Raw genomic sequence first — 72,089 nt, forward strand, 5'->3', positions numbered from 1 at the left:
ATTATATATCATTATTAAAAAAGGTAACTCAACAGTTACAAAGGTGAAACAACTGGATATTCTCTTTAATTGGGATGATTGATTTGATCACAATAAAAAATGTTCTCAGTGTTTATTTCTATTTACAACAGTTCTGTGCTTTTTAACCCATACGTTCTTTAGTGATGCAAATTGATTAGTTAGTCATTTCAACTGGTCTCAGAAAAAGAGTAAAGTCAGTTTATAAAAAAAGAAATGTTGTACAATACTAAATGGTGGTTGGGCTCACCCAGATTTAAAAAAATAAAATATAACAGCATCATTTGGTTATTTGAGAAGGTTGAATAACACTAAACTGTTCAATGGGTCAGATAACTACCTGCTTAATGCAATGCCAAAACAACAAGAGGATGGATGGAGGGCTTGAATTAATTTCAGCCTCTGGCAATCGCTCAGGCCGTATCCCAATTCGTCATTGTTTTGCCCACCATGCCACACCAGTTTGGAACCAGCCATATGCAAATCAGTCTTGACCCTTGACTTTGCTCCCCATGGGAACAGTCCAGCTCAAACTACCAAGCCAGGTCCTCCCTGGACCAGAACCTAGATCCTGGGACAAGTTGCAGGGTACCATCCCTCATTAGACAGGTTAGCTTGAATCCAGTGGCACAGTGAGCCTGGGACCCACGTCTGGACATACACGGCACACTTAGGGCAATGAATGCAAAAACAACAAGTTGATGAATGGAATGCTTAAATTAATCTCAGCCACTGGCAATCGCTTGTGACGCTTCCCAATGCATTGTTTTTTGCAATGGTTCATCAAGAAAGGATAAAAGGGTTTTGTTGAAGTATTCCCATTCTAAATATTTGAGGACAATTCAACCTAAGATTCATATTCCACTCCTTCAGTACTACATTCTAATTTTGTCTACAAGATAGAGGTCAGTAGTAATTCCACTGTTCCCTAGAGACAATCCCTTTTGGGGTAATTCTGGAATAAATTAAGAGACTAAAATATGATGTTCAATATGGTTCATAAGAGAGAAAGCTAAATTGGAAGGTGAGAAAGTTAAATCCATATCCGTAAACCTACCGATCAGAGGTATTTTCTTCAAACATCGCCCATAGAGAAATAAGATCACCTCGATTAAACATCAGTACAGAAGTATATATCATAAGGATGATCTTATTGAATTTTGAAAACTAGAATGAATAACTCCAATGTATAGAATATTGATTACTAGAATTGATATTTTGTAAGATACAAACTGAATTGGCCACAGAACAAGAATTTAGGCAATTTTGTGAGAAAATTCATAGATTACATTCGAGGCAAACTAAAAGCGTACAGCCTATTATATCTTTTTATGACTAGGCCTCACACCACAGAAAAAAATTGAATGGTTTCCAAATGCCAGCTTGCAGTGTCCAAGACATGAGGAAATCTGGTTGTGGGAAAACATTTTTATGGATTTCCCAATGTTACAATATTATTTGTGCTCCATCCAAGCACAGCTACCTTATCTCTTAAAGTTTGTGGTAGTACTTCATCATGAAACTGCCTCAGCTGGTCATCCCATAGAAAAGAATCCTAAATGGGCCCCATCAGAAAATATTAAATACCTTGGGACATCGGCAGCAAGGAAATTGACTACAATAATGTGGAAGTACAATAAATCATCAGAAAAAAGGGAATGGAAAAAGCATATGAGAGAATTAAGTAGTTGGGAATATCCCTTCTATCAAGTTCAAGTCAAGACAAGTTCATTTATTTAAGTGCATTGCTAAATAAAACTATTGCACCGGTCAGTGAAACGAGTACATTCCTAAAATAAATAGTAAAATACCAAAAACACCACCTGTGCAAAGTAAAGAAAACTGTAAAAGATAAACGAACGCAATATGATATATTATAGTCTTTTTGAAGTTCCTTCTCAGCACCTTTATCCATAAGCTTTTGACAGATAGAGTTCAATACTGATGATACACAACAGTTGCGCAAAGTAAATACAACTGAAAATTATAACTGCCGCAATATGATATAAAATAGTCTCTTAAAATTTTATTAAGTCACCCTTGTCCATGAACTCTTGAAAATTAGGGGTCGTTGCTAAAGTTTCAAAACAAAAGACTCAGGACGGCATCACGATAAAGTCAAGGCGAATAGTCCATAAAAGCAGCTTCCCTTTGTGCCCATTGAAAAATAACTGATCAATTCAAAGTGTATGAATTGACTTTGCTGATCTGGTCAAGAAGATCCAACAAAGTGGCAATGCAAAAACTGTTCTAGGGTAAAAAGAGATCAAGATTCCATCCTTGGCCAGAAGGGTTTGCAGCTGCAAAGCTTCTGAATTTCCTTTTGGCTCTTGATCGATATTTCACCTATCTGAAATTTAGCTGTATGCCAGAAGGAGTAAAACAGGCTATAACTGCCTGCCTATAATGGTGTAGCCCCCTGATATTAAGCACTAGTTTTAATATCCTCCTAAGTTGACTTGCATGTGCAATAAGGTGAACTAAAGTTTCAGGGCTGTGGCCAAATAATCAGCTTGCCTCCATGCTGTCAGTATGATTCCACAGCAGCGGATGTAGAAGCGATGGCAGACAGCCCAGACGGTATTTCAAAAAGGACCTTTTAATGTGAGAATTGATGCTTGCACCAAGGTATGGTTGAGTTGCTAGTGTTTTGTAGGTTGCTATTATTAACCAGGTGTGCCATTATTTGGAAAATACCTCTGTGTCAGCCAGTAGAGAGGAATGCTTGATTGTTTGATTTACAAAAAATGTTAAGGGGGAGAGAAGAGGTAACTCCTAGCAGGGGAGTAATCTCCATTTGAAATTTCTAACCAGAGCTGGTAGTCCAGTATTTCACGGTCTGCATTTTAATATTTATAACAGAATATATAATATAATAAATGCCTCCTGCTGTGCCAAAGGTTGTTTAATGAGGACAAAAACTCCAATCTCAGCAGAGCTGGTGATGTATAACATGGAAGATCAAAAATCCACTTGAAAAGCCTAACAATGAGCTTATCCAAGTGAGAAGCGTTTCTGCTTCTTAGTGCCTTGCTGCCATAGGCTATAGCTGATACTAGTTTGGCCTATATTATCTTCAGTCAGGGTGTGTATGTTGATGTAGCAATTGTTGTCTTTAAACGTTGATAGGCTGCTGAAAGGGAGTTGGATTTCAGCCTCATATGTTCTAAGTGCTGCTTAGAGGAACCTTGACCCAGATATTTGTATTCTGCTGTGACCTCAATGTTTTTATTTCCCAGATTCCAGGATTGGGAGCTGGAGGGAGGCTTTCATATGACCATGATTTTTTTTCCTTCACATTGATTTTCATTAAGGTTGTTCTGGAGTTCACTTGATCTATGGTAGATGGAAGGTCATCCAAAAAGAGATTGAATAGTGTGGGAGCTAGTACACACACTAGCCTTAAACCTTGGTAGGTATGAATCTTTCTGAACAGGTAAATGCCATCCCCCAGCTTTATTCTGACCCAGGTGTTGGTATGAAGAAGGATCAGGGCTTGCCATAAGAGTGTGGGATGTTCCAGATACCAAGCTTTTTCCAGGGCTTGCTCCGTTCCACTTAGTCATATGATGCTTTGTAGTCTATAAAACAGAAATAAAGAAGCTGCCAATTTTTCTTGTATTGATCAAACAGTAATGACAGAGTTAGTATGTCTGGTATAGTAAGCATGCCCTTTCTAAATCCTCCTTGATATAAAGAGATAAGTGCCTTTCAGCAGTCCAGGATGTTAGCTCATTGAAGAACCAGCCAAATATGTTGATTCAATGTCAAGAAGAGGTATGAGCTGGTAGTTGGCGGTGTCAGAGTTATTTCCTCCCCTATAGATTGGGGAAATACTTGAGCCTATCCATGAAGCAGGAATGATATTGCTAGTTGTGATTCTATATAAGACTTGCTCCAGGTTCATTGCCCAGAATGATTAATTCTCTTTAAAGATGGCCGAATTAAAGCCGTTTGGGACAGGCAACCCATCACAGCTACTTTCGAGATTTGATTTTTGATTATTGCTGCCCGGAGTTTCAGGGGGCTGAAAGCACATTGGTTAACTTTAACATTGCTGGAGTTGCTTTGCGTCTCTTACAGCAACATCCTCCCCCTCTTCTCAAGAGTTTCCCACATATCTGTTACCCCACTGTTTTTTTACAAACCTCATAATCCCCCTCACACACCCCAGGTGCAGGAAGACCAATCTTTAGAGTTGGCCAGGGCAGGGTTCGTGTAGACACCCTACATGGAATTCCGCAAAGTGGAAGAAAAACTATGGTTCGCTACACAGAGTTCCGCAAGCTGGCAGAGTTCACCGTTCAGGTGACACTTACGTATACATCAACATGAACTGCGTTCTCACACAGAAACCTCACACAAACTGCACCACGTGGTTCGCATGACACAGCCATCTTGTTTTCAGTCTGTTTATGGTTCTGGGTCCTACTTTTTCAATCCTTTCTGAATCTCTTTAATCCTTGCCATCTAAAACTTTTTTTCCCCACATTTGTATTTATTTTCTTACCTTTTGTCTTTGAGTGTGTGTTTGTTAAGTTTTTAAAAATTAGTTTTGTGTTTTTGCATGGGTTTATTCTTTTAAAGAATTTTGATTTACTTCCTTTTTTTACCTTCCTTCCTGCTTTTTCCTGTTTATTTTTTTCTCTCTTTCCCCTTTCCCATCAGTGCCATGGAAGAGCAGGGGGCCAAACGGAAGGCAAAAAGCAGCTGCCTTCCTTGCTGAAGGCGACGCCAGGAAAGGGGGCAGCCCGTGCCCTATTTTCAGAGGTGGAGGTGGCAGCACTGGTATCTTTTACACAGCTCCACCTCCCCTCCACCCTGGCAGCAGGCTGCAGGCCTTGTAGTGTTTATTGACTCCAGGAGCATCAGCAGGGCTGGAAAAGGGTGAGCCAGGTTGTGCGCCACTGCTCTGAGGTCCGGCACACCCTGCAACAGCTGACATACCAGTGGTTCGATGTCCTGGACCGAGACCAGGATCTGCTGGATCTTCTGGAAATGCTAGGTGTTGAGGTCACGCAGCTCGGTGAGTAATTATTTTTAATATTAGTGCTTGTGTTCTATGTTAATATTTTTTTTCAAAATAGCCACCATGCTGCTCACATGCAGGTAAGTTAAGTTTACAAATATTACGTGATCATTTCTCTAGACAGGTGCTTGGCGCTACCTAAACGTACTTGTTGGCGCTCGCTTGGGCTGTTTATTTAAGAAGTAATGCAGAGATGCCTTTATCCTGTCACTGAGATAGTGGTAGTTAGTATAAGTGAGTTAGCACGTTCTCTCACTTCTTATAGCCTTTATTGTTTTGTAGCTCATACAGTATCAAGCAATTTCCCAGTGATGTGTAGCAAGAGTCCATCTATGCATTGAAAAATGCAGACTAAGTGAATTGGCCCATCAAAGGGGGTTGAGAGATTGCAAATGAGATGAGAAGCAAACATCATGAGTTGCAATTTCTTAGTAATTCCAAAATCTAGTTCAGTACATTTGGAATAGGATTTGGTATGTTTATGAAATTTGGAAAAGAACTGTTCGCAATACCACTAGTCGATCTGATTCAGAAAAGTTCAATGTTATTGAGATTGCCTTTTGTCTCCCAAAACATATTTTTGGAGAAATTATTTATTTACCACTGATCTTTTTTTCTTTTCTTGTCTTTATGTCTTCCATCAGCATCCAGGGGCAAGAAGAGGGCTGATGAGGCGGGTGAGGGAGGAGGAAATGGGTCCCAAAATTCCGCAGCCGATGGATCTGCTGGCTCCAGTAAGTCCTTCTGTTGTTAGCATCATTATTTATTCCCTTAACTTTTATTGCTCCTTATTTTGAATTATTTCTGACCGTCTCCTAGTTTTCTTCCAAATTCTGTTCGATCTATCAGTTTCTAAATTCTTTTTTTTTTTGTTGAAACTCTTTTTATTAACTTTGGTCAAAAGACCATTGTTTACATGAATCACTTGTGTTTGCACATGGTGAGGTTTCAACATTACAGTAGTAGTATGCAAAAGAGGTAAGAGACTGTAGTTCGTTAATGGCTCCCAAGGCATACTTTCACAACAGGACATTCTCTCTCAAAGCCCGGTTCATCCCTTCTATCCTCTACATTCGCTCCGGCACAGCCGATACATATCACTTTCCCCCCTATGTCGCTCTATGTCATTGCCATGGTGCCCATATCTTCTCACAGTTTCTAAATTCTTGTTATACCTGCATATTCCTATTTACTTATTTTCTATATTTCAAGTTTCTGTACTTTACTTCAAACTGTCTCTGTACTAGTCCGTCTGTAGCTTCCTTTCTTCTCCTTTGTCGGTCAGCTTTCCCTCTCCCCTTATACATCTTGTGGACTGCCTAGTGGTGGTACTCTAGGACTCAGAGAACCCATTGGTCACGTACTACTACTCTGCAGTGAATATTGCATGCCCAAGTAATGTATTCTATGCATGTTTGTTGCGATTAGAAGACTTTATTTTACTTGCTCATGCTCAATTAGTAAAATGAGAGAGTGGCCATGGTCATGTTGGACACCCCAAGGTAGTGTATGTATTATTTATTATTTATAGTACACCAGCAGTTGATGATGACCGTGCACCAAGGCTGGAAAGAAGTATGATGAGGACGGCCCCATTGCACTTGCCAACCAAGGCCATATGTCCAGTTATCCACACTTCTATTTCTTTTCTAAAAGTCAGATTTAATAGCGCTGCCACTCCATTACAGAAAATTATTGTTTGTCTTGACTACCAATTGCTACTGACAAAATGTACAACCTGATATTTTTGATAGAAGATACTGTAACTGAATTTTAGTGATGTATTGCGGTTGTATTTGTCTATAAAATATTAAATAGGGGGCGGCGTATCTGGCATCTGAAAAATGAGATTTGTTTCTGGCCACACTGACCACCAGTGCCGGGCCAGCAGTGACGGCACCAGCCAAGCAGACTCAGCAGCGGTCTAAGGGGGTAAACCAGCGACAGTGGCGGGCAGTGGTAAGTCATATTGTTGCTTATTGACAATTAATAACATACTCACTGCAAGGGTGTACTGTTGACTTGTGATCACCCTTCTCTAGCAGATACAGTGGGTGTTGAAAAGTTAATGGCCTCTTCTATCTGCAACACAGCAGACAAAGTTTTATAATGAACTTTAATTATGATGGTTTGGAAAAGGGAAAGAAGGTTGGAAGGAGAAAGGATGGGTGAAATATAATATGAGGGTGATAGGATGGATGTGTGGCTGAAGGATGGATGAAAGGTATATTACTTTAAGGATGCCTACCTGGTTGGGTGTATGGGTATGGGTGAAGGGATGCCTGCCTGGGTGGAAGAAAGTGTATGGGTGAAAGAATGCCTGCCTGGGTGGGTGAAAGGGTATTAGTGAAAAGACACCTGCCTGGGTGGGTGAAAGGGTATAGGTGAAAGGATGCCTGCCTGAGAGTGTGAAAGGAATCCTCGGGTGGGTTTGATGGTTGAAAGGATGCATGGGTGGATAAATGTTTGTTGGTGAAAGGTTTGTTGAGACTGGGAGCCATGTTTGGGTGGATGGATGGTTTTCCATTGTGAAGACTGGGTGAGAGAATGTAAAACGTAAACGGTGAGTAGCAAAACCAAGGGTGAAGGCTTTTAATACTAGAAGAACAATGCAATGATGAATGGATAAATGCTTGGAATGAAGAAGAAACAAGGAACTAGGCGGCTCCTGTGGAGGGGAATTCTTCTCACCAACTTTACTTGCTTGGAATGATTTTATCAAGGCTTTGATTCAAAGGTTTGAATTGGTATTTCTGACTACTCACTTGACTCACAGTAGTTTTCAAGCACAACATATATTTTTTATCCTACCCACCCATCATCAATAACCTGCCTCCCTCCCTACCCATGGCATTTTGCCAGTGACACCCATGGTGACCTAACTGCTGCATGGTTTAATTCAGCTGCACTTCATTGTTAGCTGTGCAATGTGCATCAGCATCAGTTAGTGTGCCATTTACAAAGTTCATAGCACTGTGAACACAAGGTGTGAATTCCCTTCAATCCTAATGCCCACTCGTTCACTTCCTAGTACCTAACTCCTTTCCAAAGTTCTGTCCCAGCCTTCGGAAAATAAAAATAAACATTCTTTACATGCACCACATTCGTCTAGCCAAATATATTTTATTATGGCTACCATAACGGATTACATCTGTTCACATTTTTCCCTTTCAACATTTGCCAACCAGTGACTCACTACTAGCCAAAGCTTAGGCGCATGATGATGATGATGATTAAAATGTCTGCCCACCTGGCCTAATCCCTCTAACTTACCCGCAGTAGAGTAAGTTTTTAATTTCTTTCCTGACTGCCAAACAAATCTATTTTGTTGGGAAAAGTAATTTCACAGTATGGTGATGGAGGGTGAGGCCTAGGATGTAAAGTAGGACTAAGAGTAAGTGCCTTGACTTTTGAGGATGGGATAGTCTGTGACGAACATGCAAATACAACATCCTGTTCCTTAAACCTTTGCCTTTACTGTAGTGTATCACTTTTCCCACGTCTACTTACAGCAGACTGCATAATTGATTTTATAGTACCTCACGTGACATATCATTCATAGTTTTCATCTACCTTGTAGTCATGGTAAAATTTAAAGGCATTTTTGTCAGAGCATGGTCATAGGAATAAGATAATTGTCTATTACAGTTGCCCCTAATGCAGACAGTAGCAAAGAAACATATGTATGACTAGGGCACCACCTTAGCTAGCATGACTCTAAATTTAGCACAAGAGAGAGAAGAATACTTGTGTAATTCATAGTGTATAATGTCTGAAACACTAATCACATCAAAATTGAATGGCCCAAGGATCCCAGCAAATGTACTCGTACTGTGTCACTACATTATGTGTTTTGCTACAAGCATTGTTTACAGTTTGTCTTTTTTCTTCCTTGTTATAGCTAATCCTGCTGGTCCTAACAGGCAGGAGATAGCATCCCGGACGTGGCAGAGGAAACTGGCCGCCATCAGGGCACAATACCATCTGCTGTTGGTCCTGGAGGAGGACGCTGCAGCAGCTGTGGATGCCTAGGGCCCCAGCCAGACCCCTGTGCCTCCAGTCCACTGGAGCCATAACTATAGGATAAGGACAATTCATTGTAGGGAACTAACTAAATTGAAATAAAAACTGAGTTGATGGGTTATATATTATTATATGAAAGCTTTACAAACAATTAAGGCAGTCACCCTACTAGACTACTAGTACATAAGAAGAGAGGCAATGGAGAAAATACAATATGCAATGCTAAATTGAATTATTCAGAACAATGGTGAGCTACTAAAAGTTTCAAAAGTATACTCGAACTCTGAAGTGGACATGGATAAGCTTTGACGCAACACAGTGCCTGTATCATGATGCTGGCAATGATGTTCTTTTGAAAATATTGAACACTGTTTTTTGCATGGTTGGGTAAATGTGACAAGTGTGGGCTATACTAAGGGCTGAAGATCCTGCACTGAGTTGGTGCTGCTCTCACCACATCCGCCCCACCAAGTGAGTAACCAATTAATGGTGAAAATTATTAAGTCACACCTCAGTAAATCACACAGCCTGAAGAAAAAGGGTTAGGGGTTTGATGAATGGGTGGGAAGGGGGATTTGGGGAAAGGTTTGACAAAGACAAACACTACACAAGGACAACATTCATCTGGGCAATGAGCTCCGTTGCAGAGTGCAGAATTTATTGGGAACTCCATGTTCTACGGAGAACGCGGAGTTGGAGAACTCCACAAACACCGCAAGTGGAGGGGAGTATTATGCCCAGGCCAACTTTAGAGATCACAATGTGCAAAATTGTGCTTCTGGTCCAGCCAGAGTGATGCTTAGTAACAGATATATACCTTTTGAAATGCTGGATAGGTGTGATTGACAAAATGCCCTGCCAGAAGTGGAGGGTGCTGATAGTAGGGGTGCTACCCAGACTCATGTGTCGGCAGATGCCAATGCGATTGTTAACACCATTGATCCAGTTATGGTCTTATCTTGGAACATTACAGGATTGAAGAAAAAATCGGGAAACCAATATTGAGTCAAGTTAGTGGCTATTTACCATGTAATCTGCCTACAAGAAACGTGGGAGATCGAACCAAGTTTTTTAGATGGGTTTGAACATATCATTCTTCAGTTATCCCTTTAAATGCTGGTTATGCTAAAGGTGGTCTACTTACGCTGATTGCAAATTCCTTTTTCGGGGAAGTGATCAAGTTTCATAATGATTCTCCTTATTTTCACTGCCTTTTGTGTGATGTTGTGGGGGATTGGGATTTGTTAATTGTTAACTACTATAACAAATGTTTCAATGGAAATGCATCACAGGTGGTGGCAGCCCTCAAGACAGCCCAGTGGTCTATTGTAAACAACCACCCCAAGGCCCTGAAGCTCCTTTGACTGGGTGATTTTAATGCTGATCACTGCCCGAAGGTTTTGAAGCCAGTGTGTCGGCTAACAGATAATGAGGAGGATAAACTGGTACACTTTGAATGAGTATGGTAATGCCCTTAGCAGTCTCCTGGTGAAGTTTAACCTTTAATGATGAAATGAGGTGTTGTAGCCATTAGGTTGTCTAGCCTGTATCTTTAGGGGGATTGATCGTGAATCGACAATTGACTACATCATAGCATCAAAGGAATAAGGTATTTGGTTGGATAACATTGAGGTTTTATTATCGGGCTTTAGTGATCATGCCATACTTTCCTGTAGGCTGTAGTTAGAGGGGGTAACAAAATCCCGGACCAGGGTGGGGTTCAAACTGGTGTTAGCGAGAAAAAATGGTTTCACCATCAGATGGGGCAAGGTGGACAAAGTGAACATTCTTCCAGGTGTTCTTAATTTTAACCAGGCAGAGGTTTTTATATGCCCAAACCAAGAAGTGGTCCCATTACAGGTTATCCTGGCCTTCCTTGCTATTATCAATAACATAAAGCAAGCTATGTCTTGTGGATTCTGTCCCACAAAGTCGCATTGAAGAGGATGGTTGGATCCATCTTGCACAAATGCCCTGGCTGATTTACATCTAGCCCTGCACACTGACCTGGGAGACAGGGAACTTGTTAGAAGATCCCACACACTATACAAAGAGGCTAGAGCAGTCAGGATAAAGGAGCTGAAGGAGAGGGCCTGGGAGGCTCTTCAGACAGCTAGCATGGTGAAGGACAGCTATGGTTTTTGGAAGGTGCAAATTCTCCCTATTTCATAGACTCTACTGGCCCCTCCATGGATGTACACATACAGGAACAAAGGTGGATAGAAGCGTTTTTGATGGGATACTCGAGTGGCATTGGGTCGTCAGAGGCAGGTGATACACACAATCCAGGTACGGTTGCTATCCCTTTGGTTTTTGATTTAGCAGAGATGCAGAGGACCTTGGGTGAAGGTAGCAGGGGTAAGACTTCTGGCTGGGTACAAGCTGTTGTTTTTATGGACTGTCAGGCTTTATGAGCTCCACTGCTTGTGATTGTGTTCAATGCCATTGCAACGGTTGATCTACCGGCTACGTGGCAAAAATCTATCATTGTTCCAATTTATAAAAAGGAGGATAAGTCACACCCAAAGAATTACAGACCCATATCACTACTTGGCTCCATCTCAAAAGTAACGGGTCACATTTTGCTACACAGACTGGAGGACTGGGATGAGGCTAACAACATGCTAGCAAACACCCAGTACGGCACCGTGTATCAATGCCTACATTTTTGAGCATGCTAGATCTAATGACTGCATTTGATTGTGTCTCACATTCAAAGCTTTGGGCTCTCATGTCTGAGATGGAAATAGAGGACACCATTATTATTTTTACCAGATAGATATTTTCTGAGGCGAGTGTCTGTGTGCGCTATGGCCGGAGGGTGTAGTCACAAAGCTTTTTAGGATCAAATAGGGGGTGAGGCAAGGGTGCGTCTTGCCCCTTCTTCTTCTCCATGTATACCAACAGAGTTGAAACAGCACATGTGGGGAGAGCAAGAGACATCCCATACATCGATACACCTCCCCTCCCAATACTCCTGTATGCGGATGATGCCGCTCTCATGGCGAAGACTGGAAAAGTGCTGCAGGGTCAAATTGAGGATTATACCATTTTTATGAAGGAGCCAGACTTACAGGTCAATGATATTAAAACTTTCACTCTGACCTGTAGAATGAAGACCAAAGAAGCGTCTGGTCTTTTCTATCAACAAGCATAGGGTAGGTGATGCCATGAGCCTCTCATATCTGGGCATCCTTCTTGATGTCAAATATTTTTGGAAACCAATGTTGTCTAACAGAGTAGCAATGTTAGAACAGACAATCCTGACTCTGCTGAGTTTCAGTAAAAAACTAGGCTTGAAACTGGTCCATGAGCTGTTGACCAATTATGCAGCAAAATCCGTGGCAATAGCCACTTATAGGGCCATTATTTGGGGCATGGTGGACACTCAAGAGATACAATGAGTTGAGGATGCTTTCATAAAAAAGTGTTTAGCAGTCCCACGTTCTAATGCCATGCCCTGATAGCTTGGACTCCCCTACATCACGGACAAAATTAAGCTAGCCTCAGTGTTGCTATAGCATTCAGTGTGGATGAGGGAAACCACATTGCTACAGCAACAGGTGCTTGAGGATTGCCTAAAACTACATTCAGCTCTTCATATATGCTGGATTTCATATGTTAAATTGTTGAAGAAATTATGGCTCCCTGGTCTTTTTCCCTCACCAAACTAATGTTTGTCATGTAGTAAGACAAAGTTGAAGGAGTCATTTTTAGCAAACGCTGCAGTAAAAAGATTGGAGTGCAATAACAATTAAGTTACTGTTATTTCCTACAATGCAATCCCCTCCAATGCAGGCTTGTAACTTTACTTGTTTGTTATACAGAATCAGCCGTATCAATTTTTGCTTATAGGATTGCACCTTAATTATTTACCTTTAATGATCGGCCACCCTGAAAGAATCTTTGAAGGAGTCAGGTCCCTGCCCGTGTGATGAAATTTCCACCTAAACTAACATGCAAATTACGTTTTTCTGATTGTTTTATGGGACACCAAGTAAGAATCTTATCATTCCTCTTCTTAAAAAACTTAACTTCAGACAGTGTACACCTGCTCTTTGTTTTTTACAACAATATGATGGCCCTTTGGTACGTCATACTGTAGCACTCTTAATTTGTCAGTGTCTAAATTTGAAAAGTCGTGCCGTGTCTTAAAGGGATATTAGTGGGGACAGCACCGTAACTGTACTTACAATGTATGGCACTTTAAGGAAGCTTATGCACTTTATATTCATATCCCTTCCTTTATGGTGGAACTCAGAAAGTGCAATATTTTAGTTCAACAGTGCTGCAATTTTAAAGAATTGTTAAATTTATTGTAGAATGCATTTTTATTGTGTGTCATTTGTAAATAAAATTTTGTAGTTTTAATCCTATTTTATAAGATGGGGTATTTTAGGATTGTGTATTTCAACGTGTGGCGTGGGTTGAGTGAAGTCCTCAGTGAACAATGTTATTTAATGATATTTTATGGGGGTATATGAAGTCAGAATTGCATATTAACATTTGTTTTAGCTCTTACCTGTACAGAAATGTAGAGAAATAAAGTTTATTGTGGTACAGTGGGGAGGTGAGTTGAAGATGCTCTGGTGTTACTAACGCATGACGTGCCATGTAAATGATTGGATTTATAAGCGAAGTGGTTTGAGAAGTATTCATACCAGCACTCTTCCTGGATATTTACTGTTGTTATAGTGTTTGAGAGGTTGTTCAGATATTCACTGTTTTCCAGAATCTCTCATGTTTGTTGCTTTTGCCTTATCTGTAGGCAGTCCAAGCTTTTATAGCTGTGCCTTTCAAGTAATAAATATTTGGGGACTTTTGAAAGGCCCTAAGGGCTTTAAGTCTTTTAATTTTCTCTTATCATTCATCCTTATGCCTTTGCTTCACTTCTTGGAGCTTCATTCAGAGTGTTGGGCTGCGAATTGGCTACTGAATTCATCGCAGGTACTATGGAAGGCCTCCACCACAGCCATGTACACCAAATCTAATATTTTTGCTGATTCAGAAAGGTTGTGAATCGAGCTAGTTGACCATTATAGTCATTTACTATTTATTGTTTAGATGGTGCCGTATGTTGCTTTGTCTGATGGATGGTTATTATTGCTGATGGCGAGGCATAGTTCTTGCGGAAGGTGGTCGCTTTCTGTCCCGGGTTTTATGCAAAAACTGATAACGAGGTGAATCAGAGGGACTGAGGGCACATTCAAATCTATCAAAGAGCTGCTTTCATAATTTTGAAAAGTGGCAACAGTCAGGTTGTCTGCTGGAAAACAGCTGTTAACCCCTTAACTGCTGGGCCTTTCCCCCCCCCCCAGTGCTAGGCCCTTTTTTGGCTATTTGTAGTAGTTTGCGATTAGGCCTCTCTAGCTTTTTGACCACGTAAGGTATCCACGACAAATTTGCATCCTTTTCTTCCAATATCATGGGGATTCTAAAGGTAAGTTGCAGAGAAATACCTTATAAAAGGACGGATTCCCATCACTCACCACTGGTGACATGCTTCATCATCTGGGTCTCCTCATTGGTGTCACACTAGTGGCACTGAGGACTGCAACCCTTTCAGAATGAAAGGGGAGCCTGAGGATGTTTAATAGGGGGTATCAATGTGGTAATCAGTATCACCCTACTAGCTAGACCTAAAGATAAGAGCAATGAGGTTGTGTGGGAATTAAAAAATGCAGTGCAAAAGGAATTGAGTGAAAAGTGAATTAAAATTGAGCTGTGAGAGACTCAATTTTTATTAATATATCTCAGAGCCCAAACTAAAAACAGTGCAAATTACAGTTTTCAACAAATAACTGTCTAGTATGTGAAAAGGGTCATCATATTTCAGCAAACAGGAAAACTTATCCCATGCCTTCTTCAGGACCACTAAGGAATTGCTACTGCAAACGTGAAAAAAACTATATATAAGTGAGAACATGTGAAACGGTTGGAACGAATACAACCATATCACCTGTAACCAGGAATGTACAACATATCCTCTGCAATTGACGTAATGCTGATAGCATCCGCAATGCATGAGGAGAAGACCTCACCTCACCTGGCTGCGTCTCAGGGAAAAGGGAGGCACCGCTCTCTCCGTCGGTACCTCTGGCGGTCTACTTGACCTCCCCAGACAGCCCAGTAGACCACCAGAGTTACCGACGGAGAAAGCGGTGCCTCCCTTTTCCCTGAGCCACAGCCAGGTGAGGTGAGGTCTTCTCCTCATGCATTGCAGATGCTATCAGCATTACGTCAATTGCAGAGGATATGTTGTACATTCCTGATTACAGGTGATATGGTTGTATTTGTTCCAACCGTTTCGTATGCACTCACTTATATATAGATTTTTTCACGTTTGCAGTAGCAATTCTTTAGTGTTCCTGAAGAAGACATAGGATAAGTTTTCCTGTTTGCTGAATCATGTTGACCCTATTCACATACTAGACAGTTATTTGTTGAAAACTGTCATTTGCACTGTTTTTAGTTTGGGCTCTGAGAGATAATAATAAAAATTGGGTCTCTCACAGCTCAATTTTAATTCACTTTTCACTCAATTCCTTTTGCACTGCATTTTTTCATTCCCACACAACCTCATCGCTCTTATCTGTAGGTCTAACTAGTAGGGTGATACTGAGTACCACATTAATACCCCCTATAAAACATCCTTGGGTTCCCCTTTCTTCCTAAAGGGTTGCAGCCCTCAGTGCCACTAGTGTGACACCAATGAGGAGACCCAGATGATGAAGCATGTCACCAGTGGTGAGTGATGGGAATCTGTCCTTTTATAAGGTATTTCTGTGCAACTTGCCTTAGCCAAGGAGGTTGGTAAACAATTTCTTACAAGTCTCTCATCATTCAGTTAACAGGTTTAGACCCGTGGGTACAATTGTTGTATACTAGTCGCTTTCCGGGGGAGTGTATCCACGCAAGGTCTTACAAAATTCCCTCAAGCCCTGTTTAAATCGTAGTGTTATGTTTGATTCTAAAGGTACCAGGGGTTTGTGGATTCCCCTGGAGGGGTCCCAGAAATTAGCCAAAATACAGCAACATTTTGTTTTTTTGGTGAAAAATGGGGAAAAAGTGCTGCAAATGAAAGTGTCTGGGTTTTTCCCTGCAAATGGTATCAAAAAAGGGTTTGTGGGGCTGAAATCACCATTTTCCCAGTTTTTAGGGAATGACAGACTTTTGTGAGAAAACCAAAAATCTTTACACAGTTTTGGCATTTTTCTGGGACATAGCCTATTTTTGCTATTTTGTGTGCTTTCAACCTCCTTCCAGTTAATGGTAGAAAAGGGTATGAAAGCAATAATGCATCCTAGAAAGCTATACATTTCCGAAAAGTAGACAAAACGCTGAATTCAGCAAGGGGTCATTTGTGTAAATCCATCAAGGTTTCATTAAAGAAACTAACAGTTAAATATAGGAAAAATGGGAAATTAGTTGAAAAAAACAGCCTTTTGTGTCAACGTTTTCTCATGTAAATTCTTCTAATTATGACAGTTCTTTTAACGCAATATACCGTTACATCCACTGGACCGTACTGGTTGTGGGGATATATAGGACTTGTAGGTTCATCAAGAACTTGAAGAACCCAGAGCCCAAAACTGAGCAGCGTTTTGCAATAGTTTTTTATTATGTATGGGTATATAGCAATTACTCTGGGAAAATGTTCACATGGAAAATTCGGTATGAAAGACTCCTATGTATTTCTGAATTGGGAACAAAATGTAGAGTTTAGATACAGTATATATTTGCACATTTCCGAAATTGGGAATACTCATACTAGCATGTGAATTATTGGTCATTTTTTCAAAAAGACTTTTTTTTACACATTGTCTTTCATTTGGAAGGCAGAAATGCATCAAAAGTCAATAGGTAATAACAGTTGCTTTACAAATCTTAATTACCCTGAGTCTCCCGATAAAAATGGTACCTCACTTGTGTGGGTAGGCATAGTGCCGGCGACAGGAAACGGCTCAAAATGCAACGTGAACACACCACATTTTCACAATGCAAAATTACCCTTTTTTTGCAAAGTGCCTAGCTGTAGTTTTTTGAACCCTAGCTCTGCCGGCACCTAGGGAAACCTAGCAAACCTATACATTTTTTAAAACTAGATACCCAGGGGAATCCAGCATGGGGTGATGTGACTGTCTCTCACCAGGTTCTGTTACCCAGAATCCCTTGCAAACCTACAAAATTGAAAAAAAAACATCTTTTCCTCACATTTCTGTGGTGAAATGTTCTGGAATCTGCGTGGATCCACACATTTCCACTGACCCCGGGTTCCCCAATGTCTTCCAGGAAAAATGGTACCTCACTTGTGTGGGTACACCTAGTGCCCGCGACAGGAAATGGAGCAAAACGCAACGTGGACACACCACATTTTCAAATTGAAAACGGACCATTTTTTCACAAAGTGCCTAGCTGTATATTTTGAACCCTAGCTCTGCCGGCACCTAGGGAAACCTAGCAAACGTATACATTACTTTGGATTTTCCCTTCGCGTGTGAGGAGAGAGACAGACTTTCGTTGCCTCCAGCCCTGCTAACTCTGCTACCTTTCGCGACACCCGCTCCGCGGGTGCCGCTCATCTGCCCTGTGACCCTCTGCTCCCTGGTGTGAGCGGCTCCACAGCCGGTGGAGGGATAACGCGCTCCCAGGTCGAGTTAACTTAAAAGTGCACAGTGCGTGGAGCCTACCGGGGGACTGCGAGGACCAGCAGCCCCAGCTCTTCACTGCTGCTGCCTCTTCCCCCGGCGGCCACGCCCCCAGCCTTCAGCCTTATCAACGCCTGGGTGTGTCTGCTGAGTGGGTGCCTTTGGATTTTCCCTTCGCGTGTGAGGAGAGAGACAGACTTTCGTTGCCTCCAGCCCTGCTAACTCTGCTACCTTTCGCGACACCCGCTCCGCGGGTGCCGCTCATCTGCCCTGTGACCCTCTGCTCCCTGGTGTGAGCGGCTCCACAGCCGGTGGAGGGATAACGCGCTCCCAGGTCGAGTTAACTTAAAAGTGCACAGTGCGTGGAGCCTACCGGGGGACTGCGAGGACCAGCAGCCCCAGCTCTTCACTGCTGCTGCATCTTCCCCCGGCGGCCACGCCCCCAACCTTCTTGTACTTCATTGGCCTCAGCACCACCGCGACGCGGGACGCGCGCGGGACGGAGCACGGGGCGAAGACCGGGCAAAGAGCGGGCCGTTTGAGGCCGTTCGAGTACGTGAGAGTCCGGTCCGGGCCCCCCCTCTTTGCCTGTATCCAAAGGTCTTTGAACTATTAGTAAAATGTGTACACGGGAAACCAGGAGCAAAACTTCTTCACTAGCTGCATCCGGGGCTGTTAAAGGCCCTATTGACACTTACTTTGCTAAAGCTGGCACCCTTTTGATTGAGGAAATCGAGGTTCTGGAGCGCAGAATCTCACAAGAAATAGACTGGGTAAGGAGGTCTTCAATGGGCCCTATGGCCCAAGCTAGAACCCCAGAAAACAGATCTGGTCTTCCAAACAGCCATAGCACAGACCAGGCAACATGTCCACTCCCAGTCACTAATCCCACCAACCCTGAGCTCACTATTGAGGTCCCGAGTGACTTTGAGGACATGAGCCTTATGGCCCTACCTAACACCCAAATTCTCCAGCTTATAACCACAGAGAACATTGAGACAGCCAAAGTCGTAGGAACCAACTTAGATAGCAATAGGGGTACTAGGGAAGGGGCTATTCTTAAAAAGAAGCAGGGGCTTCAAAATAAAGAAGATCATAGGACCAAAACTCCGAAATCCAAGCAAGTCAGAGGCAAAAGGGAGAAAGGTGCTTCCTCTGACCCTATTGTGAATATATCAGGACCGCTAGAATGATCAATTCAACCTCACTACCACAACTCAGCAGCAACGCACCATTAGACACTACCTCAGACGACATCACTTTAGAGGATATAGGCACACTAGTTAGGTCTCTGCTGAGCCCCCTTGAGGCAAGACTTATCAAGATCGAAGCTAGATTAGTTAGCATCGAAAAGGCAACCGTGCAACTTGCCGACTCAAGGAAAATTGTTAACAGTGGGACCAAAACAACAAGAGAGGGACCAGGACCAAAATCCACCAAAGGCAATGGTCCTCCTACAACAATAATTAATAAACCCCTACAAACTAATCCCAAACCCCCACAACCTGCACCAATCAACGCTCCGGCATCACTAGTTGCAAACAAGGCCCCTATCCCTACCCAACAAACGGCAACTGCTACCCCAAAATCAACCCTTCCACTGAAAGATAATATTCAGCCTCCGGCTAAAGCTAAGAGAGATCCTCCTACTACTGGAGAGAAACCTAATACTACTCCCAAACCTAAATCCATAAACCTCCCCCCAGAAGCAGCACCCTACACTCTAGTTCTGGCGGGGGTTCCTGAACTAAATTCCACCACATTTGAATCCACCACTTCACTCAAAAACAAAGTAATCAACTGGCTCTCCGTAAACAGACCGCTACCGAGAGGAACTACTAGCGATATATTCATGGCTAGGAGGGCAACGTGGGTGGGATACACTAAGAAATCCATTAGAGGTGACTGTATTCTGGTCACCTTCAGAGATCCGAATACAGCCGCATATATCTGTACCTGTGCTGCTGATGAGGATTTTGCGAGCATCATCCAACCATTACCCCTCTCATTTTTTTACCCCTCAAATCTGTATAACCTTGAGGACCACAGGTGGAGGTACCACCAGGAGTTGCTGGAGGGTTGGGAAAACTGTCACAGGGAGAACAACAACTATCCGTCACACAGGGAAAGACCAACAGAGCAGTTCCCTACATATGGGGATGAGGCCGGCTGGGAAACTGTCACAAGAAGGAGGGGGGGAGGTGGTGGACACAGGAGGGGAATTTCAGGGCCACATAGAATACACTACCCCGCCTATTTATCTACCCATAACCGATACAGCAGTCTTGAAATGGTAGACTGACACGCGGTTGATGAGGGGAACGCAACTCAAACATCTCCCACAAACGAGCCCAAATTCGCCACAGCTGCTGATACTTATTTTTTAGCACCTGGCACAGTTGATCCCAGACAGGTCCCAAGCGTTACGCCTTCCTCTCCTTCCCCTGATAACAGACCCAAGGGTACGTTCCTCGTCCCCACAAATCCACGGCCGCCCCACGAGTGTACTACTACCAACTCGGTTTTTATGGGCACGGCCTCCACCCAACCACTAGAAATAACAGTGATTTCTTGGAATGTGGCAGGCCTTGCTAGCAAAATAGATTGCACAGAATGGGGTACATACATCAGATCAAAAAATATAATTCTTCTACAAGAAACTTGGGCGCGCGAAGAAACAGCATTCCCGGGTTTTGCCTCCTTCTTTAAAGCAGCTAAATGGGGGGGAAGGGGTAGGCCATCTGGGGGACTAACTACATGGGTAGCCACGGACTTAGGTTGCCAAGCTACTTATTTAGAGACCGCTTCTGATGATCTCTTGGCTGTCTCACTCGAGTGGCCGGATTCATCGAAGTTGCTAGTAATTAATATCTACTCAAGGCCGGTTCCAATGCACAAAGAATCTGGCACAGTGGATGAGCTAGCCAAGCTCTTAGAAGGAATCCCAAGCGAACTTGCTTGCCTGGTAGGAGGTGATTTCAATGCTCAATACGAACCACTGCCTGGGCTACGTGATGGTCCTTCCCTGGAGGAAGATTCATATTGGCTTATACCTGAGACGGTGGCACCACCCCCACGGGCCTAGACTCCTTTAGCCCTACAGATAACTGCCCTCACCCTCAACCTTGGTTTAAGGGCATGCAACGGTCGTACCAAATCAGACACACCAAGTACCCATACTTTTAACAAACCCGGCAGCGAATCCAGATTGGACTACATTATGGTCAAACTGTTTATGTGGCCAGCAATAGTCGACTTTAAAGTCACCCCAAGATTAGACAGTGACCACAATTCCCTGGAACTGACTTATTCCCTGCCTGGGAGAGAGGCAATAATCAATGGGTCGGACAAAGATAAAACGGGCCTCCTACTTGAAAATAATCGTAGGAAGGTCAAGTGGGAGAAACTGGCCAGCAACCCAGAACGAATATCCCGGCTATATGAAAGGATAATCCCATTACTGGAGGATGCCTTCCAGCTAGGAACTAGGGTCTTAGACGATGCTACTAGAGGAGAGCTTGCACAAATACATGCAGGCATCCTCACCACCCTAGAGCAGGACCTATTCTCATCTGCAAGGCAAAGGAATGGCCCTAAACCGAAGACATCTTGGTATAATGCCGCTTGCAGGGAAGCCAAGGCCCACTTGCTACTTGCTATAAAGGAACACCATAACAAAGATGAAATCCGCGCCAGGAGAAGATCATATAAAATCCTCCTGGAGAACGCAAGGGCAGAATGGGATCACGATTACCGGGAAAACCTCACTAATGCATTAACAGCTAGAGATTCCCGTAAATTTTGGCGCGTAGTGGCGAACGGCACGGAGGATTTATCCTCCGCAATAGAGCCCAATATAGCCCCTACGGTATGGCAGACCCACTTTGAGGCCCTGTACGCAGAGGGTGGGAGTGAACAGAACAGAGATGGTCCCACAATTTCATCCTGTCCCACTAGGGTTGTTTTCACCGAAAAAGAAGTGAGGGACGCCATTAAAGGGCTAGCTGCCGGAAAAGCCCCAGGACTTGATGGGGTGCCCGGTGACCTGTTTAAGCAGGAACCCGGGATATGGGCACCCTATCTTACACTAATATTCAATGCCATTGCGGGGGGACTGGAGGTGCCCGATACTTGGAGGGGAGCAGAGGTGGTCCCAATTTACAAAAAGGGATCCCCCTTGCTCCCTTCCAACTATCGTCCTATCAGTCTAATCGACATATCCCAAAAATTGTTCGGTAGACTGATTCTGAATCGACTGCAGGCCTGGACCGAAGAAATGGAAATTTTGTCCCCTTACCAGGCAGGATTCAGGGAGGGTTTATCAACCATAGACCAAATCTTCAGGTTAAATCTCCTCTACTGGAGAACAGCTGTAATCGAGGGCGGCAGTCTATATACCATCTTTGTAGACCTACGTGCCGCCTTTGATTTGGTTCCCAGAGCGAGGCTATGGAGAGTCATGGAAGAGTTGAATGTCCCTACTGACATCCTGACAATCCTGATGAGACTCCACCACAACAACTACACTCGCGTAAGGTGTGGCAAAGGTGGCAAACTAACCGAAAGGTTCCCCGTTCGCAGAGGTGTGAGACAGGGTTGCGTGCTCGCACCGACCCTGTTCTGCATCTTTGTGAACGGGGTTGTTGCCCACCTAAACAGGATCCCCAACTCCGATGCCCCAAAATTGACCGGCAGCAGGGTGCCTGCAATCATGTTTGCAGACGACACCCTGCTGCTGTCTAAATCCCCCATGGGGATTCAGCGCATTTTGGACGGTTTTCTAGATTTTTGTAATGATCGGGGATTGGAAATCAACCCCCAAAAAACTAAGTTCATGATCCTGAACCCCAACCCCCAGAATCGAGCCCCACCCAGGCTAGGCACAACACAACTGGAACGTGTGCACAATATTGAATATTTGGGGATCACGTTAAACGAACATCTATCGTGGACGTCTCATCAGGCCAAAGTGACCATCAAACTGGCACAGTTGGCGGGTGGCACTATGCGCCTGGCGAACAAATCCTTTTATCGTCCACTAACCCCAATTATTCACATATATAAAACTCAAGCACGGGCGGGTGTCACATATGGGGGTGAGCTCTGGGGTCACACTCATCTCCCAAAGTTACAGTCCACCGAAAATAAATTCCTGAGACAGGTCACTGCCCTCCCCCAGAGCACTCCATTACTCCCCCTCAGATTAGATCTGGGAGTAAGACCAATAACAGAGGAGCTAGGTCTTAAACCCCTAACCTTTTGGAGGCGTTTGTGGTGCAGCCCCGATCTCTTAAATTACAGAGAGGAACTCCAGGAATTTTTGCAGCTGCGGAATGCCACGAGGATCCCGTGGCTGACCTATGTCAAGGGAAGGCTCGAGGATCTGGGCTACCCGGAACTATGGACGGATCCTTCCAACTCCTGTACAAAGATTTCAAAGAAGGTACTCGCGAGAGCATACTACGAACTGATGCTCACAAGAGCTATCAACGACAGCCGTGAAGGATCCCTGACACACTTATTCCTGAAAGCGAAAGACTCTTACTGTCTCGAAAGTTCTCTTGATGCGATCTCCCCTCTGCTAACGAGGAAACTATTCTTTCAATGGAGATACGGATGCCTCCCTCTAGCATTTTTTACAGCGTCTTGGTCTCCTCGCTCCACCATAGCAACTTGCCCTGTCTGTGCTCATCCGAAGGAGGATGAAGTTCACGCTGTTTTCTTCTGCAAGGGCTACGAGAGGAGCAGGAAACGTTGGTTAGTCCCGTTACTCAGGAACTTGGGCTTCAGATCCTTCCAACCTGCCTATAGAATCTTAAAGACAGATCTTTCTCCTATTGTTGTCTTTGCACTTTCAAAATTTTTAACCTCCCTGTGGTTTACTCGTAGTCGCGTGCTGAAAAGACTTGTATAACAGACCCCCTGATAGACTTTAGCACAGTACACTGTACCCTCTGTTCTCCTTTTAATGTATTTTAATGTCTTAACTATTGGATCACATCATGTTTAATACGTTTATAACTGTGTATATTTTGTTATGTATCTTTCATGATCTGTGATCGAAATAAAGATTTTTGAATGAATGAAAATTTAGACACCCAGGGGAATCCAGGATGGGGTGACTTGGCTGGCTCTCACCAGGTTCTGTTACCCAGAATCCATTGCAAACCTAAAAAATTATCAAAAAAACACATTTTCTTCACATTTCTGTGGTGGAAAGTTCTGGAATCTGCATGGATCCAAAAAATTCCACCCACCCAGTGTTCCCCAAAGTCTCCAGAGAAAAATGGTTCCTCACCTGCGACAGGAAATGGCCCAAAACGCAACGTGGACACACCACATTTTCGCAGTGAAAACTGACCCTTTATTTGAAAAGTGCTTAGCTGTAGGTTTTTAACCCTAGCTCTGCCGGCACCTAGGGAAACCTAGCAACCTATACATTTTTGAAAACTAGACACCCAGGGGAATCCAGGATGGGGTTACTTGGCTGGCTCTCACCAGGTTCTGTTACCCAGAATCCATTGCAAACCTAAATAATTTTCAAACAAACACCTTTTTTTCACCTTTCTGTGGTGGAAAGTTCTGGAATCTGCGTGGATCCACAAAATTCCACCCACCCCGCATCCCCCAAAGTCTTCTGAGAAAAATGGTAGCCCATTTGTGTGGGAGGCCGAAGCACCCACGACAGGAAACGGCCCAAAATGCAACATGGACACAACACATTTTCGAATTTGAAAACGGACCCTTTTTTTTACAAACTGCCTAGTTGTAGATTTTGAACCCTAGCTCTGTCGGCACCTAGGAAAACCTAGCCAACCTATACATTTTTGAAATCTAGACACCCAGGGGAATCCAGGATGGGGTGACTTGGCTGGCTCTCACCAGGTTCTGTTACCCAGAATCCATTGCAAACCTAAACAATTATCAAAAAAACACATTTTCAGCACATTTCTGTGGTGGATAGTTCTGGAATCTGTGTGGATCCACAAATGTCCACCCACCACGCGTCCTCCAAAGTCTTCAGAGAAAAATGGTACCTCATTTGTGTGGGAGGCCCAAGTACCCGTGACAGGAAACGGCCCAAAACTCAACGTGGACACACCACATTTTCGAATTGATAACGAACCATTTTTTTACAAATTGCCTAGTTGTAGATTTTGAACCCTAGCTCTGTCGGCACCTAGGGAAAACTAGCAAACCTATACATTTTTAAAATCTAGACACCCAAGGGAATCCAGGATGGGGTGACTTGGCTGGCTCTCACCAGGTTCTGTTACCCAGAATCCATTGCAAACCTAAAAAAGTGTAAAAAAGAACACATTTTCTTCACATTTCTGTGGAGGAGAGTTCTGGAATCTGCGTGGATCCACAAATTTCCACCCATCCCGCATCCCCCAAAGTCTTCCAAGAAAAATGGTACCTCATTTGTGTGGGAGGCCCAAGTACCCGCGACAGGAAACGGCCCAAAACGCAACGTGGACACACCAATTTTCCAAGTGAAAACTGACCCTTTTTTTTGCAAAGTACCTAGCTGTAGATTTTGAACCATAGCTCTGCCGATACCTAGGGAAACCTAGCAAACCTATACATTTTTGAAAACTAGACACCCAGGGGAATCCAGGATGGGGGTGACTTGGCTGGCTCTCACCAGGTTATGTTACCCAGAATCCATTGCAAACCTAAACAATTGTCTAAAAAACACATTGTCTTCAGATTTCTGTGGTGGAAAGTTCTGGAATCTGCGTGGATCCACAAAATTCCAGCCACCCCGTGTTCCCCAAAGCCTTCAGAGAAAAATTGTACCTCACTTGTGTGGGAGGCCCAAGTACCCGCGACAAGACACGGCCCAAAACGCAACGTGGACACACCACATTTTCCAAGTGAAAACTGACCCTTTTTTTTCAAAGTGCCTATCTGTAGATTTTGAACCCTAGCTCTGCCGGCACATAAGGAAACCTAGCAAACCTATACATTTTTTAAAACTAGACACCCAGGGGAACCCAGGATGGGGTGACTTGGCTGACTCTCACTAGGTTATGTTACTCAGAATCCATTGCACACCTAAAAAATTATCAAAAAACAAATTTTCTTTACATTTCTGTGGTGGAAAGTTCTGGAATCTGCGTGGATCCACAAAATTACACCCACACCGTGTTCCCCCAGGTCTCCCAATAAAAATGGTGCCTCACTCGTGTGGGAGGCCCAAGTACCCGCGACATGCTAGGGCCCAAAACGGAACGTGGACACTCCACATTTTCGCAGTGAAAATTGACCCTTTTTTTTTCTAAGTGCCTAGCAGTAGATTTTTAACCCTACCTCTGCCGGCACCTAGGGAAACCTAGAAAACTTATACATTTTTCAAAACTAGACACCCAGGGGAATTCAGGATGGGGTGACTTGGCTAGCTCTCACCAGGTTCTGCTACCCAGAATCCATTGCAAACCTAAAAAATTGTCACAAAAAACACATTTTCTTCACATTTCTGTGGTGGAAAGTTCTGGAATCGGCGTGGATCCACAAAATTCCACCCACACCGTGTTCCCCAAGGTCTCCCAATTAAAATGGTGCCTCACTTGTGTGGGAGGCCCAAGTACCCGTGACAGGCTAGGGCCCAAAACGTATTGAGGCGACATGAAAATTGCCTATCACAAAACAACCTGGGTTTGAAAGGGGGTCACCTCGGTTTTTGGCCCCATGCCCGGTGCTGTCTGTCTAGCACTCTGCAGCAGTACCACACTTTACTGTCTTTCAGGTAATTTCAAAGAGACTCATTATAGTTCTTTCACAGTCTCATAATTTCAGCACTGATAAATATCTCTGTAAATAAATATTTATATATATATATAACAATTAATTCCCAATGTCAGTGTGCTCAATACTTGGTGCAGACAGAAACAGGTAGAATCCTTACCCGATATTTAAATTCAGAAACACAAAGGATGCCGCACTCCAGAGACAGGTTTCAGGGTTGCTTTCTTTTCACCAACACTACCACCAGTCGTGGTGAAAATAAAGCAACTCTGAAACCAATCTCTGGAGTGCGGCATCCTTTGTGTTTCTGAAAATATATATATACATATACAAGGAGAGGAGCAAGGGAACCAAGAGGGATATTTCATCACCTTTTGCTACGATGATAAGAGACATTTGCAAAGGGAATGCGGCAACACCAAAAAGCAGCAATTTATTTTTATTTGCACACTGTGAGAGCATATGCACTTTGCCTGGACTGGTACTTACCTTGATGGTGCATTGTGGGACATTGAGACCCTGACCAAGCTGTGAGTGTTTGTCTATGATTAAGACTATTAAGTTTAAACACGTCAGACCTATAATACGTGCTGCCGCCCAATGGCATAATAAATGGCCCTTTTTTCACACTACCGGTGCCTCTGCAATTTTTTTACTCTGCTGGTTGCAATATAGCGGGTGGTTCAGTCCCGTGATGAGCTGAGGCTGCCCTGCAGGGTCATGGGCTTCTGCGAACGAAGAAACTTTGCTGGCATTAATGATGGGAGACTGACCCGTCCTGAACCAAGGATTTCCTAAAAAATCAATTGATTACAAGGAGAGGAGCAAGGGAACCAAGAGGGATATTTCATCACCTCTTGCGACGATGATAAGAGACATTTGCAAAGGAAATGCGGCAACACCAAAAAGCAGCAATTTATTTTTATTTGCACACTGTGAGATCATATGCACTTCGCCTGGACTGGTACTTACCTTGATGGTGCATTGTTGGACATTGAGACCCTGACCAAGCTGTGAGTGTTTGTCTATGATTAAGACTATTAAGTTGAAACGCGTCAGACCTATAACATGTGCTGCCGCCCAATGGCATAATAAATGACCCTCTTTTCACACTACCGGTACCTCGGCATATCTTTTAACTCTGCTGGTTGCAATATAGCGGGATGCTTCGTTCCCGTGATGAGCTGAGGCTGCCCTGCAGGGTCATGGGCTTCCACGAACTAAGAAACTTTGTGGCATGAATGACGGGAGACTGACCCGCTCCGTACCAAGGATTTCCTAAAAAATCAATTGATTACAAGGACAGGAGCAAGGGAACCGAGAGGGATATTTCATCACCTCTTGGGACGATGATAAGAGACATTTGCAAATTAAAGTACCAACCAAGCCAACTTGAGTCAAAGCTGTAAAACTGTGCCTGGAGTGGAAAATGGCTTTTGTCATTTTACAGCTCGGCAAGGACAGCACTGTGCTAGTCCTATGCTTAAAGACTTTGCTGTAAAAATGGGAAAAGATGTACATTTCTATCTCAGCGTGGATAGCACTGTGCTGATCCTATGCTTAAAGACTTTGATAGAAAAGCAGACATTTGAGGTGAGCAGATCTAGAGTGTCGCTGGTTTTGAGAGTGCTCTATACAGGAGCTCCTTTCCACCTAAACCTGAGAACTACCCAGAGTTATACAGACGATTCTTTAGGAATATTTTTAGTTTGTGAAAATAGACACTTAGAAACTTTTCTGGAGAAAACCACACAATGGATTCCTACGGAAGGAAATACAAGTTACTGGTAAGTACGCTTAGAATTACTTTTCAGGGTCAGTGCTGGGCTAAAAGATGTAGCACTGGGTTCTCTCCTGATAACAGGTGAGTAATTCAGAATTCGTAGTTCGGCTGATTTTAACTGAATATTTGTACGTTTCAAAATTGGACACAGAACATTTTCTGCTGAAAACCACACAACGGATTCCTATGGAAGGAAATGCAAGTTACTGGTAAGTACGCTTAGAATTACTTTTCAGGGTCAGTGCTGGGCTAAATGATGCAGCCCTGGGTTCTCTCCTGATAACAGGTGAGTAAATCAGAATTCGTAGTTCGGCTGATTTTAGAGGAATATTTGTACTTTTCAAAATTGGACACTTCGAACATTTTCTGGTGAAAACCACTCAATTGATTCCTATGGAAGGAAATACAAGTTACTCGTAAGTACGCTTAGAATTACTTTTCAGAGTCAGTGCTGGGCTAAAAGATGCAGCCCTAGGTTCTCTCCTGATAACAGGTGAGTAATTCGGAATTCGTAGTTCGGCTGATTTTAGAGGAATATTTGTACTTTTCAAAATTGGACACTTAGAACATTTTCTGGTGAAAACCACTCAATTGATTCCTATGGAAGGAAATACAAGTTACTGGTAAGTACGCTTAGAATTACTTTTCAGGGTCAGTGCTGGGCTAAATGATGCAGCCCTGGGTTCTCTCCTGATAACAGGTGAGTAAAGCGGAATTCGTAGTTCGGCTGATTTTAGAGGAATATTTGTACGTTTCAAAAATGGACACAGAACATTTTCTGCTGAAAACCACACAATGTATTCCTATGGAAGGAAATACAAGTTACTGGTAAGTACGCTTAGAATTACTTTTCAGGGTCAGTGCTGGGCTAAATGATGCAGCCCTGGGTTCTCTCCTGATAACAGGTGAGTAAATTGGAATTCATAGTTCGGCTGATTTTAGAGGAATATTTGTACGTTTCAAAAATGGACGCAGAAAATGTTCTGCTGAAAACCACACAATGGATTCCTATGGAAGGAAATACAAGTTACTGGTAAGTACGCTTAGAATTACTTTTCAGGGTCAGTGCTTGGCTAAAAGATGCAGCCCTGGGTTCTCTCCTGACAACAGGTGAGTAAATCGGAATTCGTAGTTCGGCTGATTTTAGAGGAATATTTGTACGTTTCAAAATTGGACACTTAGAACATTTTCTGGTGAAAACCACACAATGGATTCCTATGGAAGGAAATACAAGTTACTGGTAAGTACGCTTAGAATTACTTTTCAGGGTCAGTGCTGGGCTAAAAGATGCAGCCCTGGGTTCTCTCCTGATAACAGGTGAGTAAATCGGAATTTGTAGTTCGGCTGATTTTAGAGGAATATTTGTAGAATGGTAAAGGAAGGGGGCGGGGCCAGAGGTGACGTGTGCAAACACGCTCTGTGGCGCGTTTTAAGTTGGGGAATTAATTCCTCTTCAATCCTGAGGTCCCCTGGGGGCCAGCTAGCCACCAGGTACCTCCAGTATGTGCCAGGGAGCTGCATTGCAGAGAGGTGTTCAGAGGCCATGCCCCTTTTTGAAACACTCTGCTACGCAGCTCCGTGGCGCTTACTGGAGGTACCTGGTGGGCTAGTTGGTCCCCAGGGACCCTCAGGATTGAAGAGGAATTAATTCCCCAACTTAAAAAGCGCCACAGGGCGTGTTTGCACACATATCACCTCAGGCCCTGCCCCCTACCTTCACCACTGTGCAAACGCACCCCGTGGGATGTTTTAATATGGGGGATTAAGTCCCCTTGAATCCTGAGGTCCCCTGTCGGCCAACTAGCCCACCAGGTACCTCCAGTATGCACCAGGGAGCTGCTTTGCAGAGAGGTGTTCAGAGGCCACGCCCCTTTTTACAACACTCTGCAATGCATCTCCGTGGCGCTTAGTGGAGGTGCCTGGTGGGCTAGTTGGCCCCTAGGGGACCTCTGGATTGAAGAGGAATAAATTCCCCCAACTTAAAACACGCCACAGGGCGTGTTTGCACAGTATCACCTCAGGCCCCGCCCCCTACCTTCACCACTGTGCAAACGCGCCTCGTGGCGCATTTTAAGTTGGGAGATTAAGTCCCCTTGAATCCTGAGGTCCCCTGGCGGCCAACTAGCCCACCAGGTACCTCCAGTAAGCGCCACGGAGCTGCCTTGCAGAGAGGTGTAAAGAGGGGCGTGGCCTCATTACACTTCTCTGCAACGCAGCCCCCTGGTGCATACTGGAGGTTCTTGGTGGGCTAGTTGGCCCCCAGTATCCAAGGGGAATTAGATCCCCCTCTGCAAACGCGCCAGGGGCCGCGTTTGCAGAGTGGTCCAAGGAGGGGTCCCTTCTTTTTTTTTTCTTCCTTTTTTTAGAAGGGGGGCTGTGTAGCCCGCCTTCTTTTTCAAATGTTTTGGCCCTGGAGACCCCATCCGCCAGGGCCTGCCCCCAAGTTCTTTTTTTATTAAAAAAAAAATAAATCTGGAAGGGGGCCGCGTGGCCCCCCTCCCAAGGCCAGAATTTTTGTTTTTGGGAGGGGTGCTGCCTTGCCCCCCTCCTGTGGCCCATTTTGGCCCCGTTGGACTCCATCCCCCATGCCCGTTTTTTTTTATCTTTTATTTTTAGGAGGGGGGCCGTGTGGCCCCCCTCCCGGGCCACTACTGGCCCCGGGGGCCCATCCCCTGGGGCCTGGCCACCTCGTTGGGGACCGTGGTGGTTCCCAATCCCCCCACGGCCCCGCCGGCTCCCCGCCTCCTGCGGGAGCCGGCATTGCTTTTCCACATGGGGAGCAGCTAACATGCTGCTCCCCATGTGGAAAAGCAATCTGCTTTGCTTCATTGAGGCAAGAGCAGGTTTCCCTGCTCTGGCTTCAATGAAGCAATGCAGTTTGCAATGGCAGGGTGGGAGCCGCGAGGCTCCTGCCCTGCCATTGCAAACAGCAGTGTCCCGGGGTGGGCACCCCGGGACACTGCAGGAGCCGGCCCTGGGGAATGGTGGTCCAAAAGGCCATCACTGGCTCCGGTTAATTTAAAGCCCCGGGGGGGTGGTGGTCCCCGGGGCGTGTGGGGGGTGCTCGAGCCCCCCCACACAGGGTTTTTAAATTTTTTTTTTATAAAACATGCCCCGGGGGGTGGCGGTCCCCAGGATTGCGGGGGGGCCATGAGCCCCCCGCATACATTGAAATAAAGCCCCGGGGGTGGTGGTCCCCAGGGCAGTGTGGGGGGGATTGGGACCCCCCACACTTTTTTTAAAAATTATGCCCCCGGGATTTGGCCCCCGGGGGCAAATTAGAATATTTAGCGCGGGCATTTTATTTTCGGCCTAAATTCGCGCAGGGTGCGCGAATCTCGCCGATTTTTAAAAAAAAAAAATCTTTTTTTGGCCCTGGGGGTCCTTGTGGGACCCCCTGAACAGGCCTAGGGGGTCAGGGTGTTTCTACCCTGCCTCCTTGTCTCGTTTTTCGCCTTTGTTTTTCAGGTTTCTTGTGCCAACACTTCCTGATCTGGAGTGTTGACAGCCAATTAGAATACAGCTCGTACACGGCAGGGTGCGCGCTGGGTGCGGGGAGGGTGCACGGATCCTCCGAGGCCATAGATATCACTAACTTTTTTACCCTTATTTTCTCAGGAACTACCGAACGGATTTACACCTTTTAAGCAAAAGGCCCGAGTCTGAACCAAATTTGGTGTACTTCCGTTCAGCAGTTCGGGCTGTAGCTGCGTCAACAGGTCCTATGGGAAAAGGCATGGGGAAAACGCGTTTTGGGATAGGAGCGGACCGGAGCTGGCCAAAAGTTTGGAAAATTTCTCGAAGATTCGTCAATCGGCGCTAACGTTATTCCAAATAGAATGTTGTGGATTTCCTATGGAAAATAGGTCCTAACTATATCTACCTACTGGTGACCGCCAGTAGGTAATATATATATATAGATGTATATATATAGATATATATATATACCTGTATACACATATATATATATATATATATATCCATTTGAATCATAACGAGAAAAGGCGCCCTTGCAGGTGGGCCAGGGCTTCCTAGCGATGTCACCGCTTAACAATTCAAAGTGAAAATCAAGCCCTCCAGTCGAGAGAGCAGGTATCAAAAGTTGTTTTAATTAATGGCCAGCAGTCAAAGAGTACATGTATCTATATATATACAGTCTTTCTACATATGCAGCCTTTGAGAAAGGAAGTTGATCTTCTGAAATGCGTCAGGCATCTGTTTGCTGTGTGGTGCGATGCTCCAGTAACTGCTATCTGTGGAATTTTAACCTGTTGGAAGTGTGCGCTTCGCCTAGGGGCACCCTTTTCTTCTCACATGGAGCGGCCGGTCCGGTCGTGAAGTGCACCCCCGCGTTATCCAAGCGGGCTGTGATCTGCTTAATGGGGGCAGAAATCACGGAGTGACAGATCCCTGTGAAATGGAGCGACGTCTGGAGAGAGATAGCATTTGCAAAAATATATACTTTGCATAGGTGAGAGACTGGCAACCCACATGGGCATTATTCAAAACCACCATTCCCAGAATGCTTTGCACTTGTAGAAATACTCACCTGAGGACAATAAATCTTTGTGTATTTAATGGTGGTTTGCAAGTGCGCAGTCTTTCTACATATGCAGCCTTTGAGAAAGGAAGTTGATCTTCTGAAACGCGTCATGCATCTGTTTGCTGTGTGGTGTGATGCTCCAGTAACTGCTCCCTGTGGAATTTTAATCTGCTGGAAGAGTGCGCTTCGCCTAGGGGCACCCTTTTCTTCATATATATATATATATATGTGTGATCAAGCCTGGGTAAACCCGGGCAAAACGCGTCATGTTGCTGTGAATGGGGAAATAAAAACGCACACTAAAGAAATGTTATCTGCGTGGTGGTCCATTCCTGGTTGTGTTGTGCGCAACTAACACTCGGAAGTCAGGATTGTGGTTGTGAAATATATATATATATATATATATGTGTATATATATATATATATATATATATTACCTACTGGCGGTCGCCAGTAGGTAGTTATAGTTAGGACCACGTTTCCATAGGAAATCCGCAACATTCTATTTTGAATAACTTTTGCGCCGGTCGACGAATCCTTGCGAATTTTTCAAAATAGGTGGGGCGCTACGCTCCGCTCCTACCCTGAAAGTCTCGGGGATATTCGTCAAGCGGGGGCTGAGATAGAAGGGGGGTCCCAAAACGCGTTTTTCCCATGCATTTTTCCATAGGACCTTTAGACACAGCTACAGCCCTCTTCTGCTGATGACATATGTGTCTTTATGAAAAAAAAATATTTGTAATATATGTATAGCTAAAAATTTATGGAAGAAGACATGGGCAAATAAGTGTCTAAATACAGTATTAGCATCAGCAGAGGATTGCGGTCGCGTGAGTTATAGTTTCCTGCACTAACTATAACGAGGGAATTTCTTTGGTTTTTTATCAGTAAAATTTCCGCTAACTATAACATGTGTGAAACCTATGGTTTTTTCAGTGAATTTGCAAGGTTTTTTAAATGCTAATTCCTAACTATAACGTGTGTGAAACCTATGGTTTTTTCAGTGAATATATATATATATATATATTCCCTTAAAAAAACATAGGTTTCACACATGTTATAGTTAGGTGGACATTTCACTCGTAAAAAACCAATGAAATTCCCCCATTATAGTTAGTTCAGATAACTATAACTTGCGCGACCGCAATCCACTGCTGATGACGTCACATATTACATCACTCATGACGTGGTCAGTGGCATCACTCATAACATCACTGATGACATCATCCTTTTGATGTGGCGGTCGCGCGAGTTATAGTTATCTGAACAAACTATAACGGGGGAATTTCATTGGTTTTTTACAAGTGAAATGTCTACCTAATTATAATATGTGTGAAACCTATGGTTTTTTAAGTGAATTTGCAAGGTTTTTTAAATGCTAATTCCTAACTATAACGTGTGTGAAACCTATGGTTTTTTCAGTGAATTTGTACGGTATGTATATAAGTTATGTATTTATTATTATATTTTTTTGGGGGTTTTTCACCGTGCACGCACCGTGCACGCTCCCCGCGATTTAAAATGTTTTTTTCTGCCTTTGGGGTCCTTCAGGGACCCCCTGACAAAGGCTAGGGGGTCAGGAACTCTCTACCCTGCCCCCTTTTCACGTTCGCCACCTTCCTTTTTCACTCTCGCACTCAAAACAAACAAAATGGCGGCCGACACTTCCTGATTTCGACCGATACGAACGTTGACTGACATGTAACCACCAATCAGAAATACGCTCGCGCACGTTAGGGTGCGCGCACGGTGCGCGTACGGTGTGCGCACGGTGCGCGGCTATAGATATTTATGTATTTTAACTGCAATTTTCTCAGGAACTACTGAACAGATTGACTCCATATATGCAAAAGGCACATCCCTGACCTGAGGACTACCTCTTTGCCAAATTTCAAGTAATTCTGTTTAGCCGTTCGGGCTGTACCTTCGACTAAAGGTCCTATGGGAAAACGCATGGGGAAAACGCGTTTTGGGACCCCCCTTTTTTCTTTGCCCCCGCTTGACGAATCCCCCCGAGACTTTCAGGGTAGGAGCTGAGCGGAGCACCCCATTAGTTTTCAAAATTTCGTGAGGATTTGTCAACCGGCGCCAAAGTTATTCAACATAGAATTTTGAGATTTCCTATGGAAACACGGTCCTAACTATAACTATCTGCTGGCGACCGCCAGTAGATAATATATATATATATATATATATTCACTGAAAAAACCATAGGTTTCACACACGTTATAGTTAGGAATTAGCATTTAAAAAACCTTGCAAATTCACTTAAAAAACCATAGGTTTCACACATGTTATAGTTAGCTGGACATTTCACTCGTAAAAAACCAATGAAATTCCCCCGTTATAGTTAGTGCAGGCAACTATAACTCACGCGACCGCAATCCTCTGCTGATGACGTCAGATATATTTATATAAATATATATGATCGATATTCTTTCAACTACCTTCCCAATCTCACGGAGCTTCGGTGAAGGATCACAGCACCACAGCCGGCAATTAAATCCAAAGTGCTTTATTCAACACATGGTGACATAGATGGTAAGGACGGTCTACGCATTTCGGCTCCCAGCCTTCCACTGGACCATTTGAGATGTCATCAGTGATGTCACTGACCATTTCATGAGTGATGTAATTTGTGACGTCATCACCAGTGCATTGCAGGCGCGCGAGTTATAGTTAGCTCAACTAACTATAACAGGCGAATTTATCTGGTTTTATATGAGTCAAATGTCCAACTAACTATACCGCCCCTGAAACCTATGTTTTTTTCAGTGAATTTCTAAGGTTTTTTAAATGCTAATTCCTAACTATAACGCCTGTAAAACCTATGGTTTTTTCAGTGAATATATATATATATATATATATATATATATATATATATATATATATATATCTACACTGAAAAAACCATAGGTTTCAGGGGTGTTATAGTTAGCTGGACATTTCCCTCATACAAAACCCTAGAAATTCCCCAGTTATAGTTAGTTCAGCTAACTATAACTTGCGCCCCGCAATGAACTGCTTAAGACGTCACATATTACATCACTCATGACATGGTCAGTGACATCACTGATGGCATCACTGATGACATCTCAAATGACATCACTGATGACATCACTGATGACATCATCCAGTGACTGTGTGTTTCTGTAAAGTTTAAATATGTTTTATATATTTATAGTGAAAGGCCTGTGGAAGAATGAGTGGCTGTACAATTGTGTGAATGGATGATTTTCTAGTTGCGTAACTGACTCTATAAGTGAGTCACTAAATGTATCTTACTGCAGACTAGTGACTAAACTGTGTGAATGTCTGTATGTGTCTGTCTGTTGGTGTATAAGTGGCTGCATGGTTTTGTGAATAGCTATATGAGTGTCTATATGGATTATTGATTGGTTGTCTGAGTATCTGTATGGGTGCCTGAGTGTTTGTGTGGGTAGGGTGTGTGTGACTCTGTGCATAGATGTGTGAGTGGGTGATTCTATGGGTGCATGGTTTTAAGAGTGCATCTGTGATGAACTGTATGGTTGAGTGAGTGTATGTATGGGTGTGTTACGGATTGAATGTATATCTCAGTGGTACATGTGTGACTAGCTACATATGTGAAAGGCAGTATATATGCGTCTAAGAGTATATAAGTGGGTATATGTGAGAGTGTGTGATTGTGAGAGTGGCTGTATGGATGAGTGTGTGCTTGTATCAAGGATTGTACAAGAGCATAAGAATATGGTACTATTTTTATGAGTAAGTGAACTTGAGTGTGTATAACTGCATTGGTGAGTAAATGGGAGTGTGATTAATTATTTGCATGACTGACTAGGTGTGAGAGTACCTCTATGGATGATTGGTGGTGTGTGAGTGTCTATGTAGGTGTATAAATGCATATGATAGTCTTGTATGGAGTGACTGTAAGTATGAGTGACTGTACAGGTGAGTGAGTGGAGGTGTATGTAGACCTAAGAGTTAATGAGTGGGGATGTAGTTATTGGTATTGGAGTATCTATGGTTTTGAGAATGTACGTCTGACATTTTGAGTTGGTGTATCAACGGTTAAATTAGGGGGTGAGAAGACGCAGTAATTTATCACATGGATGATGTCATCAGTGATGTCATCAGTGATGTCATTTGAGATGTCACCAGTGATGTCATCAGTGATGTCACTGACCATGTCATGAGTGATTTAATATGTGACGTCATCAGCAGTGCATTGCGGGGGCGCGAGTTATAGTTAGCTGAACTAACTATAACAGGGGAATTTCTAGGGTTTTGGACGAGGGAAATGTCCAGCTAACTATAACACCCCTGAAACCTATGTTTTTTTTCAGTGAATTTCTAAGGTTTTTTAAATGCCAATTCCTAATTATAACGCCCCTGAAGCCTTTGGTTTTTTCAGTGACTTTCAAAGGTTTTTTAAATGCCAATTCCTAACTATAACGTGCTTGAAACCTATGTTTTTTTCAGTGAATATATATATATATATATATATTCACTGAAAAAACCATAGGTTTCACACATGTTATAGTTAGCGGAAATTTTACTGATAAAAAACCAATGAAATTCCCCCGTTACAGTTAGTGCAGGCAACTATAACTCACGCGACCGCAATCCTCTGCTGATGCTAATACTGTATTTAGACACTTATTTGCCCATGTCTTCTTCCATACATTTTTAGCTATACATATATTACAAATATTTTTTTTTCATAAAGACACATATGTCATCAGCAGAAGATTGCGGTCGCGTGAGTTATAGTTGCCTGCACTAACTATAACGGGGGAATTTCATTGGTTTTTTATCAGTAAAATTTCCGCTAACTATAACATGTGTGAAACCTATGGTTTTTTCAGTGAATTTGCAAGGTTTTTTAAATGCTAATTCCTAACTATAACGTGTGTGAAACCTATGTTTTTTTCAGTGAATTTGTACGGTTTTTTAAATGCTAAGTTACTTTACGCCATTCGTGGCGTGCGCGCCCACTTAACGCAGTTCGTTCCGTGCGCGCACGGTGCGCTTCGTGCACCGTGCGCGCACAGTGAGCACGCGGTGCGCTTCGCGCACCGCGCGCCCACTTTACGCAGTCCTTTGTGCAATTGATGTCGCTTTTTCCACAAACTGCCTTTGTATATTCTAACATACGCCAAAGGCAAAAGTGGAACTGGTCCAACCAATTTTGTCCGCAGATTGACAAAGCAAGGAAGCACGTCAACAAATCTATTTCTGCTTTCCTCAGAGACTATGGTATGGGTTCCATTTACCACAACAACTTGCGTTACGACATGCAAGACATTTATAGAGGAGATGGTGTGCACTTCACTGATGAAGGCAATAGAGTCTTCCTCTTGAACCTCAGACTCTGCATCGGTACTTACTTGTAGGTACCAAAAAACAAACAATAAACACAAGGGCTCTTTTTAGAGCCACCGTATATCTAAACACTTAAATGCGATTTTTTTTAAATTTGTTTTATTAAGTTTTTTTCCGGGTGCGCGCTGGGTGCGCGCACTCGGCGATATTTTTTAACAAAATATTAATCTTTTTTTTTGCCCTACAAGGTCCTACTTTGACCCCCTTACAATGCCTACTGGGTCTATTTCTACCCACTCTGCCCCCTTTTCAAGTTCTCCCCCTTTGTTTATCACCCTCTCTTTATGCGATAGACAAAATGGCGGCCGCCGCTTCCTGATTTCCACCGATTCGAATGTTTACTAAGATCTAACAACCAATCAGAATTGCGCTCGCGCACGGCGAGGTGCGCGCACCCAGCGCGCACGGAGCGCGCTTAGATATATATATATTGATGTAAAGGCTATTTTCTCATAATCTACTGAACAGATTTACACCAAACCTACAAAAGGCACTTCCTTGACCTGGGGACTACCTCTCTGCCAAATTTCTAGTAATTCTGTTCAGCCGTTCGGGCTGTAGCCCTGTCTAAAGGTCCTATGGAAAAATGCATGGGGAAAACGCGTTTTGGGACCCCCCTTTTTTCTCAGCCCCCGCTTGACGAATCCCCCCGAGACTTTCAGAGTAGGAGCGGAGCGTAGCGCCCCACCTATTTTGAAAAATTCGCGAGGATTCGTCGACCGGCGCCAAAGTTATTCAAAATAGAATGTTGAGGTTTTCCTATCGAAACGTGGTCCTAACTATAACTACCTACTGGCGACCGCCAGTAGGTAATATATTTAGATAGATACATATATGTATATCATTCACTCCAAGGCCGACATTAGCGCTGGTGGCACCCTGTGTGACAATGTCTGCTGGTGCCATGGATTCCCTCACTAGCACCATTTAACAGTGCCCCTCAAGTCTCAATAACCACTGTCTCTCAGATTCATTTAGTTTTATAGCAACACTCACACCAGTGTACGGTGCCCCACCAATGACCACCTCTGCCATGGATTCCCTCACTAGCACCATTTAACAGTACCCCTCAAGTCTCAATAACCACTGTCTCTCAGATTCATTTAGTTTTATAGCAACACTCACACCAGTGTAAGGTGCCCCACCAATGACCACCTCTGCCACGGATTCCCTTACTAGCACCATTTAACAGTGCCCCTAAAGTCTCAATAACCACTGTCTCTCAGACTCAATTAGCTTTATAGCAGGGGGCGTGGCTTGGCGCCTGATGGTGGTGGCGGCGTCCGAGTAGAGCTCCGGGGCGGCGCTGAGGGACGAGCCGGTTCCTGCTCTTGCCTCCTGAAGACGCTCGAATGGGAAGGTGTCGGAACATGTCCTGACTTCACCTGGCAGCAGTGGTGCAATTTTTATGCCTCCGTGACACAGCAACTAACTCGTAAGTTCTGACGAGTTTCTCACGTCGGCGGCCGCCATCTTGGATCCGCCAAATGATGCGCGTTTTGTGGCGGTTTTTCTTCAGTCAGCCCAGCGCTAATTATACATTTTTAATGGGCTTATAACCCATTTATTTGCTCTGCTCCCCTGCACCAAGTCTGCAGTATGGTACCACTCACCCTATGTACTACGCAAACATAAAGTCCCTTCTTGCGGTGCCCTTGCTCCATATGTTTACCACTAAGTCGTTCCTCAAGGCATAATTTCTTTTATCCACGATGTGCCCTGAATCTGTCTACGAGTGGTGGGGTGTCTCTATGACATGCCTAGTTGCTTTCTATCATTGATATTGCTATTTAATGTGGATTCCTGAGAGGCATGTCGCGAGGCGCTTCCTGTCACCTCTTGCTGTGTGGATTAAAATCGCTTCATATGCTGCGGTGAGCTGCTGCCAAATCTCTGCAATATATGCCGTATACATGCTACCGTAATCTCCTCATTAACGACCTTCTTTGCCTGTCCATGTATGCTTTAACGACTGTTTTTTAGCTTAAGCGCTGTGAAATTGGCCATATCTTCCTCATAAAACATTCAATTTACCCCGTTTTTGTTCCTGTGACATCTGCTGTATCAGCCATTCCGCGCCTTTACTACATGGGTAAACTTAAATCAATGTCGCACTTGCCTCGTTCGACTAAACCCCAGCTAGTGAAGAACTCTAAGGTTTTCTCTGCTTTCTCGCAACTGGAAGACTCTCTTAACTCGTCTGGTTCAGACACACCAATGGATCCTTCCAAAAGTACGCTGGATAATTCTAAATCTACCACAAAAAGACTTAAGTCAAATTCTCTCTCACCTCCAAAACTCTCCAGTCCAGTATCAATGGAGTTGTTGTTAGAAGAGATAAGGTCCTTGCGTCCTTTCATGGAAGAGACCAATATGAAACTCCAGGTCCTTACAGATAATTGGTCGCAGATGGAAACGAGGGTAACTTCGATGGAAAAATCTGTTCAGTCATTTCAAGAGACGTCCTCTGTGGTCTCCAACCTAAAATCTCAAGTCTCAGACCTTCAACAACAAGTGGAGCAGTTGGAGAATAGAAATAGACGCAATAACCTCCGTATTTACGGACTGGCTGAGGGACTTGAGGGATCTGATCCAATCGCCTTCTTCAAGTCATTCCTTCCTAAGCTTTTGCATTTGTCACTGGACAAGTCCCTTAACATCCAACGTGCTCACAGACTGGGTCGACCACCTTCTTCTGCTTCCTCATCACAGAGACCTAGAGGGGTCATCATCTATTTCTTGGAATACACTGACCTTTTGATGGTTCTAACGGCGGCTAAATCTGCTCCGAATCTAGCTTGGTCTGGCACGCCCTTGTTCTTTGCACAGGATTATGCTAAAGCCACAGCCACCCGCCGTAAGGTCTTTCTGAGCCTAAGAGCAGATCTGAGGGCGATGGGTGCGCGATATGGCCTGTATCACCCATGTCTATTTAAAGTTACCTACAATAACAAGACTACAACCTATGAAGACCCAGTGCGCCTACAAAGTTTTATCAATGCGCACAAGTCATCTGCCATGGACGCCTCCGGACCGTCAACCTCTGCTCATGGCTGACTAATGTTTTCATAATTCTCATGTGGTTGTTGTATTTTTTTTTTTTTTTTTTCCTGTACTTGCTCAGAGATTTTCTCTCAGTTGCAGTTCACTCGACTATGTCTGATCTTCCAGTAGCTTATTTTGCTGATTTGTTACCGTTTATGCATGATGGTTGTCCCATGTTTTCTTGTTAGTCACGCTTCTCGCATGATGTCCTGATTTGTTTCAACTCTCGTTCTCTTTTTTCGTCTTACAGGAAGTTTTCCCCGTGTTTGATGATGTCTCTTGGTCCTTGCCTCGCTGCTCCTGGATGTGCTGCCTCACCCATGTGGCTCCTTCCCTCCTCCACCCTTCCTCGTACCCCTCCTTTGTAGGTATGATCTTTCTCCGTTCCCCTATCTGTTTTCCCTGTGCATTTGATGGTTTCTTTCCTTACCCTTTCCTCCTCCCTCTTCTCTTGTATGTATTCTTGTTCACATGTTTATATTTTAGCATATTATCTTCGACTGAAATCTTCTGCTTATATAAGAGTTATATTCCTTGCTCCTCCTGGTGCACTTACTCTTTAGCTTTTCATTTATCCTCTTCTTCTCCTCTTTTCCAGCATGTTTACACTGGTTCTCGCTTTCTTCTTCTTTTTTCATGTCTTTTCCAAGGTACATGGGCTTTCCATTCTTTGATATGTTTTTTTCACATTTTCGTAGATAGGTTATCGTTATGTCCTTGAATATTTTGTCATGGAATGTGAAGGGTATTAACTCCCCAATTAAGCGTCAAAGAATTTTGTCACACCTAGCCAAATTGAATGTTGATATTGCATTCCTTCAAGAACCGCACTTAAACGATGTAGAATCAGTTAAGCTCAAACGTGGATGGGTGGGCGAACTCTTTTACTCACAGGGTGATGGCAAACGGAATGGTGTGGCAATCCTTTGTCGCAAGTCTCTGTCATTTCAGGTTCTTACTCAAGAATCGGACGTTTCCGGTCGTTGGGTTTTTGCCAAGCTATCACTCAGAGGTGTTCCAATTTCCCTTCTTAATGTTTATGGCCCAACTACGGGTGAACCCTCCTTTTGGGCTGATTTTTCTCCATTACTAACTAAATTTATGGACCACAATTTTATTTTGGCGGGGGATTGTAATCAACCTCTAGATCCCTTTATTGATAGGAAATCTATGGCCCCCTATATTCCCAACAAACCCCACAAGCTATTTAGTCATGCTATCTCACAGCATAAATTGGTGGATTCCTGGCGCCTTTGCAACCCCAAATTACGGGAGTACACTTTTTACTCTCCATGTCATCGCTCCCAGTCAAGACTTGACTATGTTTTTGTCTCCCACAACCTTGCTCAATCACTATTACATTCTGAGATTGGCCCGATATTACTTTCGGATCACGCCCCCGTCCTTACAAGCGTTGATGTGTTCCCTAAGGTTAATGGTCCCAGAAGATGGAGATTTAATAACTCGCTCCTAACTGATCCCAAGTTTACGTCTACTTTCACTTCCTTTTTTGATGAATTTTTTCTGATTAATGACCACACTGATATTCCGGACCATACTATCTGGGACGCTTTTAAAGCGGCTGCACGTGACTTTATCATCAGATACGTTGTGAGTAAGCGCGGGGCTGCCAGAAGATCCACCAAACAGCTCCTTTTAGATATTAAGAAGTTGGAACACGCATACTTTACATCCCACTCTGAGGATAGCTTGACAGCCCTTGTTGCTGCAAAATTGAAATTTAATGAGAAAGCTACGGAGGACGCCTCCTTATACTTGTTAAAATCTACTGCTAAATTTTATGGGGGTAGGAATAAAGCAGGGAAGCTCCTAGCTAACTATTTAAAGATTAAGCATGATAAGTTCAATATTGAATCTGTTTATGACTCTAATGACACTCTGAAGCATAAAGATGTTGATATTTTGGCTGCCTTCTCCCATTTTTATGAAACATTATACACATCTGGAACTCAGCCCTCCCCCAACTCTCTTGCCCATTTTTTCTCCACCATTCACGCACCACCCACTTTTCCTCTTGACCTTTCCTCCTTAGAATCTGACATCACACAAAAGGAACTACTCACTGCTTTGCAACACCTTAAGCTTAATAAGGCCCCTGGCCCCGACGGTTTTACCGTTGAATTCTATCTTCATTTTTCTAAGCTGTTGATCCCACGCCTACACTCTCTTCTCCGTACTTTTATTGCCCAAGGTACTTCCTCAGGGACATTCTCGGATGCTCACATATGTTTAATACCTAGACCTGGGAAGGATGTACAACATTGCAAAAATTATAGGCCCATATCTTTAGTCAATATTGACTATAAACTTTTTGCTAAAGTACTGGCGGTCCGATTGGATCACCTACTCCCGGATCTTCTTGGGGAAGAGCAATCCGGGTTTGTTAAGGGCCGACATATTACAGATAATACCAGACTTCTATTTAATATTCTATCAAAGTCTTCCCGCTGTCAACATTCACTTGCAGCGATTGCCCTTGACGCCGAAAAAGCGTTTGATCGAGTTGAGTGGCGATATCTTTTTCACACTCTTACTTGGTTTGGCTTTGGCCCCAAATTTATTTCTTTAGTTTCCCTGTTATACTCGCACCCCAGAGCTGCAGTAATTGCCAATGGTCAAATTTCTTCTTATTTCAATCTGGGTAGGGGCGTTCGTCAGGGTTGCCCCCTCTCCCCTTTTCTTTTTAACCTCGCTCTAGAACCCTTTTTATCTAGAATACGTCAAAATCCTGCTATCCATGGCTTTCAGTTTGCGGACCTTCATCTTAAACTTGCTGCTTATGCAGATGATATCTTACTTTTCCTCTCCAATCCCGCGGAATCTGTCCCTGCTTTTCTGGCTGAAGTTCGGAATTATTCCTCCCTCTCTGGGTATAGACTTAATCATGATAAATGTGAGATCCTACCCCTGACCAAATTCACTTTCAAACAAGAATTTTGTGACTCTCAATTTACTTGGTGCCCCACTCACATTAAATATCTGGGGCTATATATCATCCCCTCCATTCCTGACACTATCTCTCTTTGTTTGTCCAAATGTACACAAAAAATCACGGACCTTACTACAAAGTGGCATCCCCTATATCTCTCCTGGTGGGGTCGCCTTGATACTATTAAAATGATGATTTCCCCCATTATTCTCTACACCTTATCCAATATCCCAGTATCTATTCCAATGAAATTATTTAAGAAGATCAACTTAACGTTATCTTCATTTTTGTGGAGTTCTAAAAAACCTAGAATGTGTCTTGCTAGACTTATACGCCCCGCCTCTGAGGGTGGTGTCAACTTCCCTGACTTTCCTGCATATCAGAAGGCCTTTTTGCTACGTCAAGCTTCCCTCTGGCTACATGATATCATTGTTCCCTGCCCTTTGTGGCTCAAGGTTGAGCGCACTCTCCTTTCTCCATTCTCTTTTACAGAATATCTTGCTTTGTCTCGTAAACCTTCTTCGATTCCTACTCCTATCCACAAATATACCCTTAAGCTCTTGTTATCTGAGGCCCCTGGCCCTCCCATGACTGTCACCGATTTCCTCTTTTCCACCATTTGGCATAATAAATATCTTCTAATTGGTAATAAGCCCTTCTATTGGAAAACATGGAGGTCCCGAGGTTTGATATGGATTTCGCAACTCTTTTCTGATTCCATCTTTCTCTCTTTCTCTGATCTTAGTTCTTCCTTTGGTCTACCTTTATCTTTTGCCCCTAAATACTTATTACTTAAAAGTACCGTTTTAGAGGTTTGTGAGAGGCTCTCGGGTTCTTCTTCTCCCTCCCCTGTTCAACAACTCCCAACGCTCCAACTCCATTCTCTTCTACGTACAAGCCCCAAAGCATCCCTTATCTATAAACATCTTCACGCACATCCATCACTTAGACCTAAATCTAAGGTTGAGATCCAATGGGAGACCGACCTTGGAACAGAATGGCCGATATCTCTCTGGGATAAAATATGGACAAAACTCCGTAAAACTTCCAGAGCAGCCTCCCTGACACAATCTTTATTCTTTATATACAACAGATTACTTCACACTCCTTCTACACTGCACAAACGCTTTCCCAATACCCCAGACATTTGCTGGTCGTGTGGCTCCCCTAATGCTACCTTATTTCACATGATATTTCTCTGTAAGTATGTGCATGACTTTTGGTTACAGGTATGGGCTCAAGTCAATGTTATTTTTCATACTTGTATTCCTTTTTCCCTCACTCATCTTTTCTTGGGTAGCCTGTCCCCGGGTTGGGATAATGTGGATATGTGTGTTCGCATTGTAGATCTGTTATTAGCTGTAGCCTTTCAGCAGATTACTGTAAATTGGAAAACTGCATCTAATGTTTCTCTCAAAGGATGGTGGTATAATGTCTGTCATAACCACAGACTCGATAATGCTTTTGTTTTTCCTGTTCAATTAGCTACTAAACGAGCAGAAATGTGGCTCCCCATTACGTTGTATCTAGATAAATGTACTGCTCATTCGTCTCGCCCAACGCCTGCCCAACAAGAGGTTTCCAAACCCCCTTGATACCCTTTCCACATCCAAGTTTTTTCTTAATTGCATTGTTCTTTTTCTCTGTTTCTCTTCTTTTTCAATGCCCATGATTAACTGTTCAGATACTCATTGCCCATGATTATTGTTTTATTGCATATTTTCCTCTACGTGCCACATTCTGTTATTCCCCCCTCCCCCCTTCCTCCCCACTTTCCCCCTCCTTTCCCCTTCTAAACTGATGTTATGTAATGGTTTATCCTTTTCCACTGACTAATAAAATTTTATTGAACTCAAAAAAAAAAAAAATTAGCTTTATAGCAACACTCACACCAGTGTACGGTGTCAGAGCACTTTACACCACACACACACACACATTGCACAGAGACAATCTTACATCAGTTGATAGGAAATGCTACATCAGACAGGACAAGGTGCAGTGTAGGAGTAACATGTCATCTATACTGGCAGGCAATATAGTTTGAGTCCTAATTCTGGGAAAGCACAAATCCAGAATTTAAAATGTACCATCATTGTTAGGGGTTCTCTTTCATAATAAGAATTATATTCTACCCAAATGAACCCTTCTCAACAGATTGGGGTGATGAAATTGCCACCACAGGGGGTCGGCTACTGAGCAGAAGGACCTACCCCCTGCCAATATCGCTGCCATTTAAAATGTTTCTTTTTTTTAACAAAAATCGATTTTTAAAAAACTATTTAGGGGGGTGATCGTGCTCCCCAGGGAAAGCCAGGTATTTAATTTATTAAATATGCCCCCCGGGGGGGGCGACCCATTACCATGAAGGCCGACACCCCCAAAGACAACCCTGGTGTCTAGTGGGTTTTCCTGGCCGTGGATTGCAGAGCTGCCGCGATCCACGGCCAGGAAACCCTTTCAGGAAGGGGAGACTCTCCCCTTTCAAACGAGGCCTCCCTGAAAGCTGGGGAGGCCGTTTCTGGCCAGATTTCCCCATCGTAGTCGAGCACGGCCTTACCTGCTGCTGTCCTCGGCTCTGGTGGGGAAATCAGTGACGTCAGAGCGCCTCGCGGCGCACTGACATCACAGATGGGCGGGAGCACGGTGGGGGAAGATGCGGAAGGCTTTCCGCATCTCCCCCAGGGAAAATGTAAAAAAAGGAATCTCCGGTGCGATGCCCCGGACAGTTTTTTAGGGACATCCGTTGGACGTTAGTACAATGGATGTGCGCAGCACCAGGGAGGTAGTGCTTGCGTCTGCCATTGGCCAACGCAAGCACCAAAAACACAAAAAGGGTTATCCACCCTCAGATTGAGATATTCTAGCTCGTTGAACAGCTCTCTACCATTATTATCTTGTATGAATAGATGACTTTGAGATATTCCTGCTCATTGATGATATCTCTGACCTCATTCTCTTGTGTGAAGGAATAACTGGGATTGTCCAGTAGGCATTCTGGGCTGTTAAAAAGTCGTCATCTTGCTGTGATCCAAGCAGATTCATATTGATATCCCCTAAGAGGATTATTTCCATTGGTAAAGACCCATCCTGAAGGTCACTGGTCTAATTTGAATTAATTTAATTAATTTTAAATGATTTTGTTTGGCTTTTGCTTTTGGTGGTTTGTAAATATTCAAGAAAACCAGGGCAAACATTGTTGATCCCTGGCTACAGATGGGTTGGACAATCTGCAGGACAACCATGCTATTGATTTAATTTTACTAACCCCATTTAGGGCAGCCAAGATGTATATTGCCTGTGGCGACCATAAGGCGATTCTTTTGTTGCAGGAATAGATAAGATGATGTAACCTGGTATTGTTGGCATGGTCTCCACCCACGTTTCTTACAGCAAGATGATCGCTGTCGTTGAGTTTATCTAACAGACCATTGATCTTCCATGAACAAATCCTAAGATTTCCTGTTTGATCAAAAGTGCTTTTGGCCACAGATACAGCTCATGTTTGCACTCTGGTTTTATTCATGGCTCCGGAGACCCAGCTCCAGTTGTAGTCCTCTGCTAGTGGTCTTTTGTCTTCAATGGCCGGATGTTGGATCTGGCTCATAGATGTTCCTAGGAGACTTGCTAAGGGCACTTCTTGGACCTTCTATCAATAAGGAGGTATTCTAGAAAGTGAAAAAAAGAAACCCTGGAGTTGTTAAATGACTACATTGAGAAATTAGAAATAAAGATGTTAAAATGTGGCACAGTTGACAAACAGAAGAACTATATAGAATTTTTTTTGTAATATCTTGATTTTGCATTCAAATATTTGGATTATGGAAACTATTTCAGTATTTGCATAACCCAGACTCTAATAAAAATAGTTTATTAAAAAACGAAAAAATATACAACTTAGCAACAATTAACTTATTGAATGGTCTAAATTTGACGTTCTCATCAGGGCTAGGGCCAGGGTAACTTGTAAAATGTTTACCTCATTATTAATTTAAGGTAGTGGCATTCAACATGGTGTCCCAGTCTATCTACACAAAATCTACTCTACCCATCACCACACACCATCCTCACTTAGGTCTCCTGCTCATCATTCTTCCTTGTTGACTGCTTTACTCATACAAAACCCAGAATAACAATCCATAGATAGTTGGACCATTGATATCAGACTGGATGTATAAAATCACATCCCACACACAACTTATTCTTCATGTTTTATTAACTAACCCTGCACACTTAATAACACCTACAGAAAATGTGAAGTATGAGTGACCATCTTCCATAAGCATGACGCTGTCTGTAATACCAGGTTTCTCCTCCAGTGCTTCATTTCAATTCATAATGCCCAAACTCATTGTTACAACTTTCATTGTGGTGGTCTACAGACCCCTATTCTTGGGTTGATCTTTCCCAAAGATTATAAGTCTTTAGTATTTTGAGCCGGAAACCCTTAGGTTACTGAAAAAGTCCTTATACAATTTTAGTGGTGCAAAGGTTTGCTACTTTCACAATCTTTTTTTTACAATAAAATGATTCTAAATATTTGGGCATAATTGATACGCAATGATGTCACCACAGAACCAATTCTTTAACGAAAAAATGTTTGAAATACATTATCTGATTTATTATGTATCTAATCCAACAATTGTCTTTTCTTGTGTCTGTATAATCCAAACAAGTTTTAAATAATAAGAATTGTGAGTTTTCCTTTTTGTGCCACAAGTTCAATAGTATTACATCATCCTTTTGGCACCTAATGCACCTAATGCTAGGCCATACATGGAACTCTTTGATCCTTGAAGACCAGCACCCATTTGTGTATATATATATGGACATATTGGAAGACAATTGTTAAGAGGATTGAATATGTTTCTAATTTGAATCAAGCAAATACAAATTTCCCTGCAGAAGCAAGACATGCACAGGTCAAGGCAATGATTTCAGCCATTTGTGCAGAGTGTACTCCCTGTAAGCAAGCATCTTCCACCACTCTAAAGATGGTACAGAGAGCAAATGGTGCTCTCAGATTACCTTCATTGGCTCTTAAGCATGAACCATCAACAAAAAGGACTTGATCAGGATCAAGCAATGGATCATCGACAATGTCAGGTCTCGGCTTCATGCAAAGTTCATTGACATCAAGACAGTTATGGTCTTCACATTCTTCCCCATAAGTATTTGGGATAGGTAAGAAGGTAGGAGGATTTCCCACAGAACACCACTTCAGAGTGACATTTTGCAGCAAGCAACACCTGCTCATACCTGGTCAACCTGTTATTTGTCAAATGTTGTGTTTTGGTTCTCATCATCAAAAGCTCAACTGAATGCGGTACATACACTGTAAGAGGATGACACATCACAATGCTCTCACATCGTTCAATACTGACATGTGTTGCAGCAACAGATTTGAGACATCCGGCCAATGCTGAAGCTACAGGATCTAAAGTAGCTGAGAAGTAAGCCACTGGTCTACTGGCACCTCCATGTGTCTGGGTCAGTACAGATAGAGAAAAACCTTCTCATTCATGGCAAAACAGTGAGAATGATTTGATGTAATCAGGCATTTCAGAAGCTGAAGTGTGACACGGGCCATCTTTCAACACCAAGAAGGCAAGTAGTCAGTCGTTATCCCAAGGTACTGTATCACACACATCCTTTTAGGTCAGCATCTCCAAAGGCTTCACCATCAAAGAAAAGTTAGGAAGCCAGTGATTTCTTTTTGGGAATTGAGTGGATTAATTTTCGTGATCGCATCCACTCTTTCTTGTGACACCTTCCTCTTGCCTTTCTTGATTCGATGACCCAAATATTGTACTTCCTTTATACACTACTGAAGCTTCATCGGAGAAAACTTATACCCATTGTCAGCCAGATGGTTCAGTAAGGCGAAAGTATCATCCCTACAAGCCTCTCGTGTCTCGGACACAATAAGACGATCATCGATATATTGAACCAGCACTGAGTTTCACGGCAGGATCAAGCTCTCAAGGTTCTTTTTCAAGACCTGATTGAATATTGATGGGCTTTCAGTATACCATTGAGGGATATGGCACAACGTTAAGACATGATTCGCCAAACGGAAAGCAAATAAAAATTGGCTCTCCTCGTGCAATGGAATGGAGAAGAATGCTTGGCAGATGTCAATCACTGTGAACCATTCAGTTTAGCAAGGAATCTGGACTAGGATCACAGATGGTACCACGGGACAACATGGAATAACCATGCTATTGACCTTTCTAGTATACTGAACAATGCAATATTTCCTACTTGGCTTCTGCAACCCCATGATAGGATAATTACACAGACTTCCCATGATCTCATTCAGAATGCCCTGCACAATCATGGATTCGGTTACAGGTGTAATCTCTGCTATCATTTCTGGGGTCAGGTTGTACTGAGGTGCTCTCAGAAACTCTGCATGTGGATTGACCTGTATGTAGACTGGCTTGACTCCTCGAACCAGTCAGATTTCTTCCCCTGTGAAGTCCCATACCACTGGAGAGACAGTGTCTCAGATCCAACGACATGTCCTCTACTGTCAGTAAAGTAAACAAGGTCGCGAAAAAGTTCTGGTTTGCCAGCTTAAAGGCAATGGCCTCATTGTTAGTCTGAAATTCAATTCCCTTTAGTGTGCAGTAGATGGTACAATTCAATTTTCACAACAATTCACGCCCTAGCAAACATACTGGGCTCAAATCACACAACACAAACTGCTGGTGATCCCAAACGGCTCCAATTTTCACCAGTACCTCTTCTATCAAAGGGTTTGTCATTCTTTTGTTTGAGACTCCTACAACTTGGATCGATTTTCCCAAGAAGGGCAGGTTTTGGGCTAATGTGGATTTCAAAGTAGAACGGGTAGCACCAGTATCAATCAAAAATGTAATGGGATGATCATCTACATAAGCTTCTACATATGTCCACTCTGGTCTACCTCCAAGACTGCTCCAAAAGTACAATCTTTCTCCCCCATTAGGCACTGGCATAAGGATGGTTCTGGATCAAATCCATCTAGTGCTTCTATTAATGGCATCTGATGATACGTACGATTGCTCTGTGAAATTCTTGGGGGCTGGGGCACTTGTACTAACTGGTTCTGATTCCCTCCAGCATGAACTGATCTTGACCTGGTCACGATTGCTAACTGATTTATGCCATCTGCCACTTGCAGAGGTTCTCCTCCCTGCTCTTGATTCGTAGGATTAAGGCGACACTCATGCTTGATATGCCAGATGTTGTGACAAAAATGGCAGAAAGTGGTCTTCTTCAGGGTCACATCTACCCCTTTCTTCGGATCTATAGAGATACCTCTCCCTCTTTCCTGACCCATCAGTCCTGCAACTGATTGCACTTTTACACCTCCCTGACCAAGAGTTACAGCTCCCATCATTGCCTGCACCTGCTCTCCCTTCTGGCCATTACGCACTTAGACCAACAACAGTTTCTCCTTTTTCCCCCTCTGTTTAGAGTCCACCTCATCACTGCAAAACCTAGAATACCATAGGATTTCGTCCACAGACTTGTTCTGGCAACAGATTAGGTGCTGTTGGATCATGAGGCTGATCTCCGGCCTCAGTCCAGACACAAATTGTCCCATGTCTTTAGGGTCGAGTGTCTAACCCACTGTACTGCTTGACGGTCTGTGAAAGCCTTTCATAATAAGCATGTACCAACTCTTTACGCTCCTAGGTTGTTCAATCTATCTTCACCCAATCAATGTCTTGTGGGGCTATTTTGGACTGCAACTATGTGATCACCTGATTGTACTTCTACATCACTATTGGCGAAGGGCCATGAATTACTGAGTCCCTCTCCGGTTCAGCACTAGGTCACTCAACAGCTATCGTACAAGCAGACCATAGATCACTAGAAATTACAATTTCGAACAAGATGTTTAAGTCAATCCACAACACTTTCGAGATCTTAACAAAGAAATCAACTTGTTTGTACCACTCAGCAGGTTTCTCTCTCAACCTGGGGAAATCATTCATGAACGCAGCAAGGTCACCCCGACTCCACGGAACATGCACATATTCTCCACTAGACACTTACCGTAACAGTTATGCCTCTACTCCCTGTGTTCCCCCTCCTGGAGGCGGTGTTTCTCCTGTTGCCTTTCTTGCACTCTTCTTCATCAACCATCACTCCTCCCACTTATACAGCATACTCCAAGCCCTTATTCCTATCATCAATTCCCAGATGTGTGTCTTCAACCCATTCACCCTCTTTTCCTCTAGCTCTTGGTCACTGTAAGTAAGCCTATGATTTCCCTGTAGCCTCTTCTTCGGGACAAGTCTACTCCATTTCTCTGAGCCAACTCCGACTTCTCATGTGCCTGTCTTGCCCTTCATGTAACATCCTTAGCTGAAAACAGCAACTCATCCAGCTCATAGGTGTCTATTCTGTCTAAGGGTAGACTCCCACTAATGATTTCCTCTAGCTCAGTCTTCAGTCTCATCACATCCACTAACTTCACCTTGATTGCAATTTTAAGAGTACCCTGACTCAACCTACTATTCTGACTCTCGTTGCTGTTATTGTGATCCCTCAACCGTGACTCTGAGTCTGCAACTTCTAAAAGATGCTGACTGTCAGAGGTTCTCTGGCTTGCGCTAGCTTCTTGAGCCATGCCACTTGGTCCTCTCACCGTAGTTTCCCACGTTTGCAGATCTGAACTAGTGCTTACCATGGGTATAGACATTATAGTACTGGAGTCAATCCGTACTCTGGAAGGGTCAGCAGTGGTCACTCAAGGGGTACTAGATTCCATAAGCACTAAAGGATGACAATTCCTATTTCCACTTCCTATTCTTTCCAACCCAGTCCTTTCAGCTTGTGTGGAACATCTCTGAGCAAGATTTCCCACTGATCTTGGGTCATAAACAGGAATTACAGGACCAATGGTGACCAGTACTGTAAGAGCTTCTGGCAACCACGAAGCAGCATCAACGCCATCCTGTTCCATATCTCCCTAAGCAGACACTCCCATCCCCCTTAATCCTGTCTATATCATACACATGACCCCTGAATCAGGAGCCACTGGGGCAGATACGATAACCACATACTCAGTGTCTTCAGTGTTTCTTCTCCCTTCACCAGTTTGTGGACTGTAAGGTGGTAAACACTCAGCCAACAGCCCATCCAACAAGCTGTCTTTCTTATCACTGCTATCACTCCCATTTGTCCTTCGGTTCCTATCCTGTGGTCCTCCATCCACTACCAGCACTGGGTACAACCTTTCTCCATCAATGGAATCCACTCTCCACCTCTTAAGCCTCGCATCCCACTGTGCATTCTGATACGCCTCCACAGTTTTTTTCATGCTCCTTTGATAATACTCTCTCTGCTTAGCATGAGCTGCATGCATCCATGCATCTAATACTTCAAACTGTGTTGGTACAGGCAATGGTCGCAAACATCATTTCCTTAAGATAATTCAACACATCCAATCTAAATGAACCAAAGGGTGGAAATGACAATTCACCCTCCTTTTCAGTGATTTTGTGCCAATTTTAGAGCCAACTTACAGTATGGTGCACAACTTTTGTCGCCATATAGTGTGCTGGAGTATCCTCGGGTGGCACCTCTTTGCCCACTCAAGGGACAACCCCTTCATCACCTCTGAAAAGATCTCGGAACACCCTAAAGCATTGCATGATTTCAGAAAATGCAACTTTTGACAAAAGAATCCTTTTCAACTTCAAACTTCCCGATTACTACCAACTATTTCCAGCATGGTGTTACACCAACTGACTATCGCAGCGCGGCACAATCTGACATCACTCTCACTCCTCACAGCGGCTCACCCTCTTCACATTTTCTCTGTATGCATCACTCACTCAATCATCTTAAATCTGTAATTGCCTGCCTTTTATAAAGATCAATAAAATTCAATCACTCAAGAACATTCACACACGTTAACCCTCGACCAGCGTCTATCACACGAATTAGTATAGTCAACTCCTATACACAAGGTCCACTAGATGATTCACATACGTTCCATTCACACAAAGTTCCCAGTCGCAGGTGGAGCTGCCGATGACGCCTGACAACAATTCCTCAATTCCTTGTCAGACAATCACAATCTCGGTGTCTTCTACACCATTTAATATATCCCTGGATTTTAGACCACTGCGGGACCTGCAACTCAAATCTCAATCGTTGAGCCATGTCTGAACCAAAACCACATCCACTCGACTCTCACACCAACTCCACAAGACATCATACAATCAAACCATTCCCGCAATCTAATATACTACATACACCCTGTTAATATTCACTCCTTCTTCCACCAATGATTTCCCCGCACCATCAAACGCTGATGGTCTCCGCCAGGTTCCGTCGCCTTGTGCTTTTGGTGATTGGGCTCTAGTCTGGGGCTTTGAAGTTCTAAGTTCCACTTATTCTAGACTTCTTCAAGATTCTTCCCTTAGTTCATGTGCAAACCATCCTACTTGCTACTAACTGAAGGGGTCAGGCCCATTAGTCGAGACCTGTTCTAGAGATACAAAACTGATGGTTCTTTTTCACAGCATGAAAGGGTAAAGCGGAGAAAATCGTTAATGCACAGCCAATTAATCACAATTCTTCTTAAGCCCTTATTAATAATCCATGGACAAACAGATAAAGTTAGTCCAGATTTCCCTTCTTCAAGGGTTGATGAGTATAAAGCATCAATCTATCTCTACTCTAGCTTTAAGGTGACATACCTACATAAGCATTTTCAATGGAAAGAGAAAAAGGTGTCAGCATGTGGAGTCTTCCTAAGAAGTCTCTCTACCATCAATGGGTCACGGACCATAAAGCCACTATCAATACAGAGAGCTTGTTCTGAGATACTCTCTTCCCTAAGACAAGAAAGAAATGGGCACTTTCCCTATTTCCAACAAACAATTATCCACAGGTAGCATTCCCATGATGCACCACGCATCAAGCCATCCACTCTGGGTTTTGGATGTACTTTTCCATGGTGTTGTTCATGAGCCTACCTCGCAACAAGTTGTCCTTGGCTCTCATGCCTTCTCCCGTCTGACACAGTCTCTGTCCTTATCACCTCTAACCCATGTAATTGTAACTTCTTCTCTCCTTGCCTAGCTTACTAAAACAACGACATTACTATTCCTAAAGAGTGCATCTCCATCGGCAATGGAAACATGAGAAAGAACAGAATTGGCGGTGCACATGAAATTTGACTATTAATTCTAAATCAAGAGTTTTCAGGGACTTTCATTTCAAGCCTATAACTCTGGCTTACAGAAGAACGTGTCACTTTAAACATTACATTTACATATTCATTATAGCATTTCAACTAATCTGTGTACCTACTTATAGAAAATATAATTTGTCAGGAAAATGTAATAAGTGAGTAGAGTCAGTGTCACAGCACGAGTGTCACATGTTAATGTTGTCTGGTAGTTATTTTTTTTTATTTCCTACATTTATTTTCCATGACACTTTTCCATAAACTTAGGCACATCACATAACTGTGTTAATACGGTTCACAATTCTAACACCTCATGTTAACAAAATGTGTAAGAATATATGTGGATGCGTTCTACACGTAAATATAATGCAGCCCTACTATTGAAATGAGATTTCTGCTCCATCCCTACAAGTTGATGTCCTTCCTGAACCAGAACACTAGCAACTCAGGGCCGGTTTTACCACTGTCTGGGTTGCTTGTATTCTGTTTAGGGGAGGATCTGGCCTGGCAGTTCGGGCTGGACAGTTCCCATGAGGAACAGGGTCACAACTGATTTGCATATGACTGGGTCCAAACTGAGGTGGCATGGTGGGTAAAAAATGACGGATTTGAGGGCGACATGAGCGGTTGCCAGTGATTGAGATTAATTCAAGCATTCCACCCATTACCTTCTTGCTCTGGCATTTAACGTCCTAAGTGTGCCTGGTATGCCTAGACATGGGTCCTGGGCTCACTGTGTTAGGGAAGCCAAGCTTTACTTAACTAAAAAGTCCATAACAAGGCCAAAACTGGTCCTGGGTTGCTTGTGGTATTAAGCGGGAGGATCTGGCCTGGCATTTTGGACTGGACTGTTCCCATGAGGAACAGAGTCAAGACTGATTTGCATATGGCTGGGTCCAGACTGAGGTGGCATGATGGGTGAAAAATTATTGGAATTGATTGTCAGTAGCTGAGATTAATTAAGAGATTCCATGCATCATCTTATTGTTTTTGCATTCACCGTCCTAAGTGCACCGGCGATGCCCAGGCGTGGTCCCGGGCTCACTGTGTCAGTGAAATCAAGCTTTACCCAGCAGAAGAGCACATAACAAGGGCAAAACTGGTCCTTTGTTGCTTATGTTCTGGTGTGAGGAGCACTTGGCCTGGCAATTCAGGTTGGACTGTTCCCATGAGGAACAGGATTAAGACTGATTTGCATATGGCTGGGTCCAAACTGAGTTGGCATGGAGGGTGAAAATTGATTGGGATGCGACTCCGAATGATTGCCAGTGACTGAGATTAAATCAAGCATTCCATCCATCACATTGTTGTTTTTGCATATAAACAATAAGAAGCAGGAAAATGTTAAGCCCAGTGTAGAAGCTTTTTGAAGAAAATCAGCTGTGAGTGATGCTAGAATTGTGCCTAAAATGCAGAAATTGGCTCATTACAAGAATCTCCCTCCGAGGAAACTCCATAAGTGGATATTAATTACTCCATCAAATTTGCTAGGTGTATCAATCAGTCATGGAAGGTCCCAGATTCAATGCTTTGAATCCTGTTGAAGTTCGAATTGTCATCCCGAGAGTTCAACCTGGTTTAGAGGCAAGTCCGGATATCTACAGCCTTTCTTCAAGTGCATAGGAGTCTTCAATATGCCTGCCCTGCATTATGATTTTTGTCTTTAATTGGCCCCTGCATAGATGCATAGCATCTCAGACTTTCTGGCATATAAATTGGCTACGATCAGTGCAAATGTGGTTCCTATCCAGTATGGTAATCTATGTGAGTTTTCAATGAGAGTTTTGTCATGAAATACTAATTTCACCTTCATTCTCCCTGTCATATTTCACCACCTGCAATCAAAAAACCATAATCACTGTTGTTCATTTGTGATGTTCATTGCTTTCTGAAAAATCAACAATGTGGTAAAGGATATATGTGACATACTTTTTGGTATATTATTCCTTTTGGATTACTATAAGTATTTGTGTTGCAACCAACGAGGACGATTACATTCTTATATATCTGCAATTATTATTTCTGTATATTCTTTTGAGGCCTACACATGCCCACTGCTGCAAATCATTAATACCATTTACACGTCTAAATGTAAAGGGATGATACACATACCCACAATGCATTGGAGATTGACCTATCTACCAAGACCACTGATACTGCTGTTTAAGGTAGCCCACTAAATGCATTTCCATTTTGAAGCTCCTACTCCCGCAGAACTAGCACTCAGTGGCAACACCAAAATTAAAAAACATGGGGGCATATTATCAAGCGGCAGTGATAATTATCGCTGACCGCACTTAGCGTGAATATTTTTTTCCGCCGGCTACCACTGGAAATGATCGCTATGCTAGCGCTGTATTAACAATGCATAGCGCAATGGCGATAATTATTCCAGCGATAGCGGTGTTTTCCATGGAACATCGCTGGTTTTCCAGCGATGTTTCATGGAAAACAGCGATAACATTGCTGATACGACCCTGTGGTCGTATCAGCATAATCCACCCCCAATGTTAAGTATACGTAAGTCGCATTTTAGCAGACGTTATTTTTTGGCGAAAACCACGGTTTTTGCCAAAAACTAACATCTGCTAAAATGTGTGGGCCTCCTTGTAAATATCGCGATGTGCACATCAGTGATAATTTACATGCAGCACTGCCCAGTGACGTCCACTTTGTATCTCATTAGAGATGCAAAGCGAGGGGTTGGGAAAACAGGTGCTGACATGCGCTAATGCATGTTAGCACCCACTTCTAAATAGGACGATAGTTTTATCTCTGCTTTTTTGGCTTTTAAAGCCCAAAAAGCGGAGATAAGGCCCTTGATAATATGCCCCATGGGAATAATGTTCAGCGTTGGATTCATTTCCTCCTTTTGAGTGAACTTTTATGAAAAGCCCTCCATTTCCAGCAGACACAACTCGCATTTATACTAGTGATATCACATTTAATGTAATGCTATCTTGGACATTTATGATCTTAGGGAAAGAAAGGATATTTTGCCTGTGCCTACACACCAGCTGTTGAAGCCAGAAACAAACAGCATCTTCATGTGTGAACCTGCACTACCACCCACATCCCTTTTCTTGATACCGTTGTGTCCCATTTTGCACTTTCATGGACTTCAGCAACTATGTAAACAGCTTCCATCTTTGCCTCCACTTCAGGTTTTCAGGAATCCAGTGAATCATCAGTGTTTGCCTCATATACCTCATAACAATCTTTATTTTTGATCGCTCCGCTGTTTATCATTCTCTCTTCTCTAGGTTGCAATCCTAAATGAATGGTTGCAATCACTGAGAGAAGAAGTTGAGAGAAGATGTTGTAAGGGATGTTTTCTACTACTTCTGTTCATGCATGGGCATTCTGAAGCAGCTACATGACCGTGCCATCAGGTGTTTGTGGTTTGGGTGTACTGTGCTGGTAGCTGTTCAGATTTCTGGAACATTTTATCTTCAAACTTCTTTCATATTGGGCCGTCAAATGCAGACAACATTGCTGTAAAATATAATCTGACAATATTTAAAACATGCTTCCCCAACAGTGCACCCTACTTTTAATCACTAAATTAGAGACTAAACTTGACCAAACTGTGCGACTCACTGGACAACAACAGCAACCTATGGCAACGCGCTCTAGTTGTTGTAAAGCGCGCTGCATGGCATGCCGGGAAGGGGCGCAGCCACGGTGTTTTCGCCGCGAGGCATCGTAGACAGCGGACTCATCCCGGCGCTCGGGGAAATGAATAAAGTTACTGTTGAACTCTCAAATTGTCCTGAGAGTTATTTAATGCAACATTAATCTCCACAAAAATTGGCGACGAGGCCGGGAAAGCACCACGGCCGTCAACCGGGTGGCATGTAGCCAGATCAATTGAGCCCGACTTTAGCCCAGAGCGCGGCAGTGGAGCACTCCTCACCACGTGCGCTGCCCAAGCCCAGCCGGTCCCCAACAGGTGATCCCACCGGGGCCTGGGGAAACACTACCAGGGTTTCTGATGCCCAGGAAGCAGGCGAGATCCAACTGAGGCAGCTGACAACCGAGCCTAGGTGGAGAAGGTACTGGAGCACCACACGAGGGAGGTCTATTGGCAGCATAAGGAAGCAGACACCCCTTAGTGCCACAGTTCCGGAAATCCAAGAAGTGGTCTGGCAGTATCGCCCGCAGTGAGTATCCATGGGAGTTATAGGGCACTGCAAGGCAGAATAGCACATCCCCATGCACGCCAGGGGAAGGCTGCACGGTAGTCTTCACGTCCAAAGGGAGCAACAGCACTGGTGGCCCCCGGTTCATCACGAGTGGAGCAAAGGGGCCCTTCACCCACGCAATCCGGCGAGTCAGGAGAACGGCAAGCGCCAGGGAGCCCGCCAGGGGTGGACACTAGACAAGTCCCTGACCGACGCAATGGGGGCAAAATGTGTGCGCAGTCATCTTCGCTCACCAATCTAGTCCCCTTCCTACCCAAGAGAGGTGAGCCGGCTATGCCATGGGAAGATTGGAAGCGGTATTTCCTGAATTACCTAGCAGCCTTAGAAGAAGAAAACAAAGGGGCGTTCTCCAGCTCAAGGAGAAAGAAAATACTTCTCCACAATCAGAGTATATGACATCCTGGTGAAGACGACTAGGGCCGCGGATGACACCGACGAGTTCCAACACGCACTGGAAGATCTAGACTCTCACTACCACCCAGTAGTGTGCACAGCCATAGACAGATGCAATTTATTCCAAAGGAAACAAAGCAGCGGAGAATCGATAGACGAATATGTGGCAGCACTACAGAAGTTGGCGGTGACGTGCAAATTCGGCACCCTCCACGATGAACTCATCAGAGACCAGATCATAATGCACACCGCCAATACGGCGATACAAGAGAAGTTGTGGGTCAATGGTGATGTACCCCTGAAGGAAGTTGTAGCACTGGTGAAGAAGGCAGAACTATCAAAGAGATGCACAGAAGCGGCTAAAAGAGAGCGCAGACAGAGCGCCTGTATGCAAGGTATCAGACAAAGACAGGCCGGAAACAACTCGGCAGCACCCACCGTCCAACATGAGGTACCAGAAGAAATACACTCAGAAGGCCACGAGAACCCAGAGACCACTAGGAGAGAGCAAACACACGTGCTACAGATGCGGCAGTCAAACACACACAAGCAACAATAAAGCATGTCCGGCTTTCAGAGCCAAGTGCTCCTGCTGCGGAATATTGGGACACTATGAAAAAGTGTGCCGGCGCAAGCTCAGCAGAATGGAGGTGAAGTATGTCGCCCAGGAAGTGACCGGAGACGAGGAAGTCCGGGAAGGAAGTAATGAAGAGGACGAAGTCCTATGTATAGACGACCAGGTTCTGGGAGTGAACTGCGCGAGAACCAAGAAACCGGCGTTACAGATGTCGATCGGAGGAGTACAGTGAAGATGGTGGCGGATTCCGGCTCTCCGTACACCATTATTCAAAGAACCATATGGGAAGACGACTTCAAACCCAGAGTGGGCGAAGATCTACTCCCCACAGTCATACACCCGGTTACGTTCACAGGAGAACCCATACCCATGGTGGGGTATCGACCTTTAACGTTTGAGTTCAAAGGACGAACGGCAGAAGGAAAACTGTACCTGGCAGAGAAAGGTTCCTCCGTGCTGGGATGGATGGATCAAGGAGCTCTAGGAATTCAACTCAATCCAGGCGGAACCACCCAAGTGTTAATGGTAGGCGCAGGTACACGAAGAAAACAGATGGAAGAAGGAGTACCCAGAAGTCTTCAAGGGGACGATAGTACGGATGACGAAATTCACGCACAAAATAAGCCTGAAAGCCGGGGCGATACCAGTAAGCCACAGGGTTCGCAACATTCCGTTCAGGAGCAGGGAGGCAGTTCAAGAAGAACTACAATGACTAGAGAGAAACGGGGTCATAGAGGCCATCGAAAGTGCAGAGTGGCTCGCACCATTGGTGGTCGCACAGAAACCCAACGGATTTGAGAGAGCTCCACAAGAACATCCTGGTGGATAAGATCCCGCTACCCCGGATAAACGAGATGCTGGCGAAAACGAAGGGAGTCAAGGGGTTCTCAACAGTGGACCTCACCTCCGCGTACCATCAAATAGCGTTGCACTCGTCCTGTAATCACCTAACATCGTTCATCACGCCTTTTGGATGTTACAAGTTTCTCAGAATGCCGTTTGGACTAGCCTCAGCGGCTGCGGTGTTCCAAAAGCTCATGCACCGAATGTCTCAGAAGGTGGAAGGAGTGCAGTACTTTCAAGATGACATCCTCGTCATGGGGAAATCAAAGGAAGATCACGACGGAAAACTACACACCATATTGACTATACTGGCGCAGAATGGTCTCAACGCCGAGTGGGAGAAATGCAGATTCGGCGTGGGATCGGTGACGTATTTGGGCCATGAAATCAGCGGAAGAGGGGTAGAACCGAAACGAGCCAATGTAGCGGCCATCAAAGAAGCACCTACACCCAAAAGGAAGGAAGATGTTCGTTCCTCCTTAGGCATGCCGGAGTTCTACAGCAAGTTTGTCCCTCACTTTGCGTCCAAAACACACCAGTTAAGACAACTCCAGAAAGAAAAGAACACCTTCAAATGGACGTACGAAGAGCAGGAAGAATTCGAGATGCTAAAACTAGACATTTGTTCCGCCATTCCTCTCAAGGGGTTCGACCAAGCAGCCCTGTCCATAGTAACCACCAACGCAAGTGACAAGGGACTAGGGGCGGTGCTAATGCAGAGATCCCAGGAAGGAGAGGTCACCACGATCAGCTTTGCCTCGCGGTCCTTAGCAACCAACGAAGAGAAATTCAGTGTGATTGGAAAGGATATGATGGCAACCGTCTGGGCCATGGAACGGTTCAGACAGTTCTTATGGGGTTCGAAATTCCTACTCCGCACAGATAACAAACCACTGGTGAGAGTCCTGACATCTTGTGGACACGCCCATGAGACACCCCGCATTGGGAGGATGACCCTGAGACTACTGGATTACGTGTACGAGGTGGAGTACCTACCTGGGTCCAAAAACAAAGTATCTGATTTCTTGAGCAGAGCAGCCGCAATGGAGCCAGCGGCAGATCAGGTGCCCTCGGAATGGGAAGGCTACATGGTAGCACTCACACAAGACCACGAAGGAGTGATCAGCGCACAGGAATGGGAAGAAGCGTACGCAGCGGACGAGACCCTAGGAGCGGTGAAGAGTTAAGTTATGTAACACAAGGGTGGCCAGACAAGGAGCACCTCAATAGCGATTTGAGGAAGTATTGGGAAGTCCGGGAGGAATGATCTATTGGAGACAATCCTGTGTTCCTACTGAGAGGGGATAAGGTGGTTCCCCCGCAACCTTTGGTGAATCATCTTCTAACCATCCTACATGGAGGACATCTCGGCATCATGAAGATCAAGGCAAGAGCGAAACAGGCCTACTGGTGGCCAGCAATGGGCGGTCAACTGGAGAAACACGTCACAACGTGCGAACCATGCAACCGGGCAGACAAAACCCAAGTATTACCACGGCCGCCACTTGGGAAGTTCACCTGCCCGTCCAGCCCGTGGGAAATGCTTTTGGTGGACATACTGGGGCCCATTCTGAATGCCGAGGGTGTGCCCAAATACGCCATAGTATTAGTAGACAGGTACTCAAAGTGGCCAGAGGTGGAAGTGTGCGAAATGGGTGACACCGAGGCCGTGCTATCTTTCCTCACCTCCACCTTCTTGAGAGAAGGAATTCAAAAGGTGATTACCTGCAACAACGGACCACAATTAGTTTCAGCAAAATGGAACGCGTTCATGGACTGCAATGGAATAGAAGTCAAACACACCCCAGACTATCACCCGGCGGGGAATGGACTAGCAGAGAGGTTCATTCGAGTGATTATAGGGTCGGTACAAGCAGCAATAAGCGCAGGACAAAACTGGGAAAAGGAGCTACAATGGATGCAGTCGGCCTATCGTATCACCCCGACAAACACTGGTTACAGCCCATTTAAAATACTCCGTGGGTGCGACCCTTTCACAAAGGACAATCTAGCATGGAAACAACTTGTCGTACAAAGCAGGTGGTCTCCAGCAGTGGTGCGACGTAACATTGACAAAGTGCAAGCCTTGTACACCGAGTACTACAACAAACGGCAAAATGTCAAGGAAGTGACCCTAGAAAGGGGAGAGTGGGTCCGAGTGAAACAAGCAACGCTGAAGAGGAAAGGAGACAGTAAATTCAGTCCTCCGTTTCAAGTAGTGGAGCCTTACACCCGGTCAGCCCTGTTGAGAGATGGGAAGATATGGTCGCAGGATTGGATGGCGAAGTGCAACCGAATCATGAAGTGGGAAGATCCGGAAAATAGAAGGTTGGCCATTGTAGAGGAAGGAAATGAGCCCTAGAGAGGGAACAAGAAAAGGAGTACACAGCGCAAGGGCCTGCAACTCCCAAGCGGGGTAGGGAAGACCAAAACACCTCAGGGGAGAGTGGAAGCGTTGAAGCGACCAGTCAGCTCACACCGAAGAATGTAGACGTTGGAGTAAAGGGGAGAGAGGCACAAGGGGAAGAGAAGGTAGGAGGAGGGCTTCCAGCAAGAGACCAGAGAGTGGCCCCCGTTCCTACACAACCCGGAACAAGGCTGGGCAGACTGGTCAAAGCGCCCAAGAAGTTTGAAGACTTTGACATGAGAATCAAGTAAGACTGTATATGTCTATGCTCACTGTTTGTTCAATTGATGGGTGTGTCCAAAAGGGGGAGATATGTGGCGACGCGCTCTAGCTGTTTTAAAGCGTGCCGCATGGCATGCCGGGAAGGGGCACGGCCACGGTGTTTTTGCCGCGAGGCATCACAGGCAGCGGACGCATCCCGGCGCTCGGGAAAATGAATAAAGTTACTGATGAACTCTCAAATTGTCCTGAGAGTTATTTAATACAACATTAATCTCCACACAACCGTTTTGGATTATCCTCAAGATACCTGCAATCACTGATGCTATCCAAAATTAGACTGCTCACATCATACTAAGCATAATAACACAAGCCATCTTGGACTTTTCACTAGCTCCGATACATTTCTTAAATCAGTTAAACATAGCACTATGGTGCTCTAAGGAAAGACAGTGGCTTGACTCCTAAGAAGATGGACATCCAGAAACAAGCATCTCTGCGTCCCCAATCGGTTTCCTGACAACTCTGACCTCAGTTCTATCTAACCCTTTATTCAATTACTGTAAGGCAGGACCGGCAGTAATTGAATAGAGATATTCCAGTCCTTTTCACTCTACTTCCAATGCAACCAGTAAGCAGCTTACTGTGCAACTGGTCTCAGGCTCATAAATTGCATTGGAATATCCCACTGACTGCTGGAAGAAAGCCCGAAATGGAAGAATGACTCAGCCAGAAGAAAGCCTCAGTCAGTGAATTTATGGAAAGATGTTTTAACTTGCCTGTTGCATTGTTTCCCCTATGCAGCCAGTCTGTAACAGGACAGCTATAAACTCAGCAGGGACAGTGGAACGCCCAGCCACAGGCACACTGTACATTAAGTTCCATGACATAAAGGCAGTAGGGCTTATGTGAGTACAACTATTGCTTTGTGGTCCTCATATCCGTTTGGATGATTATTGGTATTCTGCAGGGCTGGTATGGTTTGCTTTCATCTCTAAAACTATTCTCCTAGTGATCGCTGCTAAAGTTCTTTCAGTGACTGCTAACCTAGCTGGTTGGATTTGTTTAATGTTGAAATACAGCATCTCTCTTCTGTGGTGCACTCGTCTAACTAACATAATCATATATGCACCATTCATGCAATTCGGAGATACAATCTTAAACACTGAAAAACGATGACTAAGCAAAAAGGAACAGGAGAGGTGGATTTACAAACTTTACCCTGCGGATGCCTACTATATCTATCAGTCTGGATATGATTCTCCTAGTACACAGCCGAAACAGAGTCAATTGGTCAACATCTATGAATAAGCCCTTCTGCAGCAGCATTGTTCTTTATATACACAGTTCACACCAGATCCTTTTTCTAGAGGAATATCTAATTGCAACAGCTAGCCCCTTACACGTTCACTATCACAGCATCCACAGCTACATAGTCATGTTTTGCCCCAACATTCTTTATCCTATTAATACAATCAGTTAGACCTCTATGACCCATTGTTATGCTGAGGTTATATAAACTCTCTCTTAATTATCAAGCTCTATTTTTACACACTCTCTTAAACTTATTCAATCAAAAACACCATGACAAGGTGTTTACACCGACAATCCGATTCAAGTTACAGCAAAACACAGTCCATTTATCACCTTCCGCTGCCTGGCCTAAAGTTCTGTCTTAGCAATGTGAAACCAGCTGAATCTGATGCATATTAGATTGCTGACCCCCTGAGCTCACATGCTGTGCATCTGCTTTTCATCACAGAGACCTAACTCACACCTACATCACATCATCATTTGACATCCTAATATTTAATGGTTAAACACTCCCACACAAGGAAAGGTGAAGTAGGCCTTGCACATCTAAAACAAAAGACTATTAAAGAATTCCTGGAAGTACTCCAGTGATAACTCACCAATGTTGTCCTTCTTCAAACCACTGTTTATCACGACCTAAGTGAAATGTAATAAAGCGTGGTCCTTCAGTATCAACTACATCCCTCCTTTGTGGATTGCTTCAATCAACTCATCACAACAATGAAAACACATTACTGAACCAACATCTCCCCAGGTGATTTTATTTCGCAATGGATCAATAAAAAAGCAACAAAGCTAAAATAAATTTGACCCTGTCTCAGCATTAATCACTCCCTGATATAAATGCAACACTATCAACCGTAAATTCTCTTGTATGTTGGGGTCTGACCATCATGCATTACTCTTTCTCAATATTACAGAATAGGTCAAGATGACAAATCCTTAACAATCTGGCAAAGACCATTAAAATTCTTATCTATCTAACAACACTGAGATGAGCTCAGACTCTGTTGTCCCACAAAATAATCCAAAATTCCACTGAATCTCTCACTAATATTTACAATGACTAAATCCTAAAAAAATATAAACAATCTTGCCCCACTCACAAGAAAATACAATGGAGATAAGCACCACGCTCCCCTGTACAGAACTGATTTTAAGACCAGCATCCATCAAGAAGACTGGAATAGACAAGGAAAATAATTTTAAAAAACACTTATGCTTGAAACGCTAAAAAAAACTAAGCAAATCTCACTAAGTTGACTGAAACAAACTTTTTAAGACGAAGATTAAAGAAGCCCCTCATCTTCCTAAATTTCTCTTCCAGAACAAAAGGCAGTTCACTGAACCCCACTACAAAACAAAAAACCCAGATGACGTACTACTGTTCACAACATCACAACTTCTTTTCAGAGAAAATATAAAATATCCTTAAAGAACTCCAATTCCTCCAAAATATTTCAATCGCTTACATTATAGAAAGACAATAATGGTTATTATCCTTGCAACCATATGACTCTCATCAGTTTTGCAAATTGCTGCAAATACCAATCCATAATCCTACATCAGCAATCCTACCACTCAACTCCTGATAAAAATAAAATAAAAGTTGTGGTTAAAACATCCTTTCTTAAATCCCCAAGACTGTCAACTCCTCACAAGAATAGTGTACTTCTCCACTTCGCTTACATTTGGTCACCGACCCCCTCCCTTTACTAAAAAAAAAACCTAACCTCAGTCGTCGAAAACTTCAAAACTGTTGTTTTCTAAAAGGGACGTTAGCAAAAATAGGTAAGAAGGAGCAATCTATCTATTTAGGAGACACCACATCAGGTATCCAGGTGGCTTTTATGGCAACATTCATTCACAGAGGGGCTCCTTCGAAAATAAATGCGAGTTATCTCAGGAGCTACAACTGAAAGCTAAGGAATGATGTTCCCATTTTTGATTTCATACTTAAAAACGTTGTTAACAGGTTCGGAGATATTCTCTGAATGTTATCATGAAAGAAGTTTAAATAAGTCATGGCGTTTCCACTTGAGTCACTAGTTTGTGTTTACCTATGTTCTGTTAATTTATTGTGTCCACATATGTATTTATTTTATAGCTAAATGTTTCCTCGGGAACGGTGATTATAACTTTGCATTCAGCTGATCTATACCATCATTGATTAAACTTCATTTGGGAAACAAACCTTTATGGAATGCAACTTTTTTTAAAGCAAGTCTGAGCTGTTCAATTGCAGACATTACAAAAACAATTTAACAGATTTATTGTTTTTAATCGATATGGTCCTTCATCTAATCTGACGTGTGCAACTTGGAACAAAGAATGATGGTTTGAAACTGCTTTCATACTCAATTTGTTGGGGCTGTAATAAATTTGAGTTTGCAGAGAATTAAGCAACGAACCTCACTAAAAATAGCTCATCTTCCTGATTGTGAACGTGCCAGGACGTGGCATAGTATAACATTTATGTCTTCCCCCACAATCACAAGCGTTCCATCTATAACAAGTGTGTAGTATCCTGTTCTTGTGAATGTCCTGCCATTATCTCTCCCCCTGGTCAGCCAGTGCGAATGTGCTGCGTGCTGCGTGGAATGTTGGAGTGATGATGCGATTTGGAAAGTTGGGTGCCTGTGAGGTGAAGTGTGACAGTTGTTGAATGGGCTGAGCACCAGGCAGGCTGCTCCTGGTGGGCTGCTGCACTTGAACTCTTCTACATGTAACTTACTTCAATAAATATTCTTAATCGACAGCTTACCTGTGTGGACATCATTACTACAAAGTGTTAGCAATATCAAAAGGTCTGGCTTATTAGTCAAAGTGCCTCTTCAATAACTAATCAGTTTACACACCAAATACCTCACAATGCGTGCTTGTAATCACTCTTCCGTGCAATCATGCATCCATTCACCTACCACCTGACTCATTCTTACAATCAATGACTATACTATAACCTATCCACAAAAAAATACCCATACAAACTCAAGAAGCAGACCCAAGATAAATGAAAAGAATAAAAATAGAAAATGTAAAATCAAGTGTAAGTGCTTACAATAAAACAAAGTAAAATATTAAACATGACCATAGATTGATGCCTTGGAATCCTATTGTTCATAGTGTATCATTGGTTTAAATTTCAAGCATAAGTGTAATATTTAGAAGCAACACGTCAGTCATCTTGGAAAAGAAAAACAATGATACAATGTGTACAATAACATTAACCAACATGGTCATTTAGTAAACAATGTACAGGGCGATCATCTTGAGATGGTAATTTGTATAATGTAACATTGTTTTGATCCATGGTGGCCGAAATATTGCTTCAAATTTATGGAGGTGCGAAATTCATATAATTTATTTTTGTGTAGTTCAGTAAAATTTTGGAAAAATGAAGCAAAATTATGGCAAGTATGCAAAATCCAATCCCGCCATTTGTCATTATATTTTAGTGCAAAATGTGTCCTTGTGTCCGTTTGGTATTTAGACAAAATATCGGATTAGAAATATCGAGTTGCAGAAATATCGAGAAAAAATATTGTTATACAAAAATATTGTGATGCCGAAATATTGTTGTCAAGAATATAGATTTTTCAGGTAAGTAGTATTGTTTTCAATATTATAGTTATTGTTAATATTGTTTTCCACAACATAGGGTCCTATTACTATGTCGGGTTGAGTTATCTCCGCCCGACATAGTCTTGGTCAAGGGACCAGCCGACAGCCGGTCCGAGGTCCCGACCAACTAATTAGGATGCGACCGAACACTGCTCGGTCACATTCTTATACTTTACAAACGGAGCATGCATTCTGAACAGAATGCATGATCCCATTGTAAAAATGGGAGGTGCAGTTCATCCCTAAAACCATGGCAGGCACCTCAAGGTGCCTGCCACAAGGTGCAAGGATCAACATGGGGGCACCATAGGTGCCCCCTCGGCCTCCAACCGGTGGCACTGCACCAAAGGGGGCCCTGCTGGGGGCCCCGAAAGTCAAGTTGCGACAACCTGTCTGTGTCGGAAAGGCCAGCACAAAAAGACTGTTTCCACTCGACATTGTAATCCCTCAGGCAGAAAGAGCTGCCCTTTGGATTACCGAAAGCACTCCGAGCCTGTCAGAAGCCAGTCAGAATGACCGGTTGAATTCATTTCTGACCAACTCTATCATAATGTGTTGGTAGTAAAGGAATCCGATCGGCTGTTTACGATGCGGTCGGAACGGCTCAGACGGACAGTGTGACAAACCGCAGGCGTACATCTCAGTGAATAAACGCCAATCCATTATGGTAATGCTTGACTCAGTGTCGACGGTTGTGGTAGTTCTTATGACTCACGGTGGTTCAGGTAGTAATTTTTAACATCCAGATCAAAATGCCACCTACACTGCCGAATACTTTGCAGAACAGGTGCTTCCGTTGCGAGCGTGGCCTCTCGCCATTCAATTTCAAAACAAACTCCACATAAAACATGGAGCACTCACGGATGGCAGAGATGTCCTTAATTTAACTGCAGACGAGTTTTGGCAACAAGCCTTTCACAATGCAAATTAAATAACAATAAGTTCAAAAAGGAAGCTGTGGCAAATCCACATTTAAATACACCATAGACTCCGCCCATTGGATAGTATCTCACAGGTACAGAGAAAGGACTGCCAAGTCAGCAAGAAAAGTTCAAACAACACGCCGCCATCATTGCATTTATATTCTGTGCTCATTTTGCAGATACATGCCCGAACAACTGTTTTACCTTAAGTAGGTGTAATCTCACAGTGGTTACGGGTCATTCAGAGGTCCCAATGAGGCAAATGCTCAAATGCGTGTTGCTTGAACTATTCTTGGTGACTTGGCTGTCCACTTGGCATGATTGTATGCAATTCCCTTACATACTTTACATATTATTTCTATTTTGCTTCATTGATTTGTGGAGAACTTTGGTGGGATTTAATATTCGGTTTCTAACACAATAATGTGATTCACTAGCCACGTTAGAATAGAAAACTTAGCATTTTTCAATATTGGTTTGATCATTGTTTAAGTCTCATGACTGTATTACCTAAGTATTGTTGTATCTCTGCTGTCAATAGGCAGCGTGGCCATCATACGTGAGTCTGCACCATTTGTGCAATTCCACCTAATGTTGCCATATAATCTGACCCACTAACACGTAATTGATATGTATCATAAATATGTATTCTTTTTTGTACCATCCTGTGATTTGATATAAATCATTCCAAATTGGTCTCTTTTAAATGCATTCTATACTCTATGACAATTTAATAGTAGTATTCTTTCTATGTTTAACACTAGGGAAGTTATTTCTATGGTGGATGGGACACTAATTTCATATGTGGCCGTGACAAAGAGCTGTTGAGGTTAAAACGCGCTGCCTGGTATAAACTCTGTTGAAAGAAGTACACTGAGTTCAATTTCCTTTGTGCTAAACTGAATCGTGAGGCACTTTCTCCTTATTTCCCACGGGACCCGTATCCGCTGTATTGCACCCGCGCCGCTAGGTGGACGTGGCCAGGCTCTTACGGGACACATAGTTTTGCTGATATATATATATATTATCTACTGGCGGTCGCCAGTAGATAGTTATAGTTAGGACCGAGTTTCCATAGGAAATCTCAAAATTCTATTTGGAATAACTTTGGCGCCGATTGACGAATCCTCGCGAAATTTTCAAAACTAATGTGGCGCTCTGCTCCGCTCCTACCCTGAAAGTCTCGGGGTGATTCGTCAAGCGGGGGCCGAGAAAAAGGGGGGGTCCCAAAACGCATTTTCCCCATGGATTTTTCCATAGGGACTTTAGTCGCAGCTACAGCCCGAACGGCTGAACAGAATTACGTGAAATTTGGCAGAGAGGTAGCCATAAGGTCCATGAAGTGCCTTTTGCAGGTTTGGTGTAAATCTGTTCAGTATTTCCAGAGAAAATTGCATTTAAATCAATATATATATCTGTACGCGTGCAGCGTGCGCGCTGGGTGCGCGCACCTTGCCGTGCGCGAGCGCAATTCTGATTGGCTGTTAGATCTTAGTAAACATTCGAATCGGTCGAAACCAGGAAGTGTCGGCCGCCATTTTGTCTCTCGCACTCTGAGGGGGTGAAAAACAAATGTGGAGAACGTGAAAAGGGGGCAGGGTGGACAGTTCCTGACCCCCTAGCCGTGGTCAGGGGGTCCCAGAAGGACCCCCAAGGGCAAAACATTTTTTTATTTTTTTTTCGAAAAATTGCCGAGTGCGCGCACCCGGCGCGCACCACCCAAACGGAAAAAATTCTGCGAAGTTCGCGCAGCGTGCGTGCACTCCGAGATTTTTCGAAAAAAAAAAAAATGAATTTGGCCCTTGGGGGCGAAGCGCTCCGTGGCCACCGAACTGCGTAAAGTGGATGCGCGGTGTGCGAAGTGCTCCGCGTGCCCACTGCGCGCGCACGGTGCGCGAAGCGCACCGTGCGCGCGCCGTGAAATAGTTTTGTTTAAAAAAATATATTAATAAATACATAACTTAGCATTTAAAAAACCGTACAAATTCACTGAAAAAACCATAGGTTTGACACACGTTATAGTTAAGAATTAGCATTTAAAAAACCTTGCAAATTCACTTAAAAAACCATAGGTTTCACACATGTTATAGTTAGCTGGGCATTTCCCTCATAAAAAACCAATGAAATTCCCCCGTTATAGTTAGTGCAGGCAACTATAACTCACGCGACCGCAAGCTGCTGCTGATGATGTCAGATATTACATCACTGATGACATATGTGTCTTTCTGAAAAA

Source organism: Triturus cristatus, chromosome 5_1, assembly GCF_964204655.1.
Source record: "Triturus cristatus chromosome 5_1, aTriCri1.1, whole genome shotgun sequence".
Lineage (NCBI taxonomy): Eukaryota > Metazoa > Chordata > Amphibia > Caudata > Salamandridae > Triturus > Triturus cristatus.